General features: G+C 42.0%; 1 long non-coding RNA gene across 1 annotated transcript; it reads right to left on the reverse strand.

Annotated features, from left to right (window-relative positions):
* Positions 1 to 28310: 28310 nt before the first annotated feature.
* LOC310835382 lies at positions 28311 to 37541 on the reverse strand. The gene is made up of 3 exons (XR_014559620.1): positions 37504 to 37541; positions 36213 to 36294; positions 28311 to 28512 (listed from the first exon to the last, which is right to left on the reverse strand). It is a non-coding gene; the product is annotated as an uncharacterized lncRNA (long non-coding RNA).
* Positions 37542 to 72089: the final 34548 nt, after the last annotated feature.

Raw genomic sequence — 72089 nt, forward strand, 5'->3', positions numbered from 1 at the left:
CTGCTCTGGTTTCATCAGAAGCGGCTTAGTCATGCTGGCCACATGACCCGGAGGCTGTCTGCAGACAAACGCTGGCTCTCTCGCCTATAGAGCGAGATGAGCACCACAACCCCAGAGTTGTCCACAACTGAACCTAATGGTCAGGGATACCTTTACCTAATTTATATAAGATCCCCACAATGCAAGCTCACAAAATTAATACAGTGGTACCTCGGGTTACAGACCCTTCAGGTTACAGACTCCGCTAACCCAGAAATAGCACCTCGGGTTAAGAACTTTGTTTCAGGATAAGAACAGAAATCATGCGGTGGTGGCATGGCGGCAGTGGGCAGCCTCAGGTTAAGAAAGGGGGGCAGAGAGTAATGGCCCCAAGTTACTTATCTATTGAGTTTCATCACTGAGCAGGTCTTATGTCTCCCTGGTCTGAGTTCTGCACTTTAACAATTCTACCAAACTCACTGGCTCTCAGTGATTTATTATGACACTGGAAACTGGTATTTGAATACACTTTCTTTGTGTATATAATTTTGCATAAAACATTTACTGTGTGTGCATACTGTTAGATCAGCAGTTCCCAGACACTGAAGAATTCACATTCCTTTGGAAATAGCAATCTCTTAAATATACCGCCAGTATCTCAAACCTGATGAAAGGAGGGAAGGTGGAATCCACTAGTGCAAGTATTTCCTAGTGATGTGAGGTGAGGAAATTCTCTGGAGAATATTCTCCACAAACTGTAATTTCTAATGTAAGAACCAGTTTTACAACCCACATTTTAAAAAATCTAGTAAATAATAAGTCAAGCTGTGATATTGCCCGTGTAAGTAATGAATAATTATTTTTTTGATCCAGTTACATTACTGGGCATTGTGTCATTCACCATTGGCAGTTCTGAAATGTGAGCTACAGAAAATACTATACCATGTAGATATGCTTATTAAAGAACGTACTCATGTAGCACACTTGAGTTTTTTTATATTCCTTTTACTTTAAAAGCTACATTTCATATATACACAACATAATTAGAATTCAAAGTTGATGGTAAATATATGGTTAGTGGTAGGCTTAGTGATTTACATGAGTCATTCACAATGCATTTTCAATTTCAAGTTTGGTGCAAAAAAAAAAAATCAAAGAATGTGAATTCACTGCATTGCCCCATTGAATAAAAGTATCCGTACACTTTTTGGTTGCCATCTGAACAAGTTTATCCATGAATAAACATGTATATTAACTAATTATATCATTTTCAATGCATTAAAATGAACATTCTCCTATTTTAAATGAAAATTTTCTAATATTCTCATAAATCGATAATATTCTCGGGAATATTCTCCAAAAGATTATTCTCAAGAATTTAACATCACTCAAGTTCAACTCATGGTAAGTAAGGATGCAAGCCATTGTATTTATTTACACTCCAGAAAAGAAAAAGAATATAAAATATAGAAATAAGCAAAACAGGAAATTCTAATTCCCTCAGAGTAACAGAGACATGAGCATGACCAGGTGCAGTGAATCTGCCCTCATCAGGACATCACAGTAAAACCAAAAACAACACACAACATTTTTATGGGTTAAAACTAGGCCAAACCTTTATTGATTATGAACGCCAGTGAGTTTGGTATGGCATTAGGCTAGCCACCATCATCTTCAGCCTACCTGCTAGAAGAATACTATGGGTCAAGGCTGAAAATCTGTGTTGGAAGGTTCAATGACCTTCTAGAATACTGGGTTGGGGGTGATGTGGGCTGTTGGTGGAAGAAACTGTCAAAAATTGCTTCGTTTCCTCTGGCAGGAGTGTCCTGAGTTAAACCCACTCTGGGGATGACGCAAACTCTGTATCCAGTTCCATATATTTTCAAACCTAGCTGCCCTCGTCTGGCTGTTCTGCTGCCACTGCTTTAGAAAATCTCCTCCCAGGTTGCCCCTCCACTAACTCTGAAGGGGCGGGGTGAAAATCATAGTTCCCTCTTCCTTCGGTGGACATGCCAAGGCTGGTCTCGAAGACAAAGCAGGTTTGGAACCTTGCAGAGAGAGAGTTTTCCCTTCCTCAGTTTAGCAGCAATTTTTTCTTCCTTGTTGCAACCCACAAAAGGGATGAGTAACAACACAAATGTGTACAATGAAAGTTGGGGGGAAGGGTGCATGAGAAGCAGCTGGTGTATATAGCTTGTTGCGCTCAAGACATAGCTAAATAAGTTGGGGCCCAAAATGGCATTGTCTTTCCAGGAGAAGCCATTTCTGTGTTGCATTGTTTGCTTTCACAAGGTATAGAGGAGCCAGAACTCTTGAAGCGAAATGGTGCTTTGGCCTCAAATCAAAGTCGCTGAATCACTGGCTTTCTTTGACATTTGTATGCAACGTTGTATTGTTTCAGAGATGCACTGGCTGTTATTGTGTAATGGCCCCAGTGGTATAAAATACACACCCAAGGAGTGGCAAGGGGATAAGTGTGGTGACTCACCAACCACAACAAAGCCCTTCCTGTCACTCAACACATACCTGCCAAGATGCAAAGGATATGAACCTGATGGGGACATGAGAACGATTACAGCCATAAACAAAAATTACATGGACCGCTAAGAAGGCCTACAGGTTAGAGTGTTGCATTTCTGAGACCAAAAGTTAAATGCCTAATCTGAGTAACAACCATGTAGATTTATATGGGGAGCTGTAAATAGATGGAGCGCCTGGGACTTGCAGAGACACCCAAATAGCTATTATTGCAGCGGCTGTTTCTCATGTTGCAATAAGGGACTAGGCCTTATTATACCCTTTTGCGTATAATTTTTGGTACATAATAAGTTGATTGTTTTGTATTTTGCCAGGAGTTATTGAAGACGGGCTATGCAAGAGGCAATTTGCCAACAGTGTGGAACAATCTCCAAACATACATTTAGGTGGTAAACTGGGCACTTGTATGACATCTACACATGGCAGTCTACAGGACTGTCTGCGATGATTTGTATATATTCATGGGACATGACACTGAAAGCAACCCTCAGCATTCGAGAAAAGCAGCAAGAAATCACATGCAACTGACTTGCCCTTTCCTTCCCTGGGCTTCTGAGTCATATAAGCATATGATGAATTCCAGAAAAAATTCCATGCTGCTGAACTTGAGTTCGTCTGCAGGACTGGCAGACGGTCCTCAGTCTTCAAGCACAATTTCAATTGGTTTTCTCACAATTAAGATGGCACCACGTCACCATTGTGAAAGTTAAGTCCCACCCAAAGAAAGGTTGGGTTTGTCTGGACAGGTCTGCAGGCTTGATGACGTTTTATGTCTGAATCATAATTCCTTACATCAATGGAGTAGTGTATGGCGTCTCAGATTTCACAATGTGTTAAGTCACTTTTCAGTGGAATTGGGGAGAAATTCTCTTTGTTCTACCTGATTTTTGCACTTCCTGAACCATTATGTAAGCTGAAAGGCAGTTATCTATCATAATCCATACATGCTCATTTTTTTCCAACTCATTTTTTCACCCAACAGAGAGAGAGAGAGAGAAAACTTATCAGGAAAGTGCACATAAAGACACTCATAGTAGTGAGTAGGATGTACAAACTGCATTCTAGTAGGGAAAATTGCTTTAAAGAATACCCATATTTGGAGGAAATACATTCATGGTCAGTTGGCTACAACACTTGGCTAGAGCCACCTAGCAGCTAGCTGTAACTACATGTCAAGAGTCAGACCAGAGAAAGCAGAGAGAACATAAGAGCCAACTCCTGGGGGCTGAGGTCCCTTTACCCCCCCAAAAAAATATTTAAGTGGGTCAGGCCCCCCACAAAGTTTGTGGACATTGTAATAATTTATAATAATTTATTGTTTATACCCCGCCCATCTGGCTGGGTTTCCCCAGCCACTCTGTGTGACTCCCAACAGAATATTAAAAATGCGATAAAACATCAAACATCAAAACATCCCTAAGCAGGGCTGCCTTCAGATGTCATCTAAAAGTGAGATAGTTGGTTTTTTCCTTGACATCTGGTGGGAGGGCATTCCACAGGGCGGGTGCCACTACCAAGAATGCCTGGTTCCCTGTCACCTCACTTCTCACAGTGAAGGAACCACCAGAAGGCCCTCAGAGCTGAACGATGTGGGTGGAGATGCTCCTTCAGGTATACTGGGCCGAGGCCATTTAGGGCTTTAAAAGTCAGCACCAACACTTTGAATTGTGCCCAGAAAGCATATTGGGAGCCAATGTAGGTCTTTCAGGACCAGTGTTATATGGTCTCAGCGGCCACTCCCAGTCACCAATCTAGCTGCCACATTCTGGATTAGTTGTAGTTTTCAGGTCACCTTCAAAGGTAGCCCCATGTAGAGCGCAATGCAGTAGTCCAAGCAGCAGATAACCAGAGGTTGCACCACTCTCGCAAGACAGTCTGTGGGCAGGTAGGGTCTCAGCCGGAGCGGGTAAACAGCTGCCCTGGACACAGAATTGACCTGCACCTCCATGGACAGCTGTGAGTCCAAAATGACTCCCAGGCTGCGCACCTGGTCCTTCAGGAGCACAGCTACACCATTCAGGACCAGGGACCATTGCCGTTCAAATGGTGTGTGTGCCAGGTGACTTGTGATCATTTATGCAAAGCAGTGCTTACCTGCTCCCCAAAATATATTTTATTCAAGTTGTCACCGCTGGGAGAGAGTGGCAGTTGCCAAGTAGGTAAGAGGGAAATGGGCAGGTATATTATGGTGAGGAAGGCTTACTGGGGCAGGATTGGAAACAGATTCCCTGCAAGGAGTGGCCTTTGGACCTCCCTGCCCCAATCAGTTTTTCTTGTGCAGCCTTTCAGAGCAGCTACAGATTGGAAAACCAATGTCAACACCATCCTTTCATGGCACTGCAAAGGGATAGAATTTGGTGACTCGCTGTTATATCCGGACATGTAACTAACTAAATAGAGATAGGAAGGCTGCTGTCCTGTTCTCATTTACCTGGGGATAAGCCCCCATTGAACACAGTGGGACTCATTGCCAAATAAATATGCACAGGATTACATTGTAATTCTGTTTCCTAGGGGAAAAAATGCGTAGGCTTATTTGAAAACAAACAAACTCCGTGTTGATTCACACACTCCCTGGCTGCAGATTTAGTATGTACAAGGATGGAGACCGAAAAAGGACTGTCCAATCCCGACTCTTTGCTTTTGTACACATGCCAATCTTTTGTCACCCTCTTCCCAAGCCACACACATACACAAAACACACACAAACAAGAAAAAAAGCCCTGTGTAACTCTGGGCCCTTACTGATGGGAACATACTCTCTCTTTTTATTTACTCAGTGCAGAATCAAAGTTGGGCTTGTGTTTATTTAAGAGAAGAAAGCATGAAACCTGAATCGTACTCCACCATTAGTCACATACTGAAATAATATTTAGAATGCATCAGCCAATGCCAGGGGGGAAACATACAGCACAGCCAAGAAAACAAATATATGTATGTATTTATTTATTTATTTTAAAAAAATGTGTTTTCAATGAAAAAGTCTTCTAGACTTTGTTTCCCCATCTTTCTCATCACTTTGGTAACCTACCTCCAAATCCAGCAATTTAGCTGTGATATTTGTGGGGTTTTTTTTAAATGTTTTGGAAGCACCTGAATAAAGTTTATTTGAGAGAGAGATGGAAAAAATGGAGATAGGCATTTTCAACTCTAAGATTGTTACCTCCAAGTAATAAGTGTCCTCCTTTCCAGTAATGGTCAGGAATAAAGAGGTCTTCCTTCCAGTAACGGATATGGCAATCTTTATCCCAGTGTATCCAGCTTTTGGGTGTGGTGTAGGAAACCATAGCACAAGGTGTGGAACCTCCCTGTGAACCTCAGTTGATGCTGAGCTACAGCTCCGATAATCCTTGACTGTTGGCCATGCTGTCTGGAGTTGATGTGACTTGGGACTCCCAAAATTCAGTGGTACCTCGGGTTACATACGCTTCAGGTTACATACGCTTCAGGTTACAGACTCCGCTAACCCAGAAATAGTACCTCGGGTTAAGAACTTTGCTTCAGGATGAGAACAGAAATCATGCAGCGGCGGCAGCAGCAGGAGGCCCCATTAGCTAAAGTGGGGCTTCAGGTTAAGAACAGTTTCACGTTAAGAACGGACTTCCAGAACAAATTAAGTACTTAACCCGAAGTACCACTGTATCTGAAGCGTTCTCTATTCTAATGTGCCATCAGTAGAGGTGGGGGAAGAAATTCTGTGGAGTTTGCATTCAAAAGCCAATTTTATCACATCTGCACTTTTCAAAGCAGTGTAAGGACCAAAACTGAGCCAGCTTTCAAAATGTGAATTTTGTGAAGCAGTTCTCCAACCAAGCAACATTTACAAAAATGTATGTATTGGAGGAAAATGTGCCTACAAATTAATTTATTAGTAAAATAACACACAAATATGCAGTACATTCAGAGAAACTGCTTGCAAAACTGCATACAAATTGTATCTTTAGTACAAATCTACTAAAATGCTGGAGAGTTTCTATGAGGATTTAAAAAAATAAATCACAAATTGCTGCGGAAATGTGGAGCATTGAATTTGGGTAACTGAAATTGAAAGATCCTTCCATTGCTAAACCAGTGAAAGAGATTTAAAGACTACTGCCTTTTCCTTGCCCACAACTCCTCTACTCTCCATCATATGGGACAACTTTCTCCTGAACATTTTCCTTCTTGTGAGTGGTCTCTTGCCAAATGCATATAGACTGCAGGAGCTATAATTATATGGTTACCGTCTAGCATGTTTCACATCACATCTTCTTGGCATGTCCTTATTTAACTCGACTTTTCTTTTTTGTGGAAAGAATAGTCTACCTCCTGGTTGAATGAATGAATGAATGAATCTTTATTTGCGTCAGCCATCGGCCATAGCAATAAAACAACAATACAATATGCAAAGAATAGAAATACACACACACACATCTAAAATACATACATACATATATATATATATATATATATATATATATATATATAATACATATATAAAATACATTATATTAAATACATTTTAGAGTTTTGAATCAGTAGTCCAGAGTGGATCTTATTCTGATTGCCCCAGCTAAAAACCTGGCAACCTTTGCGGTCACCTGCTCATCTTGACCCGCCAAGGAAAAGGACACTGTGGCAGTGGTTGGGCGACCCAGAATGGACAATAAAAGAGGGGCTATAGTCTCATTCCTCAAGTCTTTATAAAGAGTGCAAGCCAGAAGGGCATGTGCCACCGATTCGGTACTGCCATCTCCACACGGACTTAAGCATTTTTCGTGTGGAATCTGTTGAAATCGTCTCTCAAGTACAGCCAAGGGCAATGCATTCAATCTTGTGAGAGTAAAAGCATGTCTATACTTTAGAATTGCTAGGTTATACAGATAGGATGCCAGAGAGTCGAAATGGGAAGGTGGAAAATAGTCATACCACGGGCAAAATGTCCTTATTGTGGCCAAGTTGTTCTGATCCTCAATATAATTTAGGCGCTGACAAATTAGACTGTTTGTTTTACTCAAACCCAAAGTGAGTAGCTGTTGTGGTGATAAACCACAAGAGTGAACTTTTTGATAGACAATTTTAGTCCAGGCACTCTTGTGACAATCTTGCAGCACTAGGGATATTAGACCGGGGGGATTTGAGTTTTTTTGACACCACAGCAATGGACCCATGGGGTCGGCCAGTTGTTGTTGTTTAAGAAAGCATATTATATTTTTAAAAATAAACCAAAACTTTAAAAATGGACAAATCGGGGGGGGGGGGAGGACCTCAGAAAAACATTGGCATCAGAGTACCCTATGGAATCTTTAAGTAATTTTTTTAAGTATTTTTTAGAACGATAGTTGTGGAGGGGCTGCTGCCCCCCCAGCCCCTTTTGACATTACATTAATTTTCATGTGTCTGTTTTCCATCTTAAAATGGAAAACATTTGGAGGGGCCTTTCTTTTTTTTGTAAAATATTTTTTATTTGGTTTTACAAATTTGTTCACATTCGAAATCACAAATACTAAAAATTACACAAGATTCTTCTGAATCTTGAGACTCCCCTCCTCCCCTCCATGGGTTGTTTAGTTAACCTTTCCAGCTGCATACTATAAATCACTCTAATTTTTCAGTTCTCCATTGTATCCAAACTCTATGGAACATTACAAGAGTTATTTAAGACCTGTTAAAGAGTTCAAATGTTTACAGTGGTCTCTCAAGTATAAAATAAATTTCCCCCATTCTTTGCTGATTGTCCTGGTTTCTGATTTTCCTGGTTATTTTTGCCATCTCTGCATGGTCCAACATCTTGGTCTGCCCTTCCACTCTGGTAGGGACCTTATTGTCTTTCCAACTTTAGGCAACCAGCATCCTTGCAGCTGTTGTTGCATACATAAACAGTCTTTTCTGGTCCTTTGGTATATCTGCACCTACAATTCCTAACAAAAAAAGGCGTCTGTTTATTTTTAAAACAAATGTTATTTTAAACATCCCCCCAATTCATTATATATCTTTTCCCATGATTCCTTTATAACTTTACAATTCCACCACATATGGTAAAAGGTGCTTTCCTTTTCTATACAATTCCAACATATATTTGAACTTGTCCTATACATTTTTGCTAATTTACTCGGAGTTAAATACCAGCGATACATCATTTCCATATGATTTTCTTTTAGTGTATAGCATGCTGTAAATTTTAAGTCCTCTTTCCATGATTTTGCCCATACTGACAGCTGTATATTGCACCCAAAATCCCTTGCCCATTGTAACTCCCCCCCCTTCTTATTGTGGCACCACAGTGGGAGACCCATAGCAGCAGGAAGAAATTGCTTCAAAATCACTTCCTTGTGTATCTTCAGAGCAATGCAACATCCCAAATTTCACATCTCTCCAAAGCTGATCAAGGGAGTACTGGCCAAGAGAGGTGGCATCAATGGGCTTGCTTTGCTCACCGTGCTAAAGGATCCTTCTTTTAAAGGTGAAAACCATTGTCTACCTCAACATTTGGGGTAAGCAGCAGCCAGGGCCTCCCCCTCTACAAAGATTCCAGAGAAAATTATTTCCCCTTCTTCCAACCTCAATATATCCCCTTGAGTGATCAGACCCTTGAAAAGAATTTCAGCCCAGAACTGGTACTGATGGCTGTGAGGGAAGTCAATTAGAGAGGTGACATAGGATAAGTGTGCAAGAGTCAAGGGTTGGATCTAACTAAGGCAGAAATTCCTTGTTGTTGTTTAGTCAGTCGTGTCCGACTCTTCATGACCCCATGGACCAGAGCACACCAGGCACTCCTGTCTTCCATTGCCTCCCGCAGTTTGGTCAGACTCATGTTTGTAGCTTCAAGAACACTGTCCAACCATCTCGTCCTCTGTCGTCCCCTTCTCCTTGTGCCCTCCATCTTTCCCAACATCAGAGTTTTTTCTCATGAGATGGCCAAAGTATTGGAGCCTCAGCTTCATGATCTGTCCTTCCAGTGAGCACTCAGGGCTGATTTCCTTAAGAATGGATAGGTTTGATCTTCTTGCAGTCCATGGGACTCTCAAGAGTCTCCTCCAGCACCAGAATTCAAAAGCATCAATTCTTCGGCGATCAGCCTTCTTTATGGTCCAGCTCTCACTTCCATACATCACTACTGGGAAAACCATGGCTTTGACTATATGGACCATACAGCAATTCCTTACCCAGAAGCAAGAACTCAACAAAGCTTCCTTCTGAATAAATGTGTATAGGATTGTACTGCACATCTGCTCATATCAAAATCAATGGGACCTATCATGACTAATTGACCAATGGGTGCTAAGGTCAACTAAGTCTGGACGCAACCCAAGAAATGCGAGTGTTTTGCTGGAAAGGGTGATTTGGTCCTATGATGGAGGCATTCCCCTTGGCTACCAGGCTCAATTCAAGGTGCTGCTGCTCACCTATAAAGCCCTAAACCGATTAGAGCCAGGATATCTGAAAGAACACCTCCTCCTGTATGAAACTGAGTACAGGTTGGAATCATCATTGGATACCCTGTTCTATGTTTCACCAACCCATGAGATTTGGTTGATGGAGGCTATGGCAATAGGACCTTTCCTGTAGCAAGATGTTGAATTCTCTACCATAGGAGATGAAATCAGCCCCATCCCTGATGCTCATTTAGGCCAGTAGTGAAAATGTTCTCATTGCGTGGACAGGCAGAGTCCCCAGATCCTGCGCGGTCCCCCCGTCATGTGGAATAACGACTCAAGACAACGTGCTATGGGATTAAATTGGCCACAACTTTATTAAATTTCAAATGTGGGTAGACCTTGGCTCAGGCATTGGGCGTTCTCCCTCCCCAGTCCCCAGCTGGGGACCTAGGGAGCATCAGGGTTATCCAGTGTGGGGGGGGATGGGCCGGCTCTGGAGAACATATGTTCAAGCAGAGATAGCCGCCCCCGTTACACTGCCGCTGCAGGGGAGAGCAATGACGACCTTCCGGCGTACGGGCAAAGCCTCCCTTCAGAAACCCCTTTAACGCGGAACCCTGGTATCGCAGCCGCAAAGAGGAAGATGGACAAAAGGATTCCGCCCAAGGCCTGATACCGCCAAAGTTGTGACATTTTGCTACGGGAAAGGCGAAACCTGCCAATGCAGGGAAATTCCTTTCCGGCCCTTTAAAAAGGCGACCTTAACGTAGCAGCGCCCGCATACCTGTGAAGAAAAGTTAACCTGCAAAACCTGTGAGGAAAATTAACCTGCAACATAAGACATTGACTGAGGGTGGGTAGGGTGGGAGAAGCTCTGGAGCCAAGTGAGAATTCCCAGGTAAGATCCTCCCTCCTTTGTGTGGGCAGGTAATCCCTCCCCTACCTGGCCTGGTCTCCTTGGCAACTCTTCCCCCAGGTGGGATTGGACAACTGACTGAGGTAGGCGGAGACCTCCAGGTATCCCACCTGAGGGAAGGCAAAGCCTAGCCTATGCTGTTGGAGCCGCTCCAGATCTAGGGGCTGCACGCGTCCACGCAAAGGGCGCCCCCCATTTTAAGCGGGGAGCGGTCATTCCATGTGGTTTTTACTATACGGCTGAAAATTTTGCATCTGCAACATTATAAGGTTTTAGCTTTAATTTTACAGGCTTTAGTTTAACTGTGACTTAATTACGTTTGGTTTGGTTATTTTAGGCAAACCACTATGGGGGTCCCCAAAAGTGGCTAAATAATGTTTATTGCCATTACATAAATAGAATACTTCCCTATATTAAATGTAGATGAAAATCTGTTTCAGGGAGGGATCATTCACGCTGGCATGTTATATAAGAAAGATTCCCTTGGGTATAAATAAACTAAGGTGGGATTTGTAGATTATTAGAAGCCTGAACGCAGCAGAATACATTTTAACTTTAAAGGGTTTTTCTCTTAATTGAATAAATAATACATTAAAATACCAATGTTTCCTCCACTGGGCCCCAGTAACCAAAGCAAACACAGGAATAGAGTAATGAATTTCAGAACCCATTACCTCGGAAAGAGAATCAGGTGGCTCCTTTGATGAAAAGTGAAAATCACCTCAAATCAAGCATGCCTGTACACTTCGGGCTGAGTGCTTGCATACTTTCCTCTAGGCACATTCAAATGTAACCTGGTTTGACAAGTTGTGCTGGACAAATGCCAGGCTAGCAAATCTACATCTCTTAATCTACCCAGCTAATATAAACATACTTTTGCACAATCTCTTTCTCCCCCCCCATTAAATGTGTTGTTTCTTTGTTGGCATGTTCCCCTTCCTCCTACCTTTTTTCTAAGCCAGGTATGGCTAACGTCTATCTTCTCAGAGGGTTTTCTATTCTCCAAATCAGTCTCCCACAATCTGCAACCCTACAGACTTTCATCACCATTGACTAGTACCTTTCTTTCAGCCAGAACTTGCCGCCCCCATTACACCGCCGCTGCAGGGGAGAGCAATGACAACCTTTCGGCGCACGGTCAAAGCCTCCCTTCAGAAACCCCTTTAACGGGGAACCCTGGTATTGCCGCTGCAAAGAGGAAGATGGACAAAAGGATTCCACCCAAGGCCTGATACCGCCAAAGTTGTGACGTTTTGCTACAGGAAGGGCGAAACCTGCCAATGCAGGGAAATTCCTTTCTGGCCCTTTAACAGCGACCTTAACGTAGCAGCGCCCGCATACCTGTGAAGAAAAATTAACCTGCAAAACCTGTGAAGAAAATTTAACCTGCAAAATAAGACATTAACTGAGGGTGGGTAGGGTGGGAGAAGATCTGGAGCCAAGTGAGGATTCCCAGGTAAGATCTTCCCTCTATTGTGTGGGCAGGTAGTCCCTCACCTACCTAGCCTGGTCTCCTTGGCAACGCTTCCCCCAGGTGGGATTGGACAACTGACTGGGGTAGGCAGAGACCTCCAGGTATCCCACCTGAGGAAAGGCAAAACCAAGCCTATGCTGATGGAGCCGCTCCAGATCCAGGGGCTGTGCGTGTCCATGCAAAGGGCGCCCCCCGTTTTATGCGGGGAGCGGTCATTCCTTGAGTGGTAAACTGTAGGCTATTTACCACATCTTGATTAAAGTCAAATAAAATTGCTTAAGGTGTCAGGTCTGACAGGCAGGTCACTCATCCCTGCCCTGGTTCAACAATTTCTGAATGAATCTTTTCCCTTTTAAAAAGTATCATTCTTCTACAAACAGTGACAGAACTGTTTAAGAAGACCACCTTGCTTTCAGTTCTTGTTGATCCAGGACAGAAATGAGCCCCTTGAATGAAGTAGGTCACATCCCCCCTCCCCAAATTAGTTAGGATGAAGAAATGTCATCACTGTTGATGACAAGGAATGGCCTCATACTGGAGAAAGACAGGTGTAACTGTCTCAACAAGGTGGTGGGCTTATGCCTAGCCAAGATGTCTTTTGACTACAAGGGGTGAAATCATAATCGAATGCCTCTCCAGATATATATAAATGGAATGCCAGAATGCCAAGGCTAGAAACCTTCTTGCTCACATGATAATTTTCCATTTCGTGGAAGTATGAATATTAGTAGTAGCAGTAAAGGTAAAGGGACCCCTGACCATTAGGTCCAGTCATGACCAACTCTGGGGTTGTGGCGCTCATCTTGCTTTATTGGCTGAGGGAGCCGGCGTACAGCTTCCAGGCCATATGGCCAGCATGACTAAGCCGCTTCTGGCGAACAAGAGCAGCACATGGAAACACCGTTTACCTTCCCGCTGGAGCGGTACCTATTTATCTACTTGCACTTTGACGTGCTTTCGAACTACTAGGTTGGAAGGAGCAGGGACCGAGCAATGGGAGCTCACCCCGTTGCAGGGATTTGAACTGCCAACCTTCTCATCTGCAAGTCCTAGGCTCTGTGCTTTAACCCACAGCACCACCCGCGTCCCACTAGTAGTAGCAGTAAGAAGTGCTATATTGACAGATTTACTATCTCAGTGGCAAAAAAGGTGGAGGTTCTACTGTCGGCATTTCACTCCCAAACAACGTGTTGAAGCTTTCATTACTGAACTGCCACAGATGTATATCTTGTGTAACAAAGTGAAGTCAGTCACAAACTGACTTTCTAAGCAATGCTGCTGGCTTGGCCTTTGGGCTGTCTGAACTGCTTCCAATTCTCTCGACTTGCCTCAATTTCCTACCTTAAATTGCTCCAGGTAATGGTACATATAATTATACTTATAAAGGCATCCTAAATGCCACTGCAAATTATAGCATTGACTGCAGGCCCTGCGCCACTTGCTAAAGGAGTAGCAGCTCTGCTGGTTTAAGTGGAACATCTATTGCACATGAGCAGATGCCACAGCTTGAGAAGGAGGGTGATTTCATGCTTGTGTGTCCATCACTGGATGATTAAAGATAACGCATTGATTATTTGCATGCATGAAACTGTCATCACAGATCAAACGTTCCACAATCAGCACTTTCATATCAGTGCAGGTGCAGTAGTAACAACCCACAGAAAGTTAATCATGCTTATGTCCCATTTAAATTAATGGAATTGAAGTCAGTGGGAGCCGGTTTAACCTGTTGACTTGCAATGGGATTAAGCACAAAAACCTTTCTCTGAATTGGGGCCAGCCAGGAATTTTCAGTGGACTAATGTAGGCGGTGCCAAGCCTTCAAGTGATAAGCCATCAAGTCGCAGGACATAGAGCGATTTCAGAGTTATAAACAAGAATCGAGCCAAAATCATTATAGTGGTACCTTGGTTTACAAACTTGATCCGTTCTAGAAGTCCGTTCTTAAACCAAAGCATTCTTAAACCAAAGTGTGCTTTCCCATAGCAGCAGGGGACTCAATTTACAAATGGAACACACTCAACATGTTCTGCTTCCAAGGCAAAGTTCACAAACCAAAACACCTCCTTCCAGGTTTGCAGCATTCTGAATCCAAGTTGCCCATAAACTAAGCTGTTCTTAAACCAAGGTACCACTGTACTGTGCTTCTGTGGATATTTTCTCTGTCTGTCTGTCTGTCTGTCTGTCTGTCTGTCTGTCTGTCTCTCTCTCACATTATGGCTCTTCTGGAAATTTCACCTAATAATCATTAAATGGAAGGACAATGTATAGATATGTGTATTTAGTGGAGATTTCAAATTGATGTTCACAACCTCTTGTCTACATTATAACCATGAGTAGAACTGTGCTGGTAGTATAGGTAGACTCCTTTTAAAAGCTTCATGAAGCTCCCACAGTAAGTCTACTGCATGTTTTCCTACTGAAAAACTAATTTTTGAATTTAACATTTTATTCCGTTGCTGCTGATAGTTCCTGCAAACTCCTACCACTTCTCTTTAAATATGGTGTGCTAATCCTCCTCCTTTCTTTCTGTAGACATTTTCTCTCATTTCCATACGAAGGCACTGCCTATTCAGAATGCTCATGGGGGAGGGGGGAATGAGCATGCAATTTTTGCAATCCACATCTGAATCATCCCTGCATGTTCCATGCATATATTATCATATAATTCAGTCGGCTTGAGTGTGCCTCAGGTTTCCCATCCTGCAATGCACACCTGTCTCTGTTATTGTTGTGAATCAGATGCACAATTAGTTTAATTGGGCATCAGCTTGCACATGCGGATCAGTTGCACTTGCCCATTTTGAGATGCTTATCTGCAACAGTAAATATGGGATTTTCACAACGTAAGTGGAAAATCACAAGCATTTGTGGCATGATGTCAATGGCTGGCATCAATAGGGGAGCTAAGCAAGTGAGGTCAAACCAAGAAGCTCACTGTGGAGCTATTAAACCCAGAAGGGTCCAGCAGATACTTAATTATCTTATCATTGCCAGCTCTTCCTCTTTCTTATCAGCTGCTGGATCACTGCTTACAGCAGATAAACAGACACACCCACATCAATTCTGAGCTTTCCACCAGGTCCTCTTCCACCCTCATTCTTGAAGGGCTTCTAGACATTTAGGGGTGGGGAAAAGGTAGGGGTCAGTCTGTGGTCAGAGGGTCTATCAAGGGATCCAGGTATGACTCATCCATAAGATGACGAACTTCAGACTGCCTTGGGTTTGAAGGCAGACCCAAATTATGGACAGATGCCCAGCTAGAGAAAATCTGTCATACTTGTTGTATGCTCACCTGGCCAGTGGCAGTATAAGTGGAGGCAGGTTTTGCGAGTGCCTCCTGGAGGAGAATATAAGACACATTAACCATCATGTACAGCTACACATCATGCTAACATTGACTAGGGGTATGTGTGGGCGTAATAGCCTATATAAGCTGAGGCCAGGCCTCTTCATTCTTCATTGCACCTACCCAAGTTCCTTTAAAGAAGAGGTTGATCCTAGTCTGATTTGGATTTTTTGATTTTTGATTCATACTGTGACACTGAAGCGGATGGTGATACAGAGTTAGAACTGGAAGCTAGATGTTAAGTTGGTCACAGTTGACAGGGTTGTGCAGAGAAGATCAATAGTATTTGGTGGCAGTCAGAAGGACTTGTAAGGTGAGGTGGGACTCTAGAGACTTACTTACCTATCAGGGCTGTGGGCTGAAGAGTAGGGTATGGGTTCCTTTGGGGGCCAACCTGATGCTGTGGGGTTTGAGAAAGTGTGGCTCGCGGAAGCCTCTGTCAAAATCCAAGTAGATATGACCATTGGGGAAATGGTAGTGTAATGATGACCCCAGGACCCAGGGAAACAGGCAGAGGGCCTTCTTGGTAGTGGCCCACAGCCTGTGGAATGCCCTCCCATCAGATGTCAAACAGATAAGCAATTATTTGACTTTTAGAAGACATCTGGAAGCAGTCCTGCATTCAGGGGAAGTTTTTAATGGTTCATGTTTTTCTGTGTTTTTATTATTTAGTTGGGAGCCTCCCAGAGTGGCTGGGGCAACCCAGTCAGATGGGTGACATATTCTTATTCTTATTAGTATTTGTATTCATATTCATATTCGTATTATTAATATTCCTGGTAAACTCGTAAATTCAGAATTAAACCCACACATGTTAGGTTGCACTAAAGTTGTGACTAAAGTTAATAACTTGGGACCCCTGGACGGTTAAGTCCAGTCAAAGGTGACTATGGGGTTGAACACTCATCTCACTCTTCAGGCCGAGGGAGCCAGCGTTTGTCCATAGACAGCTTTCCAGGTCATGTGGCCAGCATGACTAAATCACTTCTGGTGCAACAGAACACCGTGATGGAAACCAGAGTGCATGGAAACACCATTTACTTTCCTGCCGCAGCGGTACCTATTTATCTACTTGCACTGGTATGCTTTCGAACTGCTTGGTTGGCAGAAGCTGGGACAGAGCAACGGGAGCTCACCCCATTGCAGGGATTCATACTGCTGACCTTTCAGTTGGCAAGCCCAAGAGGCTCAGTGGTTTAGACCACAGCGCCACCTGCATCTTGTCTCTTTATTCCACAGTGCTCTCACAAAACGTGTATTGAAATCAACAGGTGAAGCTGTTGTGTTTAACTTGTATTTGTGTTTTATTATATTTATAGATGATAGATAGATGATAGATAGATGATAGATAGATGATTGATAGATAGATAGATGATAGATAGATGATAGATAGATGATAGATAGATACTGATAAGTAGGTAGATAAATAAATAGATAAGATATAGATAATGGTTGGTTTAAATTGTTGCTAGTTGCTCCAAGTGATGTGTAGGCACCAAAAGTGAAAGATATAAATGTTTACATAAGCTGAAGTTCCATTAATTTAATGAGACTTAATTGGAGCTTCTGTGAACTGGAGACATCGAGCACACTTTTAACAATCAGTTTAAAAAAGTAAAAAGGGAAGGGGCTTACTGATAGCTCAGATGAAGCAGTGGAACGAGCTGGCTGATCTCAGTAGTTGCTTGCCACGCCTGGACTTTGAGGAACATTAAGGAGGGAACTTAACATTTGTGGAAGCAGTCAAAGGAGTTCATTATGCAACCTGCACTCCTGGTATTTCTTCTTCTACAGTGAGTGGGCATGATAGTAAACTAGGTTGCCATAGCAAAGTAGATGTCAGGACTAGCAGTGCCTTTGAGGGGGGGGGGGGAGAGAACACCATCAACAACCCTGATTTACTATGGACCTTCTCCTGATGTGTTTGGAGAGACAAACATTTTCTGTAAAGTTGGCAAGACTAGTGGGTGCCAGATGATAATTGATACAGGCCCTGGAGGCAGAAGCTCAAGCCAGGACTTACTCTTTGTTAATCACTGGGGCTGTGTAAAGGCCAGATGCAGTGTGTAATTAAGCCAGACTATTGCAAAGGAGGAAGCGAGTCACGTGGTGGAAAGGTATTTTCTTCTTGGCAGGCCACACCAACACTGGAGGCAAGCTTGGGAAGCTGTCATGCTGTCACTTCAAGTGCATTCCTGTGTGTAGGCGGCTTGAAAAATAAGCTGGATACAGCAAAACAAACAAATGAACAATATCTGCAAGGGGCAGAGGAGGCCAGTGTATGGGATCAGTAGAATGGAGAGGTAAAGGTTTTTGGAGGGCTTTGCCCCTTGCCGATGGGTGGCTGAGTGTTTGACTGCTTGCCCAGTGGAGTGGACCAGGAAGAAAGGCTCAGGCTTGCACTCTCCCTGCTGTGCTATGTTTCTACATGCAAAGCGCTTACATTGTGTGGGAACTCTGGTACATGCAAGCTCCCTTCTCCAGTCTGATGCAATTCAGTGAAGGAAGAATTTGACTGGTTGGTTCTGTTGGCCATGTTTACTGGCCCAGAGAGATAAACAAAAATGTGGTGTTGTTTTTAAAGGCAACTCACCTCTTAGGCTGGATCTAGACACATCAAAGAAACGTTTCAGTTGTAAACTCATACAGGGCAACCTGGTAGGGAAAGACGGGACTCCACAGCGCCATCTGGTGTCACAGTGTTATCTCGCATATACAATACATATCAAATGCTTTTTCTTTACCAATCTAGATGAGTCTTTAGTCTCTCAGATCTGACTAAGAATCAGCTTAAGTTGTGGGAAAAGTATTTCAATAGATGGGGCAATTGCAATGGGGGAGTTGGAGAACGTACAGTTTTAAGAATGTGTGCACACATATTGTAAATGTAAAAGGGATACTCTGGACTGGAGCTTCATTAACCTATAAATGTTTGCTCCTCATTTGACCATGTCTTGCACTTTGATGCATCTTATCTGAACAGGCTTTTTTCTTTTTAAACAAGTTTTGTATTCAACTTGATGTTGTTTGATATAAAGCTTCTGTCTTCGTGTCTGTAACAGCAGACATGCATGTAAAAGTCACTGGATACTGTAGTCAATGACATGCATTCGATGACATTAGGCACAGATGTTCCTGTTGAATTTAGATTGAAAATGAAAGACTATGTGGAACATGAAGAGACCACTTTTTTAATGATTACTATTTAAAACATAGAAACAAACTCGCTATCCCAGTGGTTCTTCTCTGAGTAGTACTTAGTTGGATAGCACCCAATATAACTTCGTAGCAAAAGTACATGCTACAATGTTAATAATCTCAATTGGATGTCCATTCTGATAAAGAGACAGTGGGGTGAGGAAGGAAGATTCTGAAGAAGCTGATGCCCTCCTGTTGTTTCGAACTACAATTCCCATCAGCCCCAGCCAGCTTGGGTAATGATAGATAATGACAGGAACTGTAGTCCAAAACACAGAGGGCACCCCTCCTCTGAACTATTGAGAAAATCTATATTTATGTACTATTACCAAGGCTGCAGGCACATGAGAATAATTAAAACCTTGCTTACACAAGCAACAGATGATGTGGTACAATTGTTCCTGAACTGTAGGACTTCAGACAAGATTAGGGTGAATAAAAGGAGAGAAGTTAATTTTCACACATGCTTTTCTTCTCAGTATTGAAAGACAAGCATGCCAAGCACTGATCTTTCATGGGTGGCTTCAAAGGTGTTTTCTTATACCAGAATCATTCATTTGTGTTCACCTTCCTCATTGACAACTGAGATCACCCATGTAATCGGGTCAGGAATGGTTGGTTTCACTCTAAATCTGCTTTGTTTGCCTGCAGTGGTGTCAGCACACACTAGCTTCATTATCAACTTTGCTTTATGATCTTTGATGGGCTGGGGTCACTATACAAAGGGGGGTGGGAAGCCCTATCAAGAAGTGGGAAATGGTGCCATCTTTCCACTATCAAAGGGTGAAGAGAAAAGAAGAACCTTCTCAGGCATAGGATCTCTTCACACAGAAAAGCACAATGGATGAACATTTAGACAGTAAATTAGTTAACCAAGAATGGCTGACTTTGCCACATTACAGCTTCTTTTTAAAAAAATATCTCCTTAAATATTTGAAGTTCTGGGCATCTTCCCCCCTTTGTGCCCTCTTCCTCTTCTAGAAATGAAACCACCATCTCTCAGGGTTCCCATCAGTTGGACGAATTACTCCAGGAAACAAATCAAGGTTTCAAAGCTTATTACATATTTTGATACTACCCACAGATGCTCTTTTTACAACTTACAATAATTGAAAATAATAAAAGTGGGAGGAGTTCATATTAAATTCAGCTGAACTCATACTTATTGCCATCTGGTTCAATTTCCAGTTTGGCTCTCTTGGCCTTTATTCTACACATAGAGCTTTGAGTATTATATTCATTTGAAGTGAGCCTCATAGCCATTTGAGAGATTTTGTTCCTAGGGCTGGGCTAAATTTCCATGACGTTTGATTTTATTTTTTCGGCGAAAAAAGTTTCTGCAGGGCTGTGAGGGAGAGGAGTCATGGAAATGTTTTGCCAGCCACCTACGTTCTGTTTCTTTAGCGTATATTTCCATACCTCTTATCTGTCATTGTTCACCCAACCTTTTGCTGCTTGGGAAAGCAGAGAGAACTCAACATCTCCCTTGTTGAGGAAACTCAGCAGTGTTTTCTGGGTGTTGGGCCATGTGCATCTGAAAGTACAGCTAGAAGTGAATATTGTTCCTTGGCACTGTGTTACTTTCAGTGGCCTGCATCTTTGCATGCACATCATAATGTCAGAAGGAATCATGTGTTGCCTCTTCCACTCACCCTTTGCCAACATTTTTGCATTCTATCGAAAGGGAATACAAAGAATTGCAAAAAGAAAAGGCTGGGGTTATTTGCGGGAAGGGTGAAAGTGTTTAGGAAATGCAACTCTCTTTCTTACTGGATTTTAACTGTCATACTTTTAATTTCATGAAAGAGTTTTCAACCATCTAATGCAGTTTCCCAAACTTGGGTCTCCAGCTGTTTTTCGACTTCATTTCTCATCATCTTTTGGACTACAACTCCCACCATCCCTAGCTAGCAGGACCAGTGGTCAGGGATGATGAGAATTGTAGCTGGAGACCCAAGTCTGGGAAACCCAGCTCCAATGGGTCTCCATTGTTTATGGGCATGTTATATAATTAGTGTAATGTACAGGCAGAGTGCAGGGAATAACACACAAGTGTTTTGTGGTGGGGCTGGACTGTGGCAAGCATTGTGGCAGCATTGTGGGAGCCAAGAGACAGGCCAGTAGCCAGAACCAACCAAGGAGTGAAGCAGGAAGCAGGACCAAAAAAACCCACAGGAGTTAGACCAACCAAGAATCCAGAAAAATGTCAGAGCTCAGAAATATATTGTTGCTCAAGCAAGGTTCCATTGGCAAAGGAAGCCCTTAATATTATTTCCTACCTAGAAAAATCCACTGGTGAAGCTTAGGGGCCAGATTCAATCCAGAAGGGTCTTCATGAAGAGGACTGCCACTTGCATGTCAGTAATTCACCACACAGGGCAGCAACACAGAGAACACAGGTAATTGTGAAAGAACAACCACAGATTGGAAACCCCGAATTCTCTTCATTTGTGTATTACAATTACATCCTACTTTTTAACCAAAATAATCCCAAAACCTTTTGGAAATTGATAACAATCCTAATGCAAGATCCACAGTGCTCTAAAACCTGGGAAATCTCTAGCTGGAGTACTGCTGGTTTTGAATTTGAGTAAATCCTCCTGGCAGTCAGCAACAGTGGCTAGCATGAAGGGAATCCTTGATACAGAAGGAAGTGATGGGTCATTACGAATAATTTGCTGAGCTTTGATGAGTAATTGATTTTATAGAATGATTTACCAATCAAAGAGGATTACACTTTGAAGAGTGACTGAGAACAATGTGTGACTTGCGTTGGTGCGTCTAAGGGAATGTGCAACAGCACTTTGTTGAATCAGCCTTTTTTTAGTTTTGCTTCATTGTCGATGTGTGCTGTATAATAAAAAGAATAAGTTATCAACTGTAACCTGGTGCACGTATATATATATTTGTGTTTGCCGAAACAGGGACGCAGGTGGCGCTGTGGGTTAAAGCCTCAGCGCCTAGGACTTGCCGATCGAAAGGTCGGCGGTTCGAATCCCTGCGGCGGGGTGCGCTCCCGCTGCTCGGTCCCAGCGCCTGCCAACCTAGCAGTTCGAAAGCACCTCCGGGTGCAAGTAGATAAATAGGGACCGCTTACCAGCGGGAAGGTAAACGGCGTTTCCGTGTGCGGCTCTGGCTCTCCAGAGCAGCGATGTCACGCTGGCCACGTGACCCGGAAGTGTCTCCGGACAGCGCTGGCCCCTGGCCTCTTAAGTGAGATGGGCGCACAGCCCCAGAGTCTGTCAAGACTGGCCCGTACGGGCAGGGGTACCTTTACCTTTACCTTTTATATTCCCAAAACATATTACGATATATGGTATTTAAACAATATTTTTAACACATTGTGTTAAAAAAAATGGAAGCTTTGTTATGAAAATGATCTCTCTTTATCACTGTATTTATTGGACTTCTGGTTCAATAATGGGATACTTTCATTACATGCATTTTCCAAGACATAGGCGTTGGTCACATGATATGCATCATCAGCTATGTGTTCCTTAAGACTGTTAATTCTTCTGGTATGCAAAGGATCAGTATATGTTCCCCTGCTTGATAACTGTGCCCTTCATCACACCTGAGTCACTGATATATATTCTAGAAAAGGCTACAGAAACAGAGAATCAGCCTTTTTCATAAACGGTGTGTTATTTCTAAAGCAGGTTCTACCATGCAACACATTGCCTCACGAAACAGGGACAACCATTCCAGATTAATCCTTGCATATTTGGTCACATCAGAATAACAGGAAAGAGCCCTGCTTGCATTCCTGGGTAAGGTCAGATAGTGGTGAAAGAGGAATCTAGGGTTTTTATTATAGTTTTTTTGTTTTTTGTTTTTTATATACATTTTTATTAGTTTTTTTAACATATAATTTCCAACAATCATATAACATAACATCTTATCTTATACAATATTTTAGATTTCTGTCAACACCTCTGATGATTTTCCGTTCTTTATCGCTTGTTCTGCATTTCTTAATTTCTCTATTACTCTTAATTATCATTAACTAATAATTCTCTTCATAGTCTTTCTTGCAATATTTCAAATAGTCCTCAGTACAGAACTTATTGCAGTCCTACTAGCGTAATCTGTTCATTACAATTGCTTTTCAAATAGTTCATATATTTACTCCAGTCTTCTAAGAATCTCTGTTTATTCGATTTATGAATCGCTTCTGATAATAACATCTCAAAGCGATTTCCACTCAGTTTTGCCCCAGAATTTTCCCTGAAGCAAATATGGATGTTTCTGCTTTGAGGAATCACCAAAGGATTTTTAGTGACACAAAAACAGATTATGACTAAAACTACTGAAATTTTTCCACAGGGGAGAGGAGGAGTGATTGATGGTTTGCATCAACCTAAGTCATCATTTTCACCTATGGTGAATTTTTGGGGTGAATTCTTGGTTGGGAAACACAAAGATATTTCAAGGAAAGCTGAACAAATTTTCTAGAAAATGTATCAGGATTTGAGATTATCAGAGTTGGTGAACAAACTTCCATGAAAGACTGTTCCCCCAAAACCATGATTCTTCTCTACATGAGAGAATCAGGTGTGTTCTAGGCTGCCCTAGGTTTTCTTTATTTGTTCAGTTAAAATTAATAATAATAATAATAATAATAATAATAATAATAATAATAATAATTTATACCCCACCCATCTGGCTAGGTTTCCCCAGCCACTCTAGGTGGCTCCAAACAGAATATTAAAAACACGATAAAACCTCAAACATTAAAAATTTCCCTAAACAGGGCTGCCTTCAGATGTCTTCATATGATGGGAGGGCATTCCACAGGGCGGGCACCACTACCAGGAAGGCCCTCTGCCTGGTTCCCTGTAACCTCAGTGAGGGAACTGCCAGAAGGCCCTCGGAGCTGGACCTCAGTGTTAGGACTGAATGAGGGGGGTGGAGATGCACCTCCAGGTATAATGCAAAAAGAAGAGATTGATTAGCTTTCTCCTTGGAGAGCCACATGAGGTCTTAATGGGAAAGATGAGCAAGGATTGGAAACCTGTGGTCCTCCATCTGTTGTTTGACTCCAACTCCATCAGCCCCAGCTAGCATGACCAACCACTGGGGATTATGGGAGCTGGAGTCACAACAACAGAAGAAGGTCCACAGCTTCGCCACCCCTGCTTTACATTTCCTGCCTGACGGCACCAAAAGCAGCAGCGAGAATTTGTTTTCACATATCATTCTCAATGTTTCCAGTGCGATCTAAAATGCCCGGAGCATCTTGCTCAGTTGGGTTCCGTTCTTAATTGCTAGTGAAGCTGCAGCCTCAAATTATTTCATCTTGGTGAATTGAAGTGGACGTCTGGTGATTTACTTTGAGGCACACCAGGCCTGACCATAGCAAGACTTGGCACTATCCATGTGAGTTTCACGGTTTGATCAGGCAAAGAAAGTGAAGGAAGCAAACTTGTTGCATCTGTTTCTCTTCTGCCACCCACTCTCCAGTATACAGACACGCGGGACTTGCTCATTGCGTCTCTTCTGTATAGTGTAAGCCATTTGGTCACTGATGCATCTCTCTCAAAATTTCTCAATTTTAAAGAATGCTATCATAATCCAGATTTTCAAATGTCCCGATACACAAATGGAAATAGGTTTTCTTTTAAATGGTGCCAAACATGTGTGCTGAGACAACAGATTGTGGGAACCAAAATCACAGACGATTTTCAGGGATATTAATGCACCCAGTCTCTCTTTATTCCCCTATTGAGCTCAATGGGAAAAGACCACCTACAGGCTGAATCCCTCCATCTGCAAGGCCTGGAACTTTTATAAATTGCTTGGCTTGCATGACTTGCAAAGGGGTTTTTAGCACCCAGATGTTTAAAATCATACAATCAAAGGGAACCATTTTACTATATAAAAGCAATATTGAAAGCACAACACCCCAGCACTAGAATAAGTCAAAGTTTATGGCCTGACTGAACCTCTGTTGTTGCCATACTCATCACACTGTCCCATGGGAACAGATAAACATTTGTCAAGGTGAATAGGCCTTTAATGGAGACACTTCCTTTGAAGCCTTTGCCCTGCAGGTGTCTTTGAACTCAAAGGTTTACACTCAGTGTGTGAAGCATCTAAATCTCTGAAATCAGCCCTGTAGCATTGCTAATTTTGCTTATGGAATTTCTGTGGTTTACTTATTTAAAGTGATTGAACAGTCCAAGGCACTTTTGACATCTTCCCCCAGAGAAAGGTGTCAGCCTGAGGGTCACATTGCCTTCCAAGGTGATCTTGCAGGGTCCACATGCTAGAGGTGAGCGGAGCCAAAAGCAAAAAATCAATTGGAGCAATGAATGCAATTTTTACCTTTGTACAGCTGGCTAGTTTCTCTGCCTATCCTCATTCAGGCAAGCAAGAACTGTTATCAGTTTGAAGGTGACCCGGAAACTACAACTAATCCAGAATGCGGCAGCTAGACTGGTAACTGGGAGCGGCCGCCGAGACCATATAACACCGGTCTTGAAAGACCTACACTGGCTCCCAGTACATTTCTGAGCACAGTTCAAAGTATTGGTGCTGACCTTTAAAGCGCTAAACAGCCTTGGTCCAGTATACCTGAAGGAGCGTCTTCACCCCCATTGTTCTGCCCGGAAACTGAGGTCCAGTGCCGAGGACCTTCTGGCGGTTCCCTTGCTGTGAGAAGCCAAGTTACAGGGAACCAGGCAGAGGGTCTTCTCGGTAATGGCACCTGCCCTGTGCAACGCCCTCCCACCAGATGTCAAGGAGAAAAACAACTACCAGATTTTTAGAAGACATCTGAAGGCAGCCCTGTTTAGGGAATCTTTTAATGTTTAATAGGTTATTGCATTTTAATATTCCGTTGGAAGCCGCCCAGAGTGGCTGGAGAAACCCAGCCAGATGGATGGGGTATAAATATGATGATGATGATGATGATGATGATGATTTTTTGCATTCCAGCCAGGCAAAAGCCACTCAAGTAAGGTGAGAAGGAAAGCAGGTGAGGGGTGTGGCCTAGGGAGAGGGTGTCTGTGGCTGGGCAGGCCTGAAGAAGCGTACCAAAACAGGCAGAGAAGCCTGGAGGGCTACATTTGGCCCCTGAGTCTGAGTTTCCCAACCTGTCTCTTAGATGGATGTAGTACAAGAAAGAGGTTTGTCTAGCTCAATGGCTCATGCAACATTGGACAATCAAAGGCAGACATGGTTTTTCCTGTTGAAGGCAGCCTTTATGTCTACCCCCAGCAGCACTTCCTGTGAGCAGCACCATGCTCACCCCACACACCTGGTCTATGAGTTCATAATAATTCATTTTACCCTAAGTCACAACCCACAGGTTTTCTGTATGTTTGCGGGAAAGAGGGACAATGGTATTACACAATGGGTGAGCACCTTAAGGGGCTGAAATGGTAAAGGGAGAATTGTCTCAACCAAACCTCTTGTGGATCACATACTCACCAACATGTGCTAAATAAAAATAGGGCCATCCTATTTCAGACTCCCTACATTTCTTCAATGAAAAGAGGGACATCCCTCTAACATTTCTCTGATGAAGATAGGGATGTCCTATTCCCTATCCTCCAACATTTCTCTGATTAAAATAGGGATCGCCTACCATACCGTCCAACATTGCTCTGATGAAAATAGGAATGTCTTAAAGTACAGCAGGACATTCCAGGATCAAATCAGAAACCAGGACGGCTTCTGTAAATCTGGGACTATCCCTGGGAAATAGGGACATGTGGATTGTCTGGGATCACTGTCATAAGAGGGCCTAGTGCAAGTAATCCTGACAGACTTATATTATTTATTTATTTAACCAATTTATATACAATTTAACTGCATTAGCTTCTAAGTGGTTTTTAAAAGATACAAAGCAGTTTGCAATAGACTCTAAGTGATTTATAGATCCATGAGGCTTAACACTGGGGAGGCTGGTGGTGCAGGCAAGGCCTCCATGACACACTGTTCAGTTGTGTGTGCAATCAGGTGTGAAAGTCTGTGATAGCCCTGATCTGATGTTTGGAGGAAGACCTCCCACACAAAGTGAGCATCAAGGGATGTCATCTTATACCTCTCATTCTGGTAGATGCCCTAATGTAGAAGACCTTGGCGTGAACTCATTAAGAAGACTGCAGATCAGACATCAACATTAAGAAAGTTGGGGCCTATGAATCAATCCATTTACTGTGCCTTACATCTTCTGAGGAAGTGTGGGGGTGGGAATGGTCTCAAAGCAAAGTAATGGAAATGGGTCTCCAACTTTTATGAAGGATCCAAGTTCCTTAGAGGTATATGCTTGTCAGCATATGCTTGTCAGAAATGTCCCATTTATGTGCTGGTGTGGTGATCTAACACTTTTTTATAATCAAAAGGTGTATTTCAATATTTCAGTATTTCAATATTTAGAATGGTAAATATTGAAATGGTACAGCTCCCATCACTCTGGACCATTAGCCATGCTGATTGGAACTGATGGGGGTCCAGCCAGCAACATCTGGAGTACCACAGGTTAGCCACTCTGGTCTAGAAACTTGGAGGCAGCTTGAATCTCTATCTAAATGGCAGTATTTCAGTGATGGATATCCTCTGGTTATGTCCTGGAACTCTGGTTATGTGGTTTATGAATAACAGAATGATAAGGACTTATCAAACTGGTTGGCTGAGGTTGAGGTTGTATTGGAGGAAGGACAAAGGTGAGCTAAGATCTTAATCCTGTTGACTTTTCCAGCAAACTTACAGGAAATGATTCAGGTGAACTTTCTCCAGAACTGAAGTCAGAACATCAGGATTGGCCATATGCAGTTACTATAGATCAGATCTGCAAGTTACCAAGAATGGTGCAGAATAGAGAAGTATGGGATTGGGCTATTATATTTTGAGTGCTATTTCTCTGCAGATATTTCTATTTTCTAGGATGCTGGCATTGTATATGCAGGAAACACTGACAAAAAAGAATGGATAAAAGGAAGTTGCACAATGCACATAAAAATACATAGAATTCAATTTATTGTTCAGAATTGTGTATCATGCTCCCCTTTTTAAAAATGCAAACTGGTGTCATTATTGTGCATCATATACATTGCTGCCATAACTGCATCCAACTTGGACATCCCTTCATTGCTGCTCTCTCATAGAATCGTAGAACTGTAGAGTTGGAAGGGTCCCTGAGGGTCATCTGGTCCAACCACCTGTGATGCAGCAATCTCAACTAAATCATGCATGACAGATGGCCATCCAAACTCTGCTCTCTATGTGCATCCAGACATGCTGCCTATTTGCAGCATTTATCAGTCAAAGCAAATGTTCACATTGTAGAAAGGCAATCTCAGATACAAACATCATTAGTTTTTTTTAAATAACGGTGCACAGAAAAGTTTAATACTTAAAGGACATTATTTGATCCATCTGGTAGATGGGTTTCTCAATTTGACAAGCCTTCCATTAGAGGTTCAGAGGACATTTGAGGCCATCCTCCCAATTCTTTAAGGTATGAGCTCCAGCCCAGTGATTTTTGGCATCTGAACCCAAATTTAGACTAAAGGCTGTAATCTTCTGCTCAGGATCTTTGAGTCAGTAGCTGGAGCTGAGAGTTTCAGCTGGAGCAGAAAGAGAATGCCGCTGTTGACCAATATTTCTATCAAGACCTGTTTAATCCAAGGATTTCATGCTGGCTCTTCAATCACATAGGCAGACGCTGCAATGTCCGGATTCCTGTCTGTCTCTGAAGACAGAAGGGAGGAGGACTCTGAGGTAGGGTTGCCACCTTTGGTCAGGCAAAATAAAGGACAGGTCAGGAGGGAATTGGGTGAGTAAATTACTGTACAGGGTGCAGAAATGACTTCAAACCAATCCATTACAATGGCACACAAGGGCTACAGTGGTTCATTCAATGAAAATAAACAACCAACACACTGTGCTGCTGCAAACTCCCTCTCACTCTCTGTCCCCCCCCCACTGCATCACTGCCCAAGCAAAAATTATCTCTGCCCCTCGCCCCCCGCTCTCCATTGGATGAAAAGAAGCCAGAACATATCTGACCTACCCACCTCTTCCCCTGCAAAAACTCTCTCCCACAGTGGACCAGGCCTCTGCAAACCCTCTCATTCACTCACCCCCACCTACTGAAAACATAAGATGCCACTGTAGCAGGCCCATGCAAACCCCCTATATCACTCTCTGCAACCCACCCTCTACATAGCTGTCAACTTTCAGATTTGAAAATAAGGGATCAGCAGCCTCACCTGTCCCGTGGACAGTCTATGGGATATCTAACAATCCGGGATAGCAGCGGGAAGCAGTGGGAAACGGCACTGGAATAAGGGAATTTCCCACAAAAAAAGGGAAGGTTGACAGCTATGACCCTCTGCCCGTGCAAAAGTGCGTTCTCTCTCTCTCTCTCTAATTCCTCCTCTCGACCCCACCTCACCCTCTGCCTGCATCCCACAATAACTCTTGCTGTCACCCTCTGCTCTCCTCCACATGGCTCCACCTTCTACCCGCACGGTTTTGAGGAGGTGAATGAGCTTAAATACATGAAAAAAGGCATCCTATTTGAAGTCCAAACAGGACAGGGGACACTTTTCTCCAAAAAGAAAAAAGATAATCACGTTATTTTAGGGATGAGTGGCAACCCTACTCTGAGGACTTGTGCACCCCATGGTAGGCAAAATGGCTAGCCTCAGTCCTTGGCTGAAGCCCTGGAATCCTTGCTGTGAATGTGGGATGCTGCATCACTCCAGCCTGCCCACCCAGGTTTAGATCTCCCAGTTTCTCTCTTTCAGGTTCCCTCTTTTACGTACTTTAGGCAGGTTCATAGTCCTGCACGAAATGTAGTCCGCTTCAATTTCTTCTCCTGCTCTGTCTCCACCTCTTGATCCCTCCCCTCCTGCCTCTTCCTGAAGCATTCAAGCACCCAGCTTTTGAAAATCCTGACCCGGCACGACTTTCTGCATGGCGCAGGTGCGTTTTACAACAGGTGTGGGCTGGATGGTTGCGGGCAGCTTCGAAAACCAGCCTTTTCCCTTCTGTACTTCAGAGATAATTAAAATGCAGTCAACAAGTTGATGACTAGGGGGAAAGAGTGAATTGACACACAAGCACCTTTTGGGTTTCATCCCTTTGATGAAACTCGGTTGCATAACGTGGCCAATTATGAACGCAATTTACAACCCAGTTTCATGAGCACTACCATATTTAATAGCTCCTCATTTCCCTTGACAAGCTAATTCTCCTTGAATGTACACATTACCTTTTATTTTTTCCCCTTACTGTCTTCAATTAGACACCTGCCCTGTGTATTCAACTAATCGTGCACCTGTCTGAGCTATTAATCACCTGTATATCTGTCAGAAGTGTCATCTCAGTAAAAACACCTGTAGAAGCAAAAGTCACATATCCTATCATAACTGAGTGCTCAGATTTCACAGTCACTCGCTAGACTAGGTCCTCCAGCCCTGAAGATCAACCATGAATAAAATCAGTGCGAATTTGAAAGCTCAGAAGTTGGTTCATTTCAGTGGAGCTTAATTGCCTTCACAGAGCTCCTTCACACATGATTTTTAAGCAAGTCATTTGGCTTGTGCTCATATTCGCCATCCAGCATCCTTTTGGTTTAATGGGACATAGAAAACCTTTCAGTCTGAATATAACTTTTTGAGGGCATATGCTTCTGGTGGTATACACCCCCCCCCCCAAATTCCAACAACCTTTTTGACCTCCATCAATGGGGTAAAAGAATTGTAGGCACGAGAGAGGTATACGTATCTTTCAATATGAATATACATCCATAACTGACATTATGCAGCATAATGATAGCAAATATGTTCATGGGCACATGTTCCACCTAAAATATAATTTTTCAGGACTCTTGAGAGCACCAACTGGCTCTTAAGCTTGCTGGATAACGTGTTTTGGTTGGGGTTTTTTTTAAGGGGCAGCAGTGTCATTATTTTAAAGAATATTTGAGCCAGGTCCAGTTATAGAGTTTTATATAATTACAAAGTGATTATGTAATTGAGAAATGATGTGGTGGTGACCCGAGGGCAGCACCTGGCTCGTGAAATGATTTTGTCCAGCCGCCGAGAGTCTTTATAATGAGCACAGTGTTCCTGTGAGAGACCAAGTGGCTTATTAGACCCTGTTCCCTGATTTTCTGGCTCATGACACACAGACTGCCAAGGTGGCTATCTTGCTTTGGGGTTGCTCCTGGTGGCAAAATTTCATTTTGGGCAACATATAATTCTTTTTGTATTTTTATTGTTAGGCCTTAATATGAATTTAATTTTGGCCAATGCATACTTCATTTGTATTTTTACTGTTGGATCTTAGTCTGAATTATTAGTGGAGTGTTTTATTCCAAATTAACTAATATGAGATATTTCCATTGGCCTTCTGGATTGTTGTTTCTACAACTATTTTAAGTTTTGCCTGTGTTTCTTATAACAACGTCATAATGAATAATCTTGAAATGCTGCATTTTTATTATATTTACAGCGGTACCTCAGGTTAAGTACTTAATTTGTTCCGGAGGTCCATACTTAACTTGAAACTGTTCTTAACCTGAAGCACCACTTTAGCTAATAGTGCCTCCCACTGCTGCCGTGCTGCCGGAGCACAATTTCTGTTCTCATCCTGAAGCAAAGTTCTTAACCTGAAGCACTATTTCTGGGTTAGCATAGTCTGTAACCTGAAGCGTATGTAACCTGAAGCATATGTAACCCGAGGTACCACTGTAGTTCTTTTCTCAGGTTCTTGTGATTGTGAGCCACATTGAGCCTGGTTTGCTGTGGGGCAAACCATAAACTGATGGCGGTACTCAGTACAGAGCTGACTGTGAAAGACCCTGTCATCTTCTCTCTTCATCCATAGAGAGGAGGAAGTAGGAAATCACTTTAGAGTTTGAGCAGAACTGTTCTCTGTATGAATTTGTGAAGCCCAGACATGGGAGGCCTTAAGGCGAGCAATCAAAATTGCCATACCATTTGGTAAAATTAAACTCCCCAAAGGTAGGATGTAACCTTTCTTCATTTTTTAGCTCCTAAGCAAGCAAACAAACAAATAAACATGCACTTTTACCTGCACCTCCACCCATTTTAAAACAATTCTAAAACCACAGTCTCAACTCAGACAGAAGAGAAGTCACCTAGCCCAGCCCTGAGGACATGGCCACCTTAGCTGAGTCAGGGATTCAACTCAATTTAACCAGGAAGCAACAAGGACACTCATGATTGTTTTTTCTTCTTCTTTAATAAAGAAAACATCTAGCAGAACAAACAAATTAACTATAGCGGCATATGAGTAGATGAGATCACCTAATGCACCCTTTGTTGAGGTGCTATAGCCTAGAAGCCATTATAAGCAAATAAACTCTAGGCATATATATATATATATATATATATATATATATATATATATATATAATCTGCTGCGTTTGCATTCCACAGAGTTTATTAGTTGCACTGGGTTACTTTGGAACAAGTTGTGGAATGATGCACAATTAACAGGCATGCCGCCTTGCCTCAGGATGGTCTATAATCCCAACTAGAGACATTCCAGTTTTTTCTCATGAGAGAATAGAGGCCACTTGGGGCATTGTGATCTCATGTGATTTTGCACTGCAGCCTCCCCCCAAAAAACACTTTGGGGGGGCCACGGATGGTGGGGGGTGAGAGGTGAGGTCACACGGGGTGGCTGTGGTGATAGTGGGCCTGTGCGAGGGGGCAGAGGCATGGTGTGCCTAGGTTAGAAGAGGGTGGAGGGTATGCAGAGCGACCAGCTGCAGACTTCTTGGGTAACCCTGGTAAAGGGTTGTGTTGCTTGACTTGAAAATAGTCACATGATGTGGCCTTGTATAGGCCTTGGGCCAAGTCACGTTCTTCAAATCCTGTATGACTGGGAGATCTCTTGCCTTGTGAATTCCCCATTTGCATCTCATGATGGCCCAAAACTTCCAGACATAGTGAAATTGCCTCCAAGGCCTGTAACACCCAGACATCTTGTCAGCTACTGCTTGGCCGACCTGCTTTCAACAATAGGAAGTGGGTGGATGAGGGACGGTGACAGCAATTCCGACACTGCATTCCTCTCCCTTCCCCTTTTGTTTTGTTTCTGAACCATGTGGATTTGTGGCTTTGGTGTGCATAATGAGGATAGCCTAGGTCAGTGAGTAAGAATATTGTAATCAGACACATGGGCAGGGGACCATTCCAAAATGGCTCCCCCCTGTGTACAGCACAGAGTAGCTTCAGTGAGGCATTTATCTTCATGCAGGGGCATGTAATGGTGCCCTCATTGCCACTGCTGAACTCCATTTACCTCTCAGATTGATCAAGAGCTGGCTCCTGACTGGTACCAGGTAGTTTCATCTAAGTTGGTAATATTCAAATTATATTTGAAACACTGATGAGCTCAGAAAGCAGATTGAGAAACATTGCATCATGATTAATGGATCATGATTAATCTAATAACTTGGAACCATTTCTGTTTTTAAAACCATTGCAACTGCACTTTTTTTTGCTGTTGTTTCTTGTACAAATTGTGGTTTTTGGTGATGGTAGCTGGATGGAGAATTAAAATACAGGTCTTAAAATATTTCTGCTTATACAGATAAAGGAGCAGCTTTCATGTCCCTTCATCGATACCTATACAGTTGATTGAGTCATTTAGCATTGATGCATCTATTTAAATTGGAAAATCAGAATTTAATCAAGGAGATAACTTGGTTGCAATCTGAAACCGAGAGTTCCTGTAATCAGGGAAAGATAAGCTGGATTGGTTTCTCCGAAGATGCGTGGTTTTTACCAAGGAAGGATGCCAATTTTAATTTCAAAATGTGGCATTGTAATTGCAAAGCACAGAGTCCTATGTTGTGTGAAATGCTTTTCCTTCAAGGTAGGCAAATTTTAGTGTCTTAAAGGCAACGTCTGGCTTACAGTGCTGCATAGCTAGGGAATTAGAACAACCTCTAGATTCTAGAAGATATGAGACAGATTTTTCTATTTTATGTTTAGAATACTTTTCTATTTTATGTTTAGAACCCTTTCCTAGGTACCCAGGCTATTTGTTCCTTGAAGCAGAAAAACAAAACAGAGTGTTAAAACTCTTCCAAGTTTTCATGAAAAATGCTGTATAAGTTCAAGCATTCTATTGGAAAGGGCCAGAGAAATATTGTGCCTGTACTCTATGAATGGTTCCAAAGACATTCATACAGTGGTACCTCAGGTTAAAAACTTAATTCATTCTGGAGGTCCATTCTTAACCTGAAACTGTTCTTAACCTGAAGCACCACTTTAGCTAATGGGGCCTCCTCCTCCTGCTGCTGCGCCGCCACTGCACGATTTCTGTTCTCATCCTGAAGCAAAGTTCTTAATACGAGGTACTATTTCTGGGTTAGCAGAGTCTGTAACCTGAAGCATCTGTAACCCAAGGTATCACTGTACATTATTTTAGCATACTGTATTTTGAATCTTATCGGGTCATCAATAGAGTCATGCCATTCTTCATTCACAGCACTTTCCACAATTTCATTGTTGCTATTGACTAGGGATGCACTAATGTTCTTCAATTTGTTCCGACATTCACCTGGTATTTTCTGTTCTGCTGCAATTGATTTATTTTGCACAACTCTTTTGTTTTGTTGTCCACTTGATGTGGAAATATGTTCCATTTTTACATAAACCATAGAACACACTAGACAAACATAACTCAGCCATCAACAGATATTTACAAACCAATTGCCTTCCTCTGTGTGTTGTTTTTCAATATTAAGTTCCAGAAGGGTAGCCCTAGTAGTTGTTGTCTTTTTGCATCAAAACTAAACCCATCTTCTCAAAAGTAAGTCCCATTGAACTCAATGGAGTTTACTCCCAGGAAAGCAGGGTTTGGACTGCAGCCTATTTTGCTAGCTTGAGTTCACTGTTCAGTATAATCTTGTCATCCAGTCTCATTTCTCTCACTCAGGTGTCAGGGAGGGAAAGTTCAGCACCCTCTGGATATTTTTACTCTTTGTATCATGGACTGTATGAATTAGTCCTTCAGATATGCAGGAAGTGAAGCAAGAACATGTTTAAAACAAAGATTAGGGGGATGGATGGTTAAAACGAGCAGTTACATCTAGATGGTTCTCCCCATGTTGACAAAGAAGCTTGGATAAGAAGTGAGGAGCACAGATAAACTCTACAGGTAACAAAATATATCACTTTTTCCATGTGAATTGTAGTGAGTGATGGCTGGTTTTTAAAATTCACACAAAGAAAAAAAATATTTGCCTATAGATTGCCTCTAGCAAAAGAATACCTTACATAAACTCAGCGAAAAACACTTCAGGGGAAAAAGTAATGAGACACCTGTTGGGATAGCAGCAATTATGCATCAGCAAATATGTAAATAACTTAAATTGCAAAGGAATTTACATATCTATTTGTGCATAATGTGGCATGTTAATTAAAAACCTTCTGCTGCAGAGAACAAAGGCAAAAAGCATTCAAAGCAAGAATTTGTGCCGTGATGGAGGTTGAACAGGCATCTGGAAATAACTCTACCCAATAGACCATTTTCAACATAACCATCCAACATACGGTACTCCCTTTGACAACAGTCAGACCACACAGAATAAAATAAACCTGGTTGAAATGGCCAAGGATGAAGTTGGCTGCATTGGCTGGAATGGCTGCTTTGAAATGGCAGTATTTCAAAATAGAAAACACATCTTCACTGGTATGGTGCAAAGGTTAGGGTTTTGGACTACAATGCAGAAGACTTGAGTTCAAATTCCTGTTTAGCCACGAAGCTCACAGGGTGTCCTTAGACTAAAAAGGTAAAGGTATCCTTGCCCGTCAGGGCCAGTCATGTCCGACTCTAGGGTTGTGCGCTCATCTCGCTCAAGAGGCCGGGAGCCGGCACTGTCCAAAGACACTTCCAGGTCACGTGGCCAGCGTGACTAAGCTGCATCTGGCGAGCCAGCGCAGCACACGGAAACGCTGTTTACCTTCCTGCTAGAAAGTGGTCCCTATTTATCTACTTGCACTTAGGGGTGCTTTCGAACTGCTAGATAGGCAGGAGCTGGGACCAAACGACCGGAACTCACCCCACTGCGGGGATTCGAACCGCCGACCTTTCAATCGGCAGGTCCTAGGCTCTGCGGTTTAACCCACAGCGCCACCCGCATCCCTGTCCTTAGACTAGTTGTGATCTTTTATCCAGCCACAAAGGATTGTTGCGAGGATAAAATTGCAGGGGACTACCACATGCCCTGTCCTGGGCTAAAAGTCTCTTAGAATTATTTTTGTTGGCACACACAGAAGCCTCCTTCTTGGCCTTTGGACCCACTATTGTTCTCACCCACTCAATCTACCGCAGCCTGTCTTTGCATGCAAGGGAAGTCCCTAGCTCACCAAGGGTTTAAGACCCGTTGGCAAACCTCACCTGGTTTAGCAGTCCACTTGAAGCCATTCTGGATTGTGGCCACTGTTGCATGATGGCAGTTTCTAGGAGTCACAGGTGAGTCCTGAGTGAAGAGTGGGGACCAGGGGTGGACAAACTACCCCAGAAGGAGCACAGCCTGTCCCCCACCAGAGGTACACTCCCTCCCCTAACACCCCATTCATCCCCTTTTAATATAAAGCAATTAAATAAATCACATTGGACTACATGACCCTCAGGGTAGCATCCAGCTCTACAATTCTATGAAATAATTTTAATTGGACACTTGGAATGAAATTGAGTAATCAGTCATATGTAGGGATTCTTAAGGAATTTGATTGCTCTGAATTGTGATGAAAACTGACCAGATCCACACACTTCCCAGACTAATGTATGGGGTGGAACATAATTAACCTTTGGGTTTCACACTTCTCTGAATTTTGCAATACACATTATGGCTCAAAACAGAAAGATGTGTTTAAAGTGTATATTTTAGGATAAAATGTGTTCAGAATGGATACATTAAGATAAAATATTTACTTCATTGCATATCTTGTGATAAGGTACACAATTAAATGCGTATTTTAATGCAGATTTTTCCCATTCACAGATTAATAGGGAAATGAGGTGGAACAGATTAATAAAAGAAGGCTTGCAGAATTGACATGGTCTCCAAAGAAACTATTCCATCAATCCCAAAATGTGCCTTAAAAATCCCATCTGGAACTCATAGGCTGAGCAGTGTTTAAGCCAATGCAGTAATAAATTCTCCTGCACGAGTCCTGCTGAAATTAGTTGGAGTGGTACAAGGTGCTTGTTCAGTCCATTGAGACTGTAATGTTCCTAAATTATAGTTATCTATATTGTCTTGAGCCTTTGAGATGGGGTGGATTAGGGATTCAAATACATTTGTGCGCATGTGGATCACTGGGATTGAATGGCGATAAATCTCAGCTTTTCCATTTAGGCATGCTGATGATGGCATTGAGAGCACGTGGTGGAATCTATGACTAAAATAAAAAACCTGTATGATTCTGTGACTCCAGGGGAAATCCGAATTCAGAGAAGCCCAAACGCTGCCATTTTAAATGCATTAGAATACCCAGCAGAAACTTTTGATAATGCACAGCCCCCTCTTTCAGTTTGTAAAGAAACACTTGCGTCACCCTGTTTCTTAGCAGGAGTGAAAACGGGGAGTTTAGGAGAATGAAACTGCAATGAAGAAATACTACAGTAGCTACTGTGTCATGGGGAGTGGAATGTCCCCTTTGCAATGCTCCTGTTGAATACTCACCTGTGCTGCTTCCTTCCCCTCCCTTCCCACATAGAGAGAGTGCGCAAGGCTTGCGTGCAAGGCACGGAGCAGTAAACAGATGTTGGCGACGTCACTCGCAAGGATTTCCCTTTCTCGCCTATTAGTCTCCATGGCAACTGCCAACCACAACCTGCAAACAGTTACCTAAACTCTATGATGCATGCCAGCAGAACTCCCACAGAGGGAATCCTTGTTTATATTTCTGTTGCTAGGCGATCCCGTCCGGCTGTAATCTGGATGGGTGTGTGTGTCCGTGCATGTGTTTTAAGCGCAGAAAGAGCAAAGGTATGTTCTGAATCACTTAACTGTTTTTTTTCCCCAATTTAAATTTGATATTGACTGAAGAAAATAATGCCCCGAACAACTTATAATTACAAAGCTAATATAAAAAAGTGGGGGGAAATGCACTGGATTTTCTTATGCCAACATTCATACAGTGATTCATTTCGATCAATGAGGAAATAGTATCTTCATAGCTCTTCTCTTTGATCTGCTTCCAGATAAGGAATAAACAGATTGATGTGCATTCAAACATTTCAGCAGCTTCCCAGGACCCAATCCAGCTGTAAGCATGGGTGCAAGTTTTCGCATGTACGGACAACCAGTGGCCTCAGATGTGGCTGCTGATTCCGGTTTACTCACATCCAAAAAAGGAGAGAAGTCAGTTCCGTTGAGCTTGAATTGCTGTGCAATGCAGATGAGTTGAAGGCTTCCTATATGTGTGATTGTCTTTTGCTGGATTGCAGCATGTTTCTCTCCCAGATATACTTACTGAACGAAGGGGTGACAGGATTTTGTGTATTTTGAGATATTACAATTTTTGCAGCTTACCAAAGGGTGCTTTGTTTGTTTCTTAATGTAAAATATTTTGGGCTACAATTCCCATCAACCTCAGCCAGGGAATGCTGCCTTAAACATTATCCCTCTATATATGCAGTGTTTTTTTCCCCTGGGGGGATGCAGGGGGACACGTACCCCTAAACATTTTGCAAATCTTTGTACTTTTGTCCATTTACCGTATTTATTTTTCCCAATTTAAACTATAAAATGGTGATTTTCTTGAGTCAAAATGAGAGTACCCCTAAACATTGTTTTTAGAAAAAAGCACTGTATATATTCGTTGCTATGCTATAAACAATAATCATCAAACACACAAACAATAATACATCAAAGTGGAATCATTGTTAAAGTAAATCTCGTTGATCTTTACATTTCCCCTTCTCAAATTTTTAAGTGTGTCAAAATTCATTTCTACTTCACTTGACATTCATATTTCACAGATGAAAATGGTACATTTGGGGTTTGGGCTGAGGTGGGTTGTGGCAGTTCAACTGCAGACACTACGTTTTCCATGCAGAAGATGCTTTGTTCAGTATCCATCATCTTTGGGTAGGGCTGGGAGAAAAATCCTCTCTGAATTCCTGGAGAGCTGCTGCCAGTCCGTGTGGGCAGTAACAAGCTATTTCCTAGGGACAAACCCTGTTTTATTGTAAACTTTCCCTGGTAACAACTTTTGGGGATGCCTTGTTAAATTTAGCTAGTGTGACTTGCTTCCTACTGCCATCCTTTGAGGTTGAGCATATACCGGATATCTAGAAGTCCCATGGGTGACGTTAGTGGGTCATCTACATCCCTTATTCTGATTGGTGGAGCAAAGGGGATGCCATCTTGAAATGGCCAGACACACTAGAGAATTTCCAACATTTGCCTGGATGTCAAATGGACTATATCTACAGAGGGGCTCGCCATAAATCTGACACACACAGGGGTACAACCCAAAATTTTTGGATTGGCACCCACAACTTAGGTCACGATGACATTTGTGGGGTAGGGTCAGTGGCAAAATAATCCATGAAAACCTCTTGGTTTTGCCTTTTTCTGCACTGTTCGCTGCCATTTCCTCGGGATTTTGCTACTTTGGTGTCATTTATTGTGCTAATCTTTTTTGGTCTCCATAGCCATGGTAGTAGCCATTGCAGTTGAGTATTTGTTAAGTTATTCGCAAAGCATCTAAAACTGCCAGGAACTGTGCTAAAAGTAAGCACTAGGGTCCTGCCCACAAACCCACAATCCGGAGATAATGGCACATTAGGGAGAAAGGTGAAATGTGGTCCAATGGAGCAAGGGTTATGACTAATGTAGCTGTGAATCATGATGGTGCCACACAAGCAATCAGGTATTGCTGCAAGTTAATACATTAAGGGAAATGCCAGCCAATTCACTGTGAGGGCTTTGCATAATCTTTATGGATGTTGGGCAGAGGTACCACTTGCATAGCTGTGTGAGGAGACCAGGGCTCAGATGCACACCACATACCTCTAGTATTCCTCTTGCTGATGCAGTTTCACTGCTCTCCCCTTGCCTTCCTTGTGCTTTTGTCAGTTGGACAATGGACAGGTGTTTTGTTTTTTTAAAAAAAACCAGTTTTACATCCTTCCCAAAAATTTGCAAAAGAATGTGCTTACTGCGGCAGACAGAGGTTTTTATAATATACAGTGGTACCTCAGGTTACAGACGCTTCAGGTTACAGACGCTTCAGGTTACAGGCTCCACTAACCCAGAAACAGTACCCCGGTTTAAGAACTTTGCTTCAGGATGAGAACAGAAATCGTGCTCTGGCGGCACGGTGGCAGCGGGAGGCCCCATTAGCTAAAGTCGTACCTCAGGTTAAGAACAGTTTCAGGTTAAGAACGGACCTCCAGAACGAATTAGGTTCTTAACCCAAGGTACCACTATATATAAAAACAATTTACAATATGAACACACACACGTATACTTCCAGTTCAGCCATAGTTTGTTAAGTTAGAGAAGTGCAAAACCTCACTCTGAAATATCTCTAATTTTACTTGGTTGGCTTCCTTCAAAACCTCCACAGACTTCACTTGAGAAGGGACCTTCAGAGTAATTTTAAATGTTGGGTTGCACAAGATTTTCTGACAACGAGACATCATATCACCACCACAAGGAAGTGTTCTCCAAACTCTGTTTAAGGAATGGGGAATTTGTGGCCTTTCAGATGTTACTGGACTAAAAGACCCATTAGTTCCTTTTTTTAAAAAAATGATATTTTATTGAGTTTTACAAAAATTAACAACAATAAAATTAACTAAAATCACAAAAAACCAACAAGCACACACATCAGAAATACAAACAAAAACACAGAATAGGAAAAATAAAAACATAAAAAAGAAAATTCAACATTAAAAAACTCTGTTTCAGATTAATACCCTTCCAAATCTTATTTTCTTTGCTTCCACCCGCCTTCCTTTCATGTATTCCACTTTAAAATTAGTTCAACAATTATCATGTTATTCAAGTTCATCCTTTATCCTTCCCTTTATACTCTTACTTATCTTAATCACTAGAACCCCTTCATTTCCTTTACAATGCCCTTAGCATTCATAAATTTTACAATGTTTTTGTAGATAAACTTTAAACTTCTTCCAGTCCTCTTCCACCTGCTCTTCTCCTTGATCTCGGATTCTGCCGGTCATTTCTGCCAGTTCCATATAGTCTATAACTTGCGTCTGCCATTCTTCCAGAGTGGGTAGATCTTGTGTCTTCCAGTGCTTTGCGATGAGTATTCTTGCTGCTGCTGTAGCATACATAAAAAAGGTTCTATCCTTCTTTAACACCAATTGGCCGACCATGCCCAGGAGAAAGGCCTCTGGTTTCTTTAAGAAAGTATACTTAAATACTTTTTTCAGTTCATTGTAGATCATTTCCCAGAAAGCCTTGATCCTTGGGCAGGCCCACCAAAGGTGAAAGAATGTTCCTTCCGTTTCTTTACATTTCCATCATTTATTATCGGGCAAATGGTAAATTTTTGCTAGCTTGACTGGGGTCATGTACCACCTGTAAATCATTTTCATAATATTTTCTCTTAAGCCATTACATGCCGTAAATTTCATACCAGTGGTCCACAACCGTTCCCAGTCAGCAAACATAATGTTATGACCAATATCTTGTGCCCATTTTATCATAGCAGATTTAACCGTTTCATCCTCAGTATTCCATTTCAACAGCAGATTATACATTCTCGACAATACCTTAGCACTGGGTTCTAACAATTCTGTTTCCAACTTCGATTTTTCCACCTGGAAGCCATTTTTCCTGTCCGAATTAAAAGACCCATTAGTTCCAACCAGCAGGACCAAGGGTCCAATGGATTATGGGAGTTGTAGTCCAAAAACATCTGGATGGCACCATTTTGTCTCCCTGTGTTCTATTTGCTTTCTCCAAAAAGTCTCAAATGTTTTGACTGAGTAGGAAACCCCCAAATTCACACAATATGCCAAGACCATAGATCAGGACACAAACCCCAGTTTGGTGTTGGTCAATATAAATATATCTGATGAGAAGCGAGGGCATGCAGATTTTTATATGATAGCAGTGCATTTTCAGTAAAGGCATCTGTCGAAACCAGGGTATTGGAGATTGCATATTAGTGATTTTAGCAGCTGTTGATGAAACACAAGAATAGGCCCTTTGAAGATCTATGTAGTCTTTGATGATGACTCCATATAAATGCTTCTGAACAAGTAAAGGAAGGAACGCTGGAAGGGATCTGTGGTTTCCGTGGCATCATCAAACTGATGCCTTGTAAAACTTCACAATAGAATGATTTCATGTCATGAAAGCCCAACCTCAGAAGACCAGCAGTAACACAGTTTAATTATGCACCTTCCATTATACACCACTGACGTGCAGTGCTTTGGGTGGGGTTTGGAATAGGTGGAAATGATGTTGTCTGGACTAGAGCTGCAGGCAACTGAATGGTTAGCCACCTGATTTGAATATTTATCTGTGCTCTGAGGCCAAATAGAATGACTAATGGACTCTAAAGGGCACAGTCATCTGATAATTTCCTCCGGAGTTAATATTTAATTTCCACTTATAAAGTTTTCACTTGAGAGCTATTTACGAGGTTCTGTGTCATTCTAGGAGCTTTTTAAAATTAATGTCATCTTAATAGAAAGGGTAAAGAACTTGTTCACTGCATTCAACCCCCCCCCCCCATGGTGAATGACTTTAATTCCAAAACTGCCCAAGCATTTTAAGTGTTAGTTTCTCTGCATCTAGCCCCACTCTGGACTCTGCATCCCTGGACTAGCCCTGCATCCCATTTGCAAAGGAGCTTATCAAATAGCTTCATTGGTAGAGCACAAGACTCTTTGAGATTAAGAGTCTTGAGTTTGAGTCCCACATTGGGTGAAAAATTCCTGTATTGCGGGGGATTCGATTAGATGATCATAGGGATCTCTTCAAACTCTACAATTCTATGAGTCTGTGATTCTACTATGCCTCTATGCCTATGTGATTCTACTAGGCTCCATGGAATGAGGGTGTCTGTGCAACTGTGTTCAGCTGCTCATGTTTAGCGGTTCCTTTGCAAATGGCCACACTCGATGTGTGGACACTCAGAAGAAGAGTTTGGATTTGATATCCCGCCTTTCACTCCCCTTCAGGAGTCTCAAAGCGGCTAAAATTCTCCTTTCCCTTCCTCCCCCACAACAAACACTCTGTGAGGTGAGTGGGGCTGAGAGACTTGAAGAAGTGTGACTAGCCCAAGGTCACCCAGCAGCTGCATGTGGAGGAGCAGAGACACGAACCTGGTTCCCCAGATTACGAGACTACCGCTCTTAACCACTACACCACACTGGCTCTCAGGAGCCAGGGCAGCACTGCAACCTCACTTCCAGTTCACTTCACAAGTGTCCTGTATGTAAGAAACACCTGAAGAAGATCAGGTAAAGTCGTGTTGCATGCTGGGACGTTATTTCACACACACAGCAACTTAGCTGAATTCCACCCTATACCTGTATGCAGATTGCTTAGCTGATACATGTTTGTGTGTGACTATATAGTTAAGCTTCATCAGATCTCCTTAATTCCATGAGTATCTCACTCAAACCTCTTTTCTGACTGCAAGCTGATGTCTGTCAGAGAAATATTCATTGCATCGTGAAGTGGGACAAAATGTTTTGATTGCCTAAACCTGTTTAACGCAGTGTGGTTTTGAGGAAGTGAACCAGCCTTTTGAAATGAATGTTGTTTGCAGCCAGATGAGGACAATGAATGTAAAGAGCTCACTAACCTTGTCCCTCACTATTCCCAGATATGGAAAATGGAAAAGAGATCCCGGGTGAAAGAGCCTACAGTTTATCTTGCCCATCCCTCTTTATATCATTTTTTCAAAAGGAAATTGTACATTCACGTTGAATTGTGACTTCATTGTAATGTGACCCTGAGAGCTAGTCTATCATGTACTGGAATTGCAGCAAGCTAGTACCGGCAGTGCACTTAGTTGCCAGAGAGTCTGATGAATCATACTCAAAGAAAGTAATTTTAACTGTATCAGAGTTTAAAGAATTATTATTTAGTTATCCCACCTTTCTATAAGTTCGCACACTCAAGGAGGCTTACAAAGGGCTCATCTACACTTCACATACCATGTGCCTAAAAATCATGGGTCTTGGAGGTTTTCTGCTTGCACCTTGCTTTCTAGACACAGGTCTGACTGTTCTTTTTTCATTTGTACTACCATTTTTGCAAGAGAAAAAAACCCTGCTGTTTACTGATGAATTGAAACAAACGTCAATCTGCAGAAAAGCCTATCAAACTTGGTAGCCTATCAAACTCAGCAGGAGCATCTCCACCCCATCATTCAGCCCAGACACTGTGGTCTAGCTCCAAGGGTCCTCTGGCAGTTCCCTCACTGTGAGAAGTGAGGTTACAGGGAACCAAGCAGAGGGCCGTCAGATGTCAATGAAACAAACAAACAAGCATGAGAGTTGAGGAAGTCCCATTGCACAACAGAAAATCCTTGTGCTGATGGGAATCGTTACTAGTTGAATTACTTGTGCTCTCTGGTGATGCACTGATAAAATCAGGATTGTATGGATGAATAGGTTTCAGGCCTTGCCTAAAAGGCAAAAGAACCTTGAGGGTCATCCAAGCCCTAAAATTCCATGATTTTATGGTCTAAATCTTGATGCAACAACTATGGAATTTGACATTGAAAATCCAGGCCCGTGCTACTCATAAACACACAATGGACTATGTGCGGGAAGGGAGGGTTTGGAGCTTGGACATTGGTAGGTAAAAAAAGGGGTCATGTTGGGTGGTTTGGGTCCAAATGAACATTTACAAGTCACAGTTATGGATGGGGCAGTGGGATAATATATTAGTGTGTATTATTGAAAACCTATACTTTTAATGCGGGTGTTTCGAAAGCAGGGATGGTGAATGGACCTCCGCATCTGTTTGGACTTCAACTTATTACGCCTGATCATAACCCATGTTGACTGGGACTCCAGCAACATTTGGAGGGCCAAAGGTTCCTCATTCCCTATTCTAGAGAGAAATCAGGAGGTTAACGGGTTGAAATATCAAGCAAGTTGTAAGTTAAAAAATAAACACATGCAATGTACCACACCACATATGTCACAGGATTTCAGTGTGTGTTTCACAGCTGTTGCAAGGGATAATTAAAAGCAGCAAATTACCATGGTGTTGTGTTGAATTGACGGCCGCTTAACAACATGTGCCATTGTATTTCTCAGCTAAAGTGCTGAAAAGGCCAGCCTTTTGAGGCAGAGGACAATGTGTCAAACAGTGAGATCTTTCAAGAATCATGCTCTATTATAGAACAGGCTTGATCAAGAGGACCAGGTTGCTGCAGTCATTTCAGGGGGGAAAGGGGCTCTCTTTTCTTGTGTGGAAGGGAACCCCTAATAATTGCATTAATCACAAACTTTTTTCATTTTTTTTCCTGCTGGAAAGCACCAGAGCAGCATTCCATCACCTCTCAGGTGGGCCCTGGAAGTGTTGGAAGAGACCTGACCAGCCTAAGCTCACAACGAGACCCTCCCCACAACCCAAAGTGGACATCATCTATGGTCTCCGGAGAGGGTCTCCACACAAGCTGGAGTTGCAGCAGGGCTTTGCCAAGGCTCTTCAGCCTCCTGGCTCACAACTGACATGTGTGAAAGCCACACTACAGCTGAGCAAGCATGAGCTGGGGCAGTGCTGGAGAGGGGGCTTGTTAAGCTGTTCAGTTGGGGTTCAGAAGTCTCTCCACACCTCAGCTGAGCAAGTCTCATTGCTGTTCCAGCTCACATCAGCCAGAGGACAGATGGGGAGGGCTTTGCTTAGTTGCTCAACAAGCCTCTAGCTGGCAAGGAGACCCCCCCCCCAAGTCTGGGGGGGAGAAGCACTGGATATAATATACATACTTAAACATGAGTGACAGCTTATTGTTGTATTCTAGAGATGGTGAAATCTCCTAATATATTCTTTTCCTCCTTGAAGTGCAACTTGATACTTGCATAGCACCTGAAGAGCTCTCATTTGAATGTCTGCTACCTCCTCCCAGACTCAAGCTTAAGACTACTGAATATAGACATAGGTGGAATTAACACCAGCCCCCAAAGCTGTCCTCCCTCCCTTGCGTTCTTTTTAAAAACACCATCTAACCTGGAGAACTCAAAAACTTGCCAATTCTTTTGCGACATTTTGGTTGGTCTAAAAAATGAGTTGTGTGAAAGCGGATTTCGCAATACATATTTATATACATTAATCTTCCGTTTCCATGCAAGGCTTCTTAAGTTCATACATCAGTATGGAAATAAGGTGCAACAGACTTGTGAATGAATATGTGTGAAAGTTACAAGGATCAGAGATGGATCCATTCAATTTTAGGCTGAAACTAACTATGAAGAAAACCTGAATCTAGCCCAATGACATGGTTGTTGACCTAGTTTACCTGACTGCCATCCATCCGACTCCCCACTCCCAATGTACCAAGTTTGTTTTATGTACACATGAATAATGGTTGACCAGCAAGAAAAGAGGACTTGATTGTTCAAAAAGTCGATAAGAAGTTAAATTTTAAAAAGAGAGTATGTGTCATTTATTGATGTTAAACAGTACGCAGCTAATCCAGGGTACAGTTGCACACCCCCAGGGTCCATTATTTTATTAGGATTTTTGTATGTGGTTGAGGGTGAGAGTTGAGCAAACACATTGCAACTAATGAGTACTGGGTGCAAGATTTGCACCCTTTTCTGCATAGGAATTAGGGCATTGGAGGATCAACTAGCTGTTTGATTGCTGATAACTGATAAGCTAATGTGAAGCCAAAATCTGTACATTGGGATGGAAGACCACTTGTCACTGTTTTATTCACAACATTTAGCATTGTTGCTCTTCCAGTGCTTTAAAATAATGAATCAATTCTCCCTAAATAATAGCATTTCATCTCTTAACAAATTTCCAATTTCCCTTAGTCGTAGAGATCTGATATTATTATTTTTTGGAAGTTAAGCTCAAGTAAGAGCTACAGTTTTTCAGGAGTCATGGTAAAACCTTCCTGAGATACTGTTTCAGCATGCAAGTAGGGATCATGCAATCCATTACGCCCCTGCCCTGCCCCCCGCAAGAAAAACCTCCATGCAGGGGCACCAGGCTAGAACTCCTCTCCCTAATATGATAATTTTCCATGGGCAAAGAACTTTTGACAAGGGCAGCATTCAATCATGTAATTCCCAGCTGCATTCTAAAGTGATATAGTCTCAAGAATCAAAATCTGTGCTACTGTTAGATTTAGGATTTATCATAAATTGTGGCCCTGTTCTGTGAAGCAGAAATTCCAAGTGGTGGGTACCAACCATGCCTCTGCTTTAGATGGGGGTGGGGAGAAAAAGACTCTGACTCTGAGGGAGGAAGAAATTACAGCGTGGAAGCTTTGCAAAGGATGCAAATAATGTCACTTGATATAGGAAAACAAAAAACAAAAATATGTTGTAGCATGGTGGGTGCTGATCCAATTCTAATTGATATAAAATCACCATGGCACATTCAACATTTTCCTAAATGTTCCAGTAATGTGAGAAGAAACCTGATAGAAATCTTTCTGTTGTTCTTTCCCTTTCATTTCATTTCCACCCATTGTCGTCAAATTGCTTTGTGATTATTATCCAAATCTCCCTGCCTCTCCCTAATCTCCAGTGTTCCATTAGTTTTGTCTAATCAGATCATCACTTAGAGAGACAAACTAGTTCTTAAACCTTTTGTTGCATCCGCATGAGACTAGAACTTTGCAGGAATGAAAAGAAGAGGCAATTATTGTCATGCCCTGCATCACCCCCCCAAAAAGCGGTAGAACAAGTTGACATAATTAAGATAGTTTTTCTAAGGTTATTATATTTTAACTCCCAGTTGTGTGGAAAATTCCAGTCCTCCTCTACTACAAAGTGGCATGGCTAGAGCAGCCCACACATCAAGGAAAGCAGGAAAAGGAAGCGCTGGCTGCTCTAGCCCCACCACTTTGTGGTAAACCCGCTTTGGTAGGTGATGCCAAAACCCTCTGGGGGTGGGGAAGTTGTAGTGGACGAGGAGGCGAAAAGAGGTGGCAACATGGTGTACTGCCACGTACCCCCTCAAAAAGGGGGGTGAGCATTCTGGCTATGGTCTACTGCCACTGGCATAGGCTATATGCCTGTGAGATATCACCTTGCCAACAAAGGTCCATATAGTTAAAGCTATGGTTTTCCCAGTAGTGATGTATGGAAGTGAGAGCTGGACCATTAAGAAGGCTGATCGCCTAAGAATTGATGCTTTTGAATTATGGCACTGGAGGAGACTCTTGAGAGTCCCATGGACTGCAAGAAGATCAAACCTATCCATTCTTAAGAAATCAGCCCTGAGTGCTCACTGGAAGGACAGATCCTGAAGCTGAGGCTCCAATACTTTGGCCACCTCATGAGAAGAGAAGACTCCCTGGAAAAGACCCTGATGTTGGGAAAGATGGAGGGCACAAGGAGAAGGGGATGACAGAGGACGAGATGGCTGGACAGTGTTCTCGAAGCTACGAACATGAGTTTGATCAAGCTGTGGGAGGCCGTGAAAGACATGAGTGCCTGGTGTGCTCTGGTCCATGGGGTCACGAAGAATCAGACACGAATAAATGACTAAACAACAACAACATATGCCTCTGAATATCAGTTAGTGGGGATTTCAGGAGGGGAGATTGCTTCTAGTTTGAAGTCCTGTTTGCATGTTTTCCTGAGACATCTGGCTGACCACTGTGAAAACAGGATGCTGGACTGTTGTCGTTATTCCTCAAATCTGATTGTTCAGTTGTTCATCAGAAATGCCAATAAGAGAACTGATAGAAATGGAGCTTCCTAGTTAAATAAGGACATTCTGTAAGTTTACCGGGTCCCGTATGTCATTAGGTGCCTACAGATAAATGCTGGGATCTAATTCCCACTCAATTCTGATATGACTCATGAGCAAAAATAAAGGTTGCCATTACAAATAAAGGTTATCGACTTTTTCTCAGGAAGCACTTCAGCTGACTGAGTAAGCACTGAATGTTTGCAGAGTACACTTGGCTGTTAGCAGAACGATACATGATAATTATTTTAAATAAGTTAATATTTGAGCAGTTCAGCAAACACACTGCATTATCTGGAGAGGACATACACTGGTGTGGTCAACATGTTGCCTCCCAGATGTTGCCTGATTACTACTTCCACCCATCCCAGCTGGTGGTCAGGGACAATGGGAGCTGGAGAAGATCATCTTGGCTACAGCTGACTTTCCTTTTTCACAGTCTATGTGTGGGACATTTGGAGTAAGTCAAATGGCAGGTGGTTCACAGAGCTGAGGTCTAGAGCTAGACATAGCTGTGGGCCCTGCTGGGATGTTAGGGCACTGGCACCTGCCTGAGAATGCCAAATGCCCTTGTGTGGGACTCATTGAAATAGTATATAGTGACAGACACTGGTGGAAGGAGAAGGAGGAGAATTTATTTATATGCCACCCATCTGACTGGCTTGCCCCAGCCAAAAAAATAGTAAAAACACAACACAACATCAAACACTAAAAACTTCCCTGTGTAGGGCTGCCTTCAGATGTCTTTTAAAAATCAGATAGCTGTTTATCGGGTTGACATCAGATGGGAGGGCATTCCACAGGGTGGGCACGACTACCAAGAAGACCCTCTCTCTGGTTCCCTGTAACCTCTCTTCTCACAATGAGGGAGCCACCAGAAGACCCTCAGTGCTGGATCTCAATATCTGGCCTGAAGGACATGGGTGGAGACGCTCCTCCAAGTATACAGGGCCAAAGCCGTCTACGGCTTTAAAGGTCAGCACCAACCCTTTGAATTGTGCTCAGAAATGTCCTGGGAGCCAATGTAGTTCTTTTAGGACCGGTGTTATATGGTCCCAACAGCTGCTCCCAGTCACCAAACTTGCTGCTGCATTCTGGATTAGCTGTAGTTTCTGAGTCATCTTCAGAGTTAGCTCCACTTAGAGCACATTGCAGTTGTCCAAGCAGGAGATAACTAGAGCATGCACCACTCTGGGGAGACAGTCTGAAGGCAAGTAGGGCCTCAGCCTGCATACCAGATGGAAAGCTCAGAGACCAGGAAGACAAGAAATTCAAGAAAGAATGGGGAAAGTTTATAATTTATTTAGGAGACCACTGTAAGCAGATGAAAACATTAGCAGGATTTTAATCTCACTTGTAATGTAACAAATACTATGGACAATATGGATAGAGATAAAATATAGATTATGAAATAATGTTGACAACAGGACTCATGGGGGGGATGGGGGGATAGTTTTGAGATTCAACATCTGGGAACCCACAGGTTGAGAACCGCTGACTTGGAGGGAGCCTTGCATCTATGCTTGCATGTGATTCATGGATGGGATTCTTACTCATACCTTGAAGTGAATCATTGGAACTTCTCATGTAACCTGTGAGTTTGCAATAAGAGTGAGTGAAACAGATTAGATAGATAGATAGATGATAGATAGATAAATAGATAGATGATAGATAGATAGATAGATAGATAGATAGATGATAGATAGATAGATGATAGATAGGCATATAAAACCAGCAGCTAGAACCCAACTTTAGCTAATGGGACATGAAAGCTATGGTTCATGGGAACTAGAATTGGGGAATAAATTCAAATTTTCATGTGAACCTGCCTAAAGCACATTTCTCAAAACAAGATACAAGGTAAAATACAACCATCGTTCAAAATCTGCACTTTAAATTCTGCAATAGAGTGGGGGGGGGGGAAATGTGTATATTAGGGAAAAAATGCATATATTTGTGAAAATAATATACTGTTTTTATGTGTATTGTAGTTGTTTCAACCATTGTGGTCATATTGACCACCAAAAATATATATAAAGTAATACAATATTATTTTTATTATTTTCAAAAAGCCCCAGTTAAGATATAGTTTTACATATATACCAAACATAATAATAAACAAAAGGTAAAAAAAAAAAAATACAAAAAGTGAAAGGAATAGAATCAAAGAATTGTAGAATCGGAAGGGACCACATGGGTCATCTAATCTAAGCCCTTGAAATGCAGGAATCTTTTGTCCAATGTGGGACTCAAACCCACAAAGAGTCCCATCCAATTAAATCTTTGCTGTTCTCCATATTAATCACCATATAATTTCTCCTCAACATTTGGGCAGAAATAACATCCCAGTATTCATTATTTTAGGAGAACTTGTATGCAGAAATGTTTGCATGTAAAAAAAAATGCTTACAAAAATGTGTATATTAGTAGAAATGTGTACTAAAATGCTGACTATTTTTGTGAAGATATGTGTGTGTGTGTGTGTGTGTGTGTGTGTGTGGTTAGAAACTGATGGAGAAAAGTGAAGAACTGATCTCCAAGTATGGAAAAAAGAGAGAAACTGTGAGGAACTGAAATTGAAAAGATTTGTCGTTCCTTATGGGAGCTTCCCATTCATCCTAGTTGTTTGCTACCACACACCCTAATACCCACCAACAAGCAGGGAATCAGACAACAGAAAGCAGATTATTCTCAGTCCTAGATCATGGGACATAACATGGATGAGGTGTCCCCAATGGCAAGAAAAAGTATTTAATGTGAAGTTTTTGAAGTCAGCGTGAGGAATACAAGATTATCTGGAAACTAGTTGGAAGAACTTAGGCATTAGAAGTAAACAGAGCATTTGTGCCCTATCAGATTGGATCCTATCACATAATCCCATCAAAACACATTGAAAGATGATGGACCAACCTACAGACTCTTTTTCCTCACGCTCATTTCAAAGAGCTTCCTTCGTGTAAATGCCTGCTGCAGCTGCATAACAACACTGCATTCCTTATGTTCCAAGATCTCCAATTCTGAGAGTTAAGTCCAATGTTAAGTAAGATATGGTGAGAAGCTATATTGTGTCCATTTCTGATATGTGAACCAGGGCCTCCGACTGACATTGGAAGGGGTCTCTCTCCCCCACTCTCTCGCCTTCTCTCTCTTCCAGAGAATTTAGGCTGCTTGAATTTAGATTGCTTGAATATGTGTTTTATGTGTGCTATGAGCTCCCCCTGATGGTTTCAGACTACATTTGTGGAGGTTTCAGATTATAGACTACAAAGGCTGCACCCACATGGTGATTATACGATTTGGCTGTTCAACTTACTTCAGCGTTTTGAAATTGTTTCCTCATTTCTAGAACATGGTGCAATGAGGTCTCAGATGGGATTGCTGGACGTTCCTCCGGCATAACTCAGCCCTAGGATCTTCAGACCTAGGATTTGTACCATTGAGCCAGCCCACTCACTAAATTGTAGCAAGCACATGCAGTTAAGGTCTGAAATTAAATTTTGCATGGTGCTGTTGTCTATGCAAACTGCAATATCACATATCTCTGTGGGGTACCTCAGTCCGACGGGCCAAATGTGCTTATCTGGCTGTTGAGAATCCTGTCATGCTACACCTTGTCCCTAGGCCACGCCCCTTTTCTTTTCTTTTCTTCTTCTTTATTTTTCTTCTTCTCCTTTTCTGTTGATATTTGATGTTGACTCCTGTATATTGTTTTTCCTTTGTTCATTTTTCAAGCCTTAATCAAAGTAGTTTTAAATGAAAGATAATGACATCATCTTCGGCTCATTGGTCAGAGAGATGTGGATCGGGTTAGTCAGTGTCAGAATCTGCAAATATTGAATTCCTCAAGCATCTCTCCTTGCAGCGGCACCCCCAAGATTTCCCACCTCCATATGTTGCTCGTTTGCTATCACCAGAGTTTATTAACCTTTCATCTGTTGCGTTGCACTCAGCACTGGAATGAATGGGATTACAGGGCACATGTTGCTGCTGCTTTAAAAAGAATATTCTTACTCTGAATATCTTCCAGATTTTGGAGGGATGCAATAGGATCTAGGGCAAGGGAATGGAGTGCAGATTTGCCTGAAATGGTAGCATATGCAAAAGTAATTTCGTTTCGTTTCGTTCAAAGCCATTGGCAGAAACTTGCAAGTGTTTTCTTGATGCTGCCGGAGGCTGAATTGCCCTATAAATGCTTCTTTTAAGAAATAAATAAACCTCTGCTGTAGTTTTTGATGTCAAATATCCAGAATATTGATTACAATTGGACCATGTGCTTAAGAAATCGTTTGGAAATTAAGTGTTTCACTTGGCCCTGGGCAGAGTCAGAGATATTACAATTTTCTGCTTGTTTGTAACTTCTCCATCCTAAGGCCTCGGCTGGCCTCTCTGTGGTCAGTGCCTGCATCACTCTCTCTTTAGAGCCAACATTGAGGTGGGAGGGGGAATGCTGTTTGTGCTTTCCTGCTCCCGTGAAATAAGAGCAGCACATTTTGGGAGCCATCTGCAAAGCCTGTTAACAGCATATTCCAAAAGGAGGGGGCATTTTGAGCCAATAGGCCTGCTCTGTCCATGCTGGATGGCATCGTGTTCTTGTTTTGACCATCTTAAAATAGAGCAAACCCTCAGGTCTAGACAGAGAAGAGGTTTTCCTATGATGCATAAGCAGGCGGATGGTGATGCCGAGAAGGTTTTCTGTTCTTCAAACTCAAATCCTGGAGGCAAAGAGCATTAAACTGCATTGGATGCAGTTTCATTTACATAAATCATCATTGTAGCACTGTTTCTACAAGGCGCGGCTATGACAGAGCCCCCAAAAGGATTGAGGCCAATGGGGAAAATGCAGGGATTTTTTTTTCAGCTGGAATTTACTGGAACTCAGTTCCGGCACCCTTTCAGATGGGCACCATTGCCATTATAATAAGAGAAGAAGGGGGTCATTTATGGTGAGTTCTGGCACTTCTTTTTCTAGAAAAATAGTACAGTGGTATCTCAGGTTACATACGCTTCAGGTTACAGACTCCGCTAACCCAGATATAGTGCTTCAGGTTAAGAACTTTGCTTCAGGATGAGAACAGAAATTGTGCTCCTGCGGCACGGCAGCAGCAGGAGGCCCCATTAGCTAAAGTGGTGCTTCAGGTTAAGAACAGTTTCAGGTTAAGTACGGACCTCCGGAATGAATTAAGTACTTAACCCAAGGTACTACTGTACTGGGAAAATGTATCCAGGTCAGGTATCCTGGATGACAACATTCTTAGCATCTGTTAACTTGGCCACTGCTTTTCATTAAGCACACTTCCATGCTGTCACTATTTTGGTATGGGATTGAGTTACATGCTGACAGATTCAGGTTGCGCAATTAATGTTATTAGACTTACGAGTTGCTTGTCAACCGTAGGTGACAAGGAAAAGCAAAAGGATGTACCATATATATTACCAGAGGTGGGGAAAGATGGGGGTGGGGTAATCATATAATACAAAAACAGAGAAAACCTCGTAGTCCAAAGTTCATTCACATCAAACCAACCATTTCAGTCACAATTTATTTCTTTTAAAACAAAACAAAAGTTATATTGATTTTATATAACATTAAGTCTTATGCAAAAAATCCAGTCCTTCCCAAATCAGACTTTTTGCAATACAGAAAAAGACACAAACACCACACACACACAAAACCCCTTGAAAATTGCAGAGCAAACTTTGCTTCACATTGTCCGACTTCCCTGAAAACAAATGAGAACAAATGCTCATGAAGAGGCCATCTGGAAGCGACCTCAGAAATAAAACCTGGTATTGGCATATGCACCTGTGTTTTTTATTTAGTTCAAAGAGTACCTTGAGAGAGATAATATACATGATAGATGCAGCTGCCTTCCTTATTTCCTTCAATTCCAACAATATCTAGAGGGCATCTGGTTAGTAAAGTCTGGCAACAGTGGGCACTCACCTATTCATAACAACAGTGTGCTGCCAGGAGCTTAAAATGGAAGATGCCAACGCAGGAAGCATCAAAGAGTGACATGCAAAAAAAGAGATGCCAAGAAAAAGGATAAGTTCTTTATTTTCGCAATACGCCCAACACAATTTGGTCCAAAACGTGTTTGTCAAGGGTTTAGTTTCTTGTTTCTTACTGATCACTGGAGTTTGTATTGTTAACGAACCACTAGAGCAAAATTTTGTGCCATCTTCCTGGCATCTGTGAGATAGAATTCTCTCTTCTTTTATTGCATGTCGGGAATTTAAAATCCTTTTTAGTGGCAAGTTTGCTAGAAAAGAATCTGGTACACATAAAAACTAATAAATAGAAACTTATGCCACAAATGCTGTTTTAAATCAGAAATGGTTCCATACCAAAGCTGTGCAATAGTTGTTAGAATACAGGCATTACCAATGGCACAATGATAAGAGGAGAGACATTTTGTTTCAAGAAATCTCTTAAACACATTCCCTGTTGTTGCCCAACCCTCTGCAAAATAATCCATCTCTGTGTGTCATATTTCCTTAACAAATACATGTTTGGAGTTCATACAGTGTCTGACTCTCCACCTGAGAACACAAATGGCAAGAGCTTGTTTTTAATCATCTGTCAAATGCAAATGTCACTAGCCAGCCTCCAGGTATTCCACTCCATCAAAACCCTGATAAATTCTTTCAGTAAGCCACCTTATTAGAATCTGCTATTTTTCTTCCCAAGTCTGATATGTAAACTGACAGATTGTAAAGATCTACCGAGTCCTTTGAAAAGCAGACAAGATTACTCACACAAACTTTTGTGACTCAAGAACATTTTACTAGGTGCCAGCAATTCATACCCATGATGGCATGACCAGACTTTGCATTTTGTTTTGGGAGTTTAGTCACAAGAGGGGGAAAAATATATATTCAGCCAAGTGCAACGAGAATGTGTTTCAACTCGGTCTGGAAAACCAAAATGTTTTGATCAAACTGTATTAGCTCTCAGATGGGGTCAAAACAGCTGCTGAAATTAGGGGAAAGGTTTTGTTTTTTTTCTGGGCAGGGAAGGGGAATCTACAAATAATTTCAGGAGCAGACAGCTGTGTAATGCAGCAGCGGCAGGAAAAGGAGGAAGAGGAAGAGACAGTGAGCAATGGGGCCACTGCTGCCCTGACCCCACTATAGGAGGCTGTAACTCCATACCGTCCAACATTTCTCCAAAGAAAATAAGGACATCCTATTTAACAACAACAACAACAATAACACTCATCTGACTGCCCCAGCCACTCTGGGCAGATTCTAACGTATAGATAGATAGATGATAGATGATGATAGATAGATATAGATAGATGATAGATAGATGATAGATAGATAGATAGAGAGAGAGAGAGAGAGAGAGAGAGATGATAGATAGATAGATAGATAGATGATAGATAGATAGATAGATAGATAGATAGATAGATAGATAGATAGATGATAGATAGATAGATAGATAGAGATAGATAGATAGATAGATAGATAGATAGATAGATAGATGATAGATAGATAGATGATAGATGATAGCTAGCTAGATAGATAGATGATAGATAGATAGATGATAGATAGATAGATAGATAGATAGATAGATGATAGATAGATAGATAGATAGATAGATAGATAGATAGATAGATGATAGACAGATAGATGATAATTTATTGTGGTTGGAGACCAGCTTATAAAACACATTTGAGGGTACAATCCCAGAAGAAAAACAAACATTTAAAACAATGTACAACAATAAATTTAAAATTTATAAATTCAATAAGCATATAGACACTTAAAACTTTAAGATAAGCTACCACAGAGAAATGACCCAGAGTCACCCATGGAACTGAGTTGGGGGATTTTCTTAACAAACTAGTTTGGGTTGGGGGATATCCCTGGAAAATAGGGACACTTGGAGGGTCTGTGATTCTCTAGCCTGGTGGGCACCAAGCCCCCCAGCCAACTAGCTGTGGGAGGTGGAGTTTAAGGGCTTGAGGTTGCATAAGGTCTACTTTCCAGAAGCAAGAGGTGGCTCTGTCAGTAGAACATGAGACAATTAATCTCAGGGTTTGAGCCGCAGGTTGGGGAAAAGATTCCTTTATTGCAGGCGGTTAGGCTATGACCCTCATGGTCCCTTCCAACTCTTCCGTTCTTTGATAATGTATAAATGCTAAGCGTGATTATCATTCTGCAGTTTTAAAATTATTTTTTTCTTTCTTCAAAAAAAGAGAAAATAAATAATATTTTCTTTCTCTTTTGGCTGCTCTGGAATTTTTCAAAAAGCAATTCCTCATCTCTCTTCCTTACACTGAAAGTTGCAGGGGCACTGCAGAAGTTATTGTGAAAACATTTTGGTTCTCTCCCCCTGCCCCCCCAGTGGAAAATGAATTGGGATACTATTTCTGTCACCAGGCGGAAATTGAAGCGCACACTTACTAGAATTACCCAGAATTCTTCCCCTACAATGTTAATAAACCTTCCAGCATATGTCGTTCGCTATATTAGACTGGATGTACTTGATTTTTAATACAGATTTTAGTTAAACAGATTGCAAATTAGCTGGCAGAATACTCACACCTTGAAAATGCCAATTTGGCTGAGGAAATAATAAACATGGAGCAGCTGGATTTATGTAGAATGTAAACTGTATAAATTACAAAGCCGACACTCTAAATAGGTTCAGCAGAAATGCGGGCTGATGTTGTTGGTTTTGAGTGTGAGGTGCCTCTTTTCAAAGCTCAGGAGCCCCATCTAGGGGCCAATTTGTATGATTGTTGTCTGATAGCAGTTCACGTTTCTTTGCTATATACCGTATTTGTCGCTCTATAAGATGCACCAGACCACAAGACGCACCTAGTTTTTGGAGGAGGAAAACAAGAAAAAAAATATTCTGAATCTCAGAAGCCAGAACAGCAAGAGGGATCGCTGCGCAGCGAAAGCAGCGATCCCTCTTGCTGTTCTGGCTTCTGGGATAGCTGTGCTGTCTGCATTCGCTCTGTAAGACGCCCACACATTTCCCCTTCCTTTTTAGGAGGGAAAAAGTGAGTCTTATAGAGCAAAAAATACGATAATTCTGAAAACACATCAGATTTTCTTTACTCTGTGCTACTTTGCTTATTCATAAACCTTCCTCCATAGTCAGCAGAAGTGGCAGTGCCCTTGGAACCATGGAGCTGAGATCTCTTGCCTGAGCAAGAGCATTTTCTCTTAGAAAGTTGGGGTTGGACTAGATGACCCTCATGGTCCTTTTCAACTCTACAATTCTGTGATTCTATGAATGTGAGAGATGGCTTCCATGTCCCCAGTCACAAAAACTGGCTCTATAAAGAGCATTACCTAGACATTTAAATACAAAGGTTGTTTTCTTCATTTAGCCTTTCATTATAAATATATATTTTATTGTGTATCAGTAAAACAGGATGGATCAAAAACCTCAAAAGTAGGAACAGATGTTTAGCAAAGGCAATAGTCTATATAACAAAATTCTCTTCTCTGCGTAAGTCACACAACTCAGTCTCAAAGCAGGCAAATTTACAGACCACGGACATGCATGTCCTGGTCATGTATCTTTGAAATCCTTGTTGTTCACCCTCAGCCTGTGTGAATATCTTGGGGTTACTTGGTTACTATATCAGTCGGAAACTCAAACATGACAATAAGATATAACAAGTAAAGGTAAAGGGACCCCTGACCATTAGGTCCAGGTGTGTCCGACTCTGGGGCTGCGGCACTCCTCTTGCTTTACTGGCCAAGGGAGCCGGCGTACAGCTTCTGGGTCATGTGGCCACCATGACAAAGCCGCTTCTGGTGAACCAGAGCAGCGCACAGAAACGCTGTTTACCTTCCCGCCGGAGCGGTACCTATTTATCTACTTGCACTTTGACATGCTTTCGAACTGCTAGGTTGGCAGGAGCTGGGACCGAGCAATGGGAGCTCACCCCGTCGCGGGGATTCGAACCGCCAACCTTCTGATCAGCAAGTCCTAGGCTCTGTGGTTTAATCCACAGCTCCACCCGCATCCCAAGATATAACAAAGAGATAACCAAATACTTCATGAAAGGTATATAAAAAACGAAGTCACTTTGCAGCTTGTTTAATACCACGAGACCATGTGGCGATCACACAGGGTCCCAGGATGTTTGACAGTCTATTGATCCCTGTGCCACCACTGTGCTTGCTTCCCCGCTGCCACCAACCCGTTTCTCTCGGGTACACACTGAGTCCAGACAGTTGTTAAAATTAAACCAGCTAAACAAGTTTATTTTATAAGCATTAACAAGTTTATGGTTTCTCAGATAATTTTCTTGTCAGTTTCTTAACCTTAGTTTCTTTACTGGCTTATACCTTCCTAATACCTTCTGACTGATTATCTCAACTGCTTGACTGACTCCTCCTAACAGATTCTCTCACTCTCTCACATCAGACTAGCTCAACCCACAGATTTATCCTCCCTCTCTCTTCTCTAACTCCAGACTGACTTCTTAACAGTCTTAACAGTCTTAACAGTCTTAACAACGACTTCTTAACAACTCTAACTCTAACTCCTCCCCTTGGGTTCCTATAGGTTGGTCATTTTACAATTAGTTAACCCTTTCCTTATGAACCCAGTATGATGTCACACACCTAGGACGGCAAACGCCACAGACCACATTAGAAATCAGTGGTTTTTACACTGCATTCAAAATCTGGACCAATACTCTGACCTTGAAAAAAAACATATTTCCAAATATTTCCATGCATTCAGGGCACCCATCTCAGATGCCTTGCCTAGTCACGCCCTGAAGAAAATTGACCATGTCCCATGAGCAATTCAGTTTTCTTCGTTCCCTCTCAAAGAGTGCGCAAGTAAAAATAAATTCTGAAGGACCTTGAAAAAGAGGTAGAAAAATAGGAATGTTCTTTTGTAGGGAAGGGTGGGGGGAAACTATTAAGGCACTGGAAGACAGGCTTTGAAACAGCACTAATTGCAACGTCATATGCTTCCCTGCTCACTCCACATCATTAACTATGAGGGTAAGATGGGGGAAACCTGCAATGTCACAACACTTCACAATGTGCGGTAATTTGCACGAAGTGTTACGAAGGAGAAGGGGAGGAATGCTGCCGTTTCAGGTAACACAGAGATTAATATTTTTGTTAAAGTCTCCTTTGGGGGGGGGGGAGGATTTCAAAATGACAGATGGCTCACCACTTCTTCAGCAGTTTAAGAACTGCTCCTGATGTTTTGCAAGTTGCGATTGCATAAATTATGTTTGTTAGGGTGTTCATGCATGAACAGTTCATTTCACCATAATGCCATCCTCGGGAGCCGAGTACATTAAGCTTTGTGCAACCAGCAGCTGCCATAATAGAATCTGGCTGGTGCAGGGAGAGGCTTTGGGGAGCAAGGATATTGGCCTTTCAAAATTGTGTTCTTACTTGCCTTGTGCTGCTGTGAGCACAAGGCAAGCGTTCTTTAAAAAAGAAAGTTAAAGCAATAATAAGGAGGTTCCTTGGCCATATGTAGGGTTGGCCAACATGGTGCCGCCCAGATGTTCTGGACTACAACTTCCATTGACCTTGCTGGCTAGGGCTGATGGGAGTTGTAGTCCAACACATCTAGAGAACACCAGATTGGCTACCCTTGCCCATATGCAAATGTAAGCTGCTCACCACCCTGTTCTTGGGAATTTGGGATAAATTTCTCTTCCCCCCTGAAGATCTTCTGAGAGAGTTTCATTTCAATGTCACCCACCCAACAAATTGTTCCTGAAATTCTTAACACAGCTCTGGAAGAAAGGCTCGGTACAGTCGGCCAAGTTGATAAGCAGGATATCAAGAGTTGCCACTGGATTTCAAGGCTCACTTTAAGCAGAGGTGGATTTAGGGTAATGCAACCGGTGCTGTCGCCAAAGGTGTACGAAGGGGGGGGCGGAGGGGCTGGCCACCCCGGGCACAGACCTGGGGGGGGTGACAAGATGGCCCGCTGAAATTTGAGAGCCCCAAATCTGCACTGCTAGAAGCCTCCTGTTCAGGAGAAATGTCTGAGGAGAGAGAGAGAGAGAGAGAGCGTCCTATAGAACAGGAAACAGGATTTGTATTTTGGGAATGCTCCTGGAGTTTGGAAAAGAATTTAGCAGAGTTGAAAAAACACCTCAACTGAACTCAAGCACTTTTTCAATTTCAAACTGGCCATTCTGCTGTCACTGAGGTCATATTCAGCAGTCTTTCTGTATTCGGAAAGGAGCACAAGAATTCACTCGAGGGTTTTTGAGCATTGAAATGGGACCGATTCATTTTTGGTGCAGGAACAAGGTTGCCACCCATCTCTACATCCTCAAATCTTACAGACATTTTAAAAGCAAAACCTCACTTTGTATATACACCGAAAACACTGAAATGTTGGGAACACATCATAGCTGATTTGATGTGTTCCTCTTAAAACTGGTTAGAAAGAAATGTCCTTTTAGTGCCACAGTAATTTCAGAAAGCATCTTTATAATGTCACTGTTGCATGGACAAAGTGTGAAAACTGAAATATTAAAGAAGGAAATCAATTCATACCTCTCATCTAGCTCTAGGGAATGAGACACACTTGACATCAAGAAATCAAGCATCAGGATTGCTAAATGTGGTAAGGAGTATCAAGCAAAATATATCAGAGAACATAGCCCTGGTCTGATTCATGGGTCCATAGGTGTTTGATTGTCAATTGTAGATGGATTCCTAATTGGAGGTGGGTTGTTTCTCCATTATAGTTGTGGACTTTGCCCAGATGGTGTGGAGCTGATGCAACAGGTATTGACTGACTGTGATGTAAATTGCCTGAGTTGTCGTTCTCCAGCTTTCAGGTCCCTTCCCAGAGTCTCTAAAACTTCCATCTCTGGTGAACCTTGTTTCCAAATGCATTGTTAAAATTTTTCCTGCCCAGACTAATAGCCAATTAAACCAATCAGAAAATATGCCACTCCAGAACAAGAAAACTCTTAGGAGTATGGTGCAGGTCAGTAGTGGCCAAACTTGGCCCTCCAGCTGTTTTTGGACTACAATTCCCATCATCCCTGACCACTGGTCCTGTTAGCTAGGGGTGATGGGAATTGTAGTCCAAAAACAGCTGGAGGGCCAAGTTTGGCCACCACTGGTGTAGGTGAAAAGAAGAGTACCGGGGCCAGTTTGGGGCTCCCCCCAAATACCTACTCAGGTCCCATAAATGGGCAACTGGGAAACTTCAAACTGCTTAGGGAGGGAGGGTGCAAGAATTGAAGCAAAGTGAGGCACTTTGGGGAGGAGCCACTTGATAAAGTACAGCTAACCTCCATTCAGGATTGGCTCATTAGGACCAGTGGTCATTGCCAACTCCTCCCCTGGGGAATAGCACCGTGTCTTCTTTTTCAAGGGGGGCTGGGGTGTGGTAAAGACCCTCCCCCATTAAGTTGGGAGCTGCATTCTGCAAAAGGATACACCTTGGCTTTAAAACCAGCAATGGCAAAATAAATGAATGCAATATACAGCAGTAATAATACTGCTCTAATAATGTAGATAAATAAGAAGTGCTACTAGGGCTGAGCTAATGGGCTCAGGTCCGCTGCCATGTGCAGGCTATAGCCCCCCCATGTCTAAGTGGTGCCACAGCTGGGATATGTGTACAGTGGTACCTCGGGTTAAGAACTTAATTTGTTTTGGAGGTCTGTTCTTAACCTGAAACTGTTCTTAACCTGAGGTACCACTTTAGCTAATGAGGCCTCCCACTGCCGCTGCACCGCCACCACACAATTTCTGTTCTCATCCTGAAGCAAAGTTCTTAACCTGAGGTACTATTTCTGGGTTAGCGGAGTCTGTAACCTGAAGCGTATGTAACCTGAAATGTCTGTAACCCGAGGTACCACTGTATTTATTTCTTATTATATTTGCATGCCCCCTTTCCTTCCAAGAAGTTCAGAGTTGTTCAACAGTATGTCGCCCAGAGAACCTAGATCATGAGGGTTACTAAACAATAATAATTAATTGGTAATCAATTAGTAATTATTAATAGCTTTAAATTGTAATGTTTTGGTAGTCAAAGTGATATTTGAGGGGATGAGGAGGCAAATTTTCACATGGGAGGGTGTCACACATCTCTCAGCGGGACCTAAAACATCTCCTGAATGGTAGATGAAACAAGAGATGAAGATGGACTACAATAAATGGGAGAGTAAGGCCAGGAGTCAGAGAAAATAAGTGTGCATTTGCTAGGGGGAGATGAAGATGATCTAAAATCAATAACTTATTATCTCTTACTTCTCTGGAACGAAGAATCCTCACCACTTGATGTCACTGTAACACTTAATGTTTGGTTATAATTATTGGCTAGACCTGGGTTGTTGTTTTTTGTTTCTTGCAGCATGGTTTTATTTTTGGGTTGTTCCCCCCCCCTTCATTTTCTTTAAACTGTACAGATCTGAAAGGTAGCAATTAAACAGAGAGCTGGTAATAATCCTTACATCTGACAATGAAATTTGTTCGTCGTTAAAATTCAAGCAAACATCACAGAGTGCCCAGAGAGTGCTGAATTGATTTGCAATAAGTGGAGCTCAAGTGATTCAACTCTTTGTAAATCTGTTGAAGTGTTTTGTTGTTTTAATAGGAGAATGCCTTTCTTTACACATTGTCCCTGAACCCTGGTTTTCTTTTCAGGAAAGAACAATGGGGTAGCCACCCACCGTGATTAATTAAAAACTTCAAAAATAGAGCTGACTGGAAGGTGCCATGGAAAGTTTTGTACTCAGGATTTTTTAAAATTAATTTATTCTGACTAATCATCTCCCTAATGGGTGAAGACTCAATGCATTATTGGACCAGGTAAGTTCTGATTAGTGTGAATTAGTCATTGGGTTGGATACCGTCTTTTCTCCCACCTGTGAGAGCAACTCTGAACTCTTCCTAAGTGCACCTTCTGCTTTCAGCTCCCAGCATCACCTATCACACTGTTTTGAGGGTCTGGGTGACGTTCCAGTATGTGGGGACTGTAGGGAGAGGGGGGAATTGACAAAAGTTGCCATTCCCCCTCCATCAGTGTGGGATGCACCCATTGGATCACCCATTGGTGGGATGCACCCATGGAAGTCCAAGTCTGAGTCAGGAATGGGGGAGAAATCCAGTTCAGTTCACATTTAAAAGTTGATCCACCAACCTGCATTTTCCTGAAACAATTGCAAACTGAAACAATGGTTATCCTTTAAAATACTCATGTCCCTGAATTTTGCAACAGTTATCTAACAATATAATGTGTCTAAAAATGCATATATTAGGGGAAGTGTGCATGAAGACACATATTTTAGTCAAAATAGCATACAAAAGTGCATTATATCAGGGAAAATGTGTACATGAGGTAAAATTGCATACAGAATTGTGTATATTAAGAGAAATTCACACTAAAATACTGATGAATTTTCATTAGGATGTTAAAATGAAGACTTTCCAAACTGATGTGGAAATGTGGAAAACAGAAAATTGTTTAAAGTATGGTGACACTGAGGACATTATTGGAGTTCACTGGGAAGAGCAAATTGCCAAATACAAGGTCATTGGACTACAACAAAAACACTTTGAAATGAAATTTCACTGCAACATTTCTGAAGCAAAGTTAATCTAGCAAATTCTGTTCTGTTCAGTTCAGGCATAATCAAGACTCTTGAGTTTCTTCCCCATTGGAGATGTTAAAGTCACTTCACATAGTCAGATAGATAGCATTATCACAGTGCGTGTTGTTGTGAACGGATCATGTTATTCATATACCTTCAAATTTTGCGTGGGAGCTATGGCTGGGTAAAATTCAGGCTGCACTAGTGGCTGACATCATCTCCCAAAATTCTCCTCAGAGCTGAAATCTAAAATGGTGGGCACCAGCCCAACAGAGTGTTAACAATATCAATTTATTTCTCACTTAAAATCTTGCCTCAGTTCCTTAAATAGGATAGTGAGGGCCACCCAGTTGTGCCACTTTCTCTTGCGTTTTGCTCCTATTGTTTGCATTCTTTTCCCCGCTATACTCATATTTTTAGATATATCTTTGAACTGAGAATAACATTTCATGTGTTCAACGAAGTACGGTCTAAGTCACAAAAGTTTACAACATAATAAATCTGTTGGCCTTTAAGATGCCGTCAGATTCTTTTCTTGCTTTTTCTTGCAATGAGCTAACATGGTTCCCCCTCTGGAACTGGCGAAACAAACTTTCTTTGCGTAAAACGACACCAAGAACAACCTGAAGGGTGAACATGAATAGAATCTCATCTGTCCTGCCTAGAAAGAGTCTTATACAGTGGTATCTCGGGTTACAAATGCTTCAGGTTACAGATGCTTCAGGTTACAGACTCCACTAACCCAGAAATAGTACCTTGGTTTGAGAACTTTGCTTCAGGATGAGAACAGAAAATTGTGTGGCGGCAGCACGGCAGCAGTGGGAGGCCCCATTAGCTAAAGTGTTGCTTCAGGTTAAGAACAGTTTCAGGTTAAGAACGGACCTCAAGAACGAATTAAGTTCTTAACTCAAGGTACCACTGTAGAACACAAATGCTGTGTCCCTCTAAGAGGCTTCCACAATAGAATTTCCACCCTCCACTCCCCATGTGCCCCCTAAGTCTGTTCTAGGTGTTTTCCCAAACCTCCAGAGCAGATTTGGGGAGAGCAAAGGGGGCACATGGGGAATGAAGAAGGAGGACTTGCATTGGCCAAGCAAAAATCTTTCCAATGATGAAATGCATCAGTTGGATACTGCCCATGGATAAGTTAGCATAAGAAAGTTCATGAAAGAAATAATGGTGTATTTAGCCACTTGTGTCTTCCCACAAAATCTTTGCAGAGCTGATCAGGAAAGAAGGATGGAGGATGTTCCTGCTGTGAGCTTCCTTAAGTTAACATCTTACGAGCCAAGTCCAATTTAGGGTGATTTCCCACAACAGCCCCCTTTCCACATTGTTCAGGAGGGTCCACAACTCAGAGCCCGCCTAGAGTGCCAAAAACCCATATGCCACCACTGTAAAGAGCCGTTGCAAATTATTTGGCTTGTGTTTTGTAACAGTGAGGAGCACTTTGTAAATTTTGTGCAGTTTCATTTGCAAAGAGCCTGCGGAGCTCCTTTGCAGAGTGTTGTCTATTTCACGCTCACTGCCTTTGGCTCTGCTGCCCATGACTTAGAAGAATGAGGAGCCCCAAAATATTCAGGCTCAAGTACGAAGCAGGGTGATGAAAATGCTTGCATCTCTTAAATAGCAAAATGCTGGGTCAAAGAGAATTGTTCCTGGTAATTTTTCCTATAGACTTTTCTGTCTGCATTTAAAAAATCAGAGTAAATGAAAACTTCAAAGAAGGGATGAAAATACTTTATGTTATTGATTAGGAGGAAAGGATAGATTGACTTTGCATTCCAGAGAACAAATGCACATTTCAGAGTGCTTAAGTGAGAAATCCTAGTGCTTTGAAAAAGACTGGATGCTGAGCAAGACGCATTAACCACCACAGTTTAGCAGTTATAATTGGAGATCCTCATAGTAATTAAACTTCTGTTACAACAGTTCTGCCAATCGTATCTGAGCTGGACGTTGGGGCTGCATCCTCTGAATCCATTTAAAACAAAAAGGAAAGGTTCTGCATAGTATCTCTCATTAGCTCTGTCTTAATTGCGCTTGGCTCAAAAATAGAAGATGGAATCAGACACATTTGCAAACTCCTTTGGGAAACTCACGAGCATGTTTACTATGTTTCCATGTATCTGAAAGTCAATTGAAAAAATCAGCCCAGAATCCAAAAACCGAATTCAGTGGTACCTGGGGTTACAGACACTTCATGTTACAGACACTTCAGGTTACAGACTCCGTTAACCCTCAGGTTAAGAACTTTGCTTCAAGATGAGAACAGAAATCGTGCAACAGTGGTGCGGCGGCAGCGGGAGGCCCCATTAGCGAAAGTGGTACCTCAGGTTAAGAACAGTTTCAGGTTAAGAACGGACCTCCAGAACGCATTAAGTTCTTAACCTGAGGTTACCACTGTATGGAGCAATGGCATAGATAGGTCAGAACAGACTAAGGTTGGAGGAGAAATTGAATTCATTTTGCATTTAAAGGCAAATCTTCAAATTTACACTTTCTGAAGCCAGGAGTGGCTGGTGGGACAGTGGAGGAGGGCAGCTCCCAATACATTGCCCCCAAAACAAAATTTTGGGTCATTCACTCACATTGTGTGCTTATCAGTCCTGCATTTCACAAAGTGAGGCTGTCCAAGATGTTACCTGTGGACTTAAGAGCTCCAGTTTTTAAATTTTATTTTAAAAAATCCATGGAGGATTTTTTTAAAAAAAAGTTAAAGGATTCATTTAAGCCCCCCCCCAAAAAAATCCCCTATGATGCTCTAACAAAAATAAAACCCAGATAATATATAGCTCTTAACAAAGGCTTTAACAAATCTGTTTGTTTTTTATCCTCTGAGATTTTTTTATGACCAATCGGTTCCTCTGTCACATAACCAACTTTTCACATGATTAATTGATGCAAAACTCGACTGGTTCAGATTCAGCAAATATTTTATTTTGCTTCCCTGACAGTTTGCCGTGTATGTTGTATGTATTTGAATGTATAGTAATACTGCAAACATCACATATCAAGGGACTAGTTTCTCAAGTATACACAGCTCTCCCTTTTCAATTATATCTCTCATTGACAGTTTTGAAGTCAGTATATGAACAGGCCCTGAGGGAGGAAATTGATATGATGAAATTGAATAAACTCTTGCCCATAAAACCAGAGAAAACTAGGTGAAAATAGTTCATAGATGGTTCCTCTTATTGTTTTCCTTACAATTAGATGTCAATGCTCTTTCAATGTTCTTCAAGATGTTTATATATATATTAATATATGTTATTTATTTTCTTCTGGATACATACAATGTCCATGATATGTATTTTCCTCCTGCTTTCTTTTTAAAAGATGTATATCCATTGCATTAAAAATGAACTAAAATAAAATAAAATCCAGATCTCTTCAGAATTCCACAGGCAGCATTTGAGACAGCCTCATTTGTAATGCCTATTGGAGACTTGTAAGCCCTATCAGTGGTTACATACAACACAAAGGGAAATATTTCTGTGAAGTAGCAATGCTATAAAGCAAAATATTCAAGCAAGCATACCACTCAGTCACCTCTTATTTTAAGGGAAATAAGAGCAATGGGCTTAATAGTTTGCAGTTTTGCAGGCTTAGGGCCAGGGCCAGATTTAGGTTTCATGAGACCCTAAGCTACTGAAGGTCATGGGGCCCTTTATATGTCCTTTGTCAACAACAAATTGTCACTGTTTTTTGAGTTGAATATCTGCTATATGGTAATTTATGGACCTAATAGGTATCTAAAGCCATTTGCACATGATGCCATGTAACCAGTCCATGCAGAATGTAGGCACCCTATATATAGAAATGAGCAAACCAGTGATATGTTAGGGAGCAGGCTAGCAGGCGGGGCCCATTACTTACATCATAGGAGCCTACACAACACAAAACACTATTGCTGTATGTAGGTTTTATTTTATTTGTTTTTTATCTTATATTTTGGAAATTTGGGGGGGCAAAAGAGTGGGGCCCTAAGCTATAGCTTGTTTAGCATATGCATAAATCCAGCACTGGGCACATCCATACCCCTGCTTGTCCCATGGGTCTGAGAGGTTTTGCGCCTGTCCTGTGCTTTTTTAGGCATGGGTCTGAGAGGTTTTCTGTTTGCTTAGCCACTTTCCTCTGGAAAATCCACTCTTTACCACTGAATCAGAGCAAATGTCAATTTGCAGAAAACCCCGAGGGAAAGCGGCAGGACAAGCGGAAGTGTGGATGAGCCCCGTGTTCACTCTTGAGGGGCTCCTGTGCCTGTAAATTTCATCCACTTTGGCCAAAGGGGGAAATATTATAGGTGCTTTTTGTCAGTGGGAAACATACATCTTCATTTGTTCAGAGTGGCTCAGAACTCAAATTACAGGTCAAAGCAGACAAAATACTAAGTATTTCAGAAACAGATTGGATTTTTTTATTATAAAAAATGTATCACTACAAATAAAATATGACTTTTTAGGCTTGTGCACACCCCAATTTGATACCAATGAAGTATGATTCGCATGAACTGGATATTCTGAATGGAAAGAAGTGTGGATGTTAATGCGTGTATTTACCATAACCATGCCAACAGCCTGAATACCATTGGATTACTTGGGCACAGTGAATTTGTATTTGCAGAGCCTCAGAGCTGGAATATGTTCTAGACGGCATGCCATTTTGCTCGTTATATTCTGAACCATGCTCTAAATTTCTTGATGCTATTTTAGTCCACTTACAGTCAAGTTCTGATTCAGATGACACTTGCGTGACCCGCAGGCTTTCTCTTTATGCCTTCACAGCCTCGAGAATCTGAGCAAAAACTGTTTCAGACTTGGCTGATAATTGTCATGGTGACATTTTGATCTGTCATACTCTTTGGTATATTCAACTTTTTTTTGCTGTTCATTGCAAGGAATTCAACGCCGTGTTCTTCCAATCATTCCATCATTGCAAGCATTTCGGCTTGACAGATGGAATGATCTCTCTTCTCCTCCTTCTGCATGCTCTTCTAGGAGTTCTCCTGACCCCACACCCATGAGCCAATTTCAGGGTGTGGGGAGGGGGGGAGGCAGGTGGGGAAGGAGAGGGAGGAAAGCCTCATTGTGTAAGCAGAAGTCCTTGCAAAGTGCTGACAAGATTTATTAGATGAATCCTGCCCATCATTTTTAAGATTTAGGGTTTATTGGTTTTCTTTTTAACCTTGAGCTAGAATTTCTGAAAGTCTTTATATGATGACCATTAGGCAAAAACAACTATAGCTTACTGATCCTGGTACTTACATTATTACATTTCTTCCCCCCCCCTCCCCAGGAATGAAAATATTACGTTGTAGGGTTTAAATTTCATCACACACATTTGCTCACAGCTTTGTGTAAACTTATCCTGTAGTGAAAGTCAAGTAGCAAAGAAATGAAACTAAATATCACATAAATCACTTAACTAAACAAATACAATTAGGAAGCAGCAGTTGCCATTAGCAGCATTTTTTATTTTATCTTGTGGGAGGTGGGGTTATGCTTACATTCATTTTGAAGTCTATGGGCTAATACAAGGGGCCCAAAATTGATCACTCTCTAATGGGGTCAGAAGCCCACTTTCTGTACTTGTGGGAAACATCTTGTGAGTGCCTATCTTCAGGCAGAATAATGATTTTTTGAAAAACCAAAGTGGCCTACAAAGAGGATAAAATACCATTAAAATAGGGTTGTAGCCAAGTAAGTATAGATCCATTGATATTAATGTATGTTTGTCGTGTTCATTAATTTCAGTGGGTCTACTCTAAGCAGAACCAACATTGAACACAAGCCATACAAATAAATTTAAAAGCAAAAAATAAATAAAGGAATCACAGCCATCTTGCTTTAAAGTGGCCTTGTGAATTGGCCTTGGCTTAATTTTCCAGTAGACACAGATGCTTTCAGCTCCCTGAACAGGAATTGTTTTGCAAGGGCAGGACTAAGCATTATGGTGAGAAATACTGAGCAGGCACCTAAAAGGCCATTCACAACATTTCATGTGCTGTGCTCACCACCCTCTGTAAAGACTTTCTGTCCGTGGCTGTCAAGCCAACGTACCACACTGTGATACAATATGAGAGGACACTTTCTGTTGTGGACCGGTAGAAGGTCATCAATTGTTGTTTAACATAATTCTTTCGCAAGACCCTGAGGAAATGGAGTCTCTGTTCGGCCTTCCTAACCACCTGAGTTATATTGTTTTTCCAAGTGAGGTCTTCACTAAGGTAAACTCCCAGGAATTTAAAGGAAGAGACTCTCTCCACACAACCCCCCCTCCCCGATATACAATGGGGCTAGTTCCCCTCTCTTCCTCCGAAAGTCCAACACCATCTCCTTTGTCTTGCTAATATTTTTGTTGTTGTTTTAGTCATTTAGTCGTGTCCGACTCTTCATGATGAGGCATCTAATCATAAGCCTGCATTTTTTATCAAAGCTTATATATTTTGATCAGGGCCTGTATCTTAAAAAGCTTAAAGATTTTCAAATGTTTATGCCAGGCAGAAGACCAGCTGCCTAAGAACCTTGACAATGTTTTTCCTCCTAGACAAGGGGCCCCCCTGATTTATAGCAGAAAACAATTCTCAAAGTCGTAAAAAGGGAATTACAGGCTGAGAGCGGACACTGACCTTGCATGTTGCAAAGTACAATTAAGCTGTAAGAGTTGGTAAATAGTAAAATAAAACCATGTGCCTCCCATTAAACTTGAGCCATATTTTCCTAAGGTTAAAAGGCCAAGAGCAAATAGCTGGCAGAAAGGGAGAGAGTATTTTGGGAAGTCTTTTTCTAAAGTTGTTTCTTTCTTAAACTGAGATCTTTTTAAGATTTCTTTTCCTTTTAAAAGGTTATTTATGTTATGTATTAAATATATTGGCTTAAATGTAATTAGGCAATGGATTTAGAAACTAAGAAATGTTAAATCCTTATGCTAGATTCTTATTTCATATAGTTGGAAGAGATCACAGGGGCCATCAGCCACCAGCCCAGCCCCCCTGCCAAGCAGGAAACATCATTAGAGCACACATATGGTTGTCAGGCCTTTGTTTAGAGACCTCCAAAAGAAGGAGATCTTTCAATGATGATGTGAACTCAAGATCCTTGAAGATAAAAAGTTAAGATTAACCATCTGTTTTGGAAGGCAATAGGGCAAGGAGGGCAAGAGGTGAGCTGGTAATTAAGGTTCCATGTTGAGACACATGTAAGATATATTACTACTTATTTGTCATTTATAGATAGAAGAATATATAGCTTTTTGTTTCCCATAAAAGGGCAAAAGGAAATGGGTGTATCTTTTGTGATTGGTTCTAGCAAAGAGCCAATAGGAATTTCAACCAGGCTGATTGGACAGAGGCAGCCACAGGAGGAGCAAGGGGGCTGGATTAAGGAAATATAAGTGCTGGCCAGAATGGCAGGAGGCCAGGCCAGAGCTTGGTAACCATATACCACTGTGCCTCTCATTTATTTGTCTGACAAATAAATTACTATTTTAATTTCTCTATTGCTGCGTTGAATATTTCATTCCAGCTAAGCGTTAACCACAAGCAGGGTGCTACAATGACCCCATGGACCAGAGCATGCTAGGCACTCCTGTCTTCCACTGCCTCCCACAGTTTGGTCAAACTCATGCTGGTAGCTTTGAGAACACTGTCCAACCATCTCTGTCGTCCCCTTCTCCTTGTGCCCTCGATCTTTCCCAACATCAGGTTCTTTTCCAGGGAGTCTTCTCTTCTCATGAGGTGGCCAAAGTATTGGAGCCTCAGCTTCAGGATCTGTCCTTCCAGTGAGCACTCAGGGCTGATTTCCTTAA

Source organism: Podarcis gaigeae (genome assembly GCF_964106915.1).
Source record: "Podarcis gaigeae genome assembly, chromosome: 17".
Taxonomy (NCBI): domain Eukaryota; kingdom Metazoa; phylum Chordata; class Lepidosauria; order Squamata; family Lacertidae; genus Podarcis; species Podarcis gaigeae.